Source organism: Neospora caninum, chromosome VIIa (assembly GCF_000208865.1).
Source record: "Neospora caninum Liverpool complete genome, chromosome VIIa".
Lineage (NCBI taxonomy): Eukaryota > Apicomplexa > Conoidasida > Eucoccidiorida > Sarcocystidae > Neospora > Neospora caninum.
Window position 1 is genome coordinate 1,703,383 of NC_018393.1, and position 69,391 is coordinate 1,772,773.

The 69,391-nt window shown below is 53.8% G+C and overlaps 7 protein-coding genes across 7 annotated transcripts in view; 4 read left to right on the forward strand and 3 right to left on the reverse strand.

The window, feature by feature from the left end:
- Positions 1 to 1,699: 1,699 nt before the first annotated feature.
- NCLIV_021250 (conserved hypothetical protein) lies at positions 1,700 to 4,502 on the reverse strand (the record flags this gene model as incomplete). Its single annotated transcript, XM_003882320.1, has 2 exons — positions 1,700 to 3,759; positions 4,154 to 4,502. 2 exons carry the CDS (start codon positions 4,500 to 4,502, stop codon positions 1,700 to 1,702), a joined length of 2,409 nt encoding a protein of 802 aa, XP_003882369.1.
- An 11,793-nt stretch (positions 4,503 to 16,295) lies between these two features.
- On the reverse strand, positions 16,296 to 20,516 carry NCLIV_021260 (hypothetical protein; the record flags this gene model as incomplete). The annotated part of the gene is made up of 8 exons (XM_003882321.1): positions 16,296 to 16,478; positions 16,786 to 17,015; positions 17,277 to 17,362; positions 17,797 to 17,899; positions 18,181 to 18,375; positions 18,684 to 18,857; positions 19,249 to 19,315; positions 19,851 to 20,516. The coding sequence occupies 8 exons, from the start codon at positions 20,514 to 20,516 to the stop codon at positions 16,296 to 16,298; spliced, it is 1,704 nt and encodes a 567-aa protein (XP_003882370.1).
- Positions 20,517 to 25,210: 4,694 nt separating this feature from the next.
- On the forward strand, positions 25,211 to 30,733 carry NCLIV_021270 (conserved hypothetical protein; the record flags this gene model as incomplete). The annotated part of the gene is made up of 8 exons (XM_003882322.1): positions 25,211 to 25,364; positions 25,849 to 25,982; positions 26,324 to 26,490; positions 26,803 to 28,458; positions 28,589 to 29,005; positions 29,464 to 29,556; positions 30,068 to 30,138; positions 30,645 to 30,733. The coding sequence occupies 8 exons, from the start codon at positions 25,211 to 25,213 to the stop codon at positions 30,731 to 30,733; spliced, it is 2,781 nt and encodes a 926-aa protein (XP_003882371.1).
- Positions 30,734 to 34,690: 3,957 nt separating this feature from the next.
- NCLIV_021280 (conserved hypothetical protein) lies at positions 34,691 to 39,493 on the forward strand (the record flags this gene model as incomplete). The annotated part of the gene is made up of 10 exons (XM_003882323.1): positions 34,691 to 34,906; positions 35,194 to 35,277; positions 35,666 to 35,726; positions 35,994 to 36,047; positions 36,408 to 36,497; positions 36,934 to 36,975; positions 37,605 to 37,637; positions 38,071 to 38,109; positions 38,456 to 38,541; positions 39,266 to 39,493. The coding sequence occupies 10 exons, from the start codon at positions 34,691 to 34,693 to the stop codon at positions 39,491 to 39,493; spliced, it is 933 nt and encodes a 310-aa protein (XP_003882372.1).
- A 2,250-nt stretch (positions 39,494 to 41,743) lies between these two features.
- NCLIV_021290 (Proteophosphoglycan 5, related) lies at positions 41,744 to 46,108 on the forward strand (the record flags this gene model as incomplete). Its single annotated transcript, XM_003882324.1, has 1 exon — positions 41,744 to 46,108. The coding sequence occupies one exon, from the start codon at positions 41,744 to 41,746 to the stop codon at positions 46,106 to 46,108; it is 4,365 nt and encodes a 1,454-aa protein (XP_003882373.1).
- Positions 46,109 to 52,554: 6,446 nt separating this feature from the next.
- NCLIV_021300 (conserved hypothetical protein) lies at positions 52,555 to 62,096 on the reverse strand (the record flags this gene model as incomplete). The annotated part of the gene is made up of 11 exons (XM_003882325.1): positions 52,555 to 52,607; positions 53,063 to 53,902; positions 54,223 to 54,335; positions 54,617 to 54,698; positions 55,286 to 55,384; positions 55,900 to 56,408; positions 57,229 to 57,982; positions 58,326 to 58,827; positions 59,575 to 59,718; positions 60,318 to 60,578; positions 61,296 to 62,096. The coding sequence occupies 11 exons, from the start codon at positions 62,094 to 62,096 to the stop codon at positions 52,555 to 52,557; spliced, it is 4,158 nt and encodes a 1,385-aa protein (XP_003882374.1).
- A 2,738-nt stretch (positions 62,097 to 64,834) lies between these two features.
- Positions 64,835 to 69,391, forward strand: part of NCLIV_021310 (conserved hypothetical protein) — a gene marked incomplete at both ends in the record, with an annotated part of 14,273 nt that continues 9,716 nt past the window's right edge. Inside the window, 9 exons of the mRNA XM_003882326.1 lie at positions 64,835 to 65,012; positions 65,353 to 65,463; positions 65,924 to 66,123; positions 66,546 to 66,702; positions 67,137 to 67,193; positions 67,531 to 67,607; positions 68,030 to 68,082; positions 68,422 to 68,550; positions 69,032 to 69,120. Coding sequence (XP_003882375.1) covers positions 64,835 to 65,012; positions 65,353 to 65,463; positions 65,924 to 66,123; positions 66,546 to 66,702; positions 67,137 to 67,193; positions 67,531 to 67,607; positions 68,030 to 68,082; positions 68,422 to 68,550; positions 69,032 to 69,120 — 1,051 coding nt within the window. The remainder of the gene's footprint in view (positions 65,013 to 65,352; positions 65,464 to 65,923; positions 66,124 to 66,545; positions 66,703 to 67,136; positions 67,194 to 67,530; positions 67,608 to 68,029; positions 68,083 to 68,421; positions 68,551 to 69,031; positions 69,121 to 69,391) is intronic.

Below are 69,391 nucleotides of genomic sequence, written 5' to 3' on the forward strand. Positions count from 1 at the left end.
AAACGCTACACCCACGCTAGTCCGCACAGAAGAATTCCGAGTTTGTGCCAAGAGATGCGTCTAATCGGTAGGGGGCCCATGTCGGCCGACTAACGGCAAACGCATCAATCCACCGGAGCCTGAAGGCCAGAGATTTCGACTTTACAAACGCCACATAAGACCGAAGCTAGAGGAAGCGGCGTTAGCTTCCAGAAGTGTCTCGTCCAGCGTCCTTACCATCCATTATGAGGAGCGGAGACGAGAAAAGAAAACGGTGAAACGGTTTTCGCCAACACGCAATGAGGCTAGCCGAAAACGAGCACAGTGTGAAGACAAAACATGAGACATGCCTTTCTCTTTCATTGCTGGTACTCATTACTAGTCATAGCATAACACCGATATGCAGTACTGGAGAACAATGGAGTTGAAACGTTTTGTTGTGCCCTAAAGCAAAGACGCACGGACTAGGAACAACGGACGATCGGGGTCTTTGTCGATCGGCTGCCACCAGATATTTTCCAAGGTCAACACCTTTACGCTCATATACATATATTCGAAATGTGTTCTTTTTGTCTCAGGCTCTGCCAATTTCTTGAAAACTCATCTGTTTCGTAGTACGCACAAAACCGAGCAGCTTTCACCCAGACGGAACACGAAGAAAACCGTGACGAAGAACTCCCAGGTACGAAATACACATCGGGAAACACAAGCGCCCATCATCGTGGAAACTAAATCTAGGCCTGCGAAGACCGCAGATCACGGAAAAAAGCCGATACAAATCAACAAAGACACCACAGCGTAACGTAAATGGAATACCAAATTCCAAGATGTAAGCTGTGTACACCCAGTGTCCCGACAAAGCCCATGTGTTTTTTGAGAAGCACCAGCACGGTTCTGCGGTGTGATTTTTTCCCGGCTTAAAACAAGCAAGAATGAGACGCCTAATGCGGCCAAATGACTCCGAGGCATGGAGTGAACCAGGCATTTCTCCACGGCGAATACCAAAATAGGAGACAGCAACTCCTGCAGTCATTGAGATCTGTCGCTGTCCTGTGTCCACTCATGTCCGAATTTCGGTGTTGTCTCCTCTCTTCCAGGACCAACCCACATCCAGTATGACGCACGCAAGCAGATTTAACCTGCGCTTCCTCGTATACTTGACATGACATCCCAAATAATTAGCCTTTTGTTGAGCGAGACACACGATTTCTTGTTTCTCTTTAGGCTGGACCGACAGAGTCACGTGTTTGCATGAAGCATGATCCGTGTAGTTTTCCGTTCTTACCTTCAATGCCTTTGACGCTCTCAGTCACAGCATAACCTTGGAGGACTCGCGCACCTAGTCCCCAATCAAGAAGCCACAGTAGTGAAGAACGTCATGCGTCTTACTAGCACCTCTCGCACCCGTCATTCCCTGTCGTTTATCTCTCATCTCTCAGCAACAGCCCAAGTCCATCATTTCGTGCAGCTTCGCCGTCTTTCGACATCTATCGTTTTCTTGCGTATGCCACTTCCAACGTGGGCACTAGAAATGTCAGGTCGCCCTGGTCCGCTTCATCTCCCGTGCCCGTCCTCATCCACGCTCAAAACGCCAAATAACATGATCCGAGGGAGGTTCACATGCGTTCGGCCTCCTTTAATTCATCTACTTCTCTCAGGCCTAAGACACCACGACGCCATCTATCCCCGGATGTCAGTGACCCCAGTCGTCTCCTCCTTGCTATTGGTTTTCTGCCCATCTCGTGGCGTCCCGCCCGGTACCCCCACCGCCTTGTGAAACACCGAAATCTCCTGTCTCTTCTTCAAGGTCTGTCTCCGCATCCAAGTCAGATAAAACGAACTGGTCGCACACACCAGAGACGGTTTGTTGACCATCTTCGGGTGAATCTTCTAAGGGTTCTCGTACGCTACAATTTTTCCGCGAACTTCTTCGAGTATTATCTGAGCCTTGCCGTCTCCGCGGTGATTCGTTTTGGCGTTTTGGCCTCTCCCCTGACAGTGGCACCATCCGAATCCGCAGGCCCCTCCGTCCGTGGAGGTGCTCATCATCATCTTCAGAAGATATTGCGCCTCTCTCCGTAGCAGAGGAAAACGCTTCCGGAGAGGAAGGAATAAACGAATCACTTGTTCCTTGTCCTTGTTCGCCAATAAAGGACTCGTTTGAAATGGAATCATGCCGATCGGTAGTTGCAGTGCAGGACAAACGATCACGCTGGTCGTCGTCTCCGCTGTAAGGTAAAGAACTCGCGCTACCTCTTTGTCGGCATTCGTCTTCATCGCTACTTACTGTTGTCGGTCTTGATCCATTCTCGAGACGATCTTTTTCATCTTCGTCTTCCTCTCCTTCAGTGTCTTCCATTCCCCATGAGCCTAAGCCATCCCATCGCGCGCGAGGCGACTCCACGGGGGGCAGAGACGCTATAATCTGCGCCACTGTCTGCTGAATCATAAGGTCTGACAGGGCAATAAGTTCGAATTCGGACGGCATGAAAACCTGCCTTCCTGAACCGTCGTGCCGCCAACCGTCCTCGGCCCTGTGCTGTTCTTTACCCGTGGCAGTTTTTTCATCACAAAGGAGCGGACGAGAATCGGAGTCTTTATCTTCCTCTGCTTCTCTCTTCATGGAGCTCCGACCGTCTGCCTTCTTCGACTTGATATCTGTCATTATTTTCTGAGCTGTCGCAGCAACTACGGTGCTAGTAGAGGGAACCATCCCTACGAGGCCATTCGTTGGGTGTGCGTACAGATATCGCCTAGCAATTTTGTGATACAGCGGAAAGCAGCCACGCTCACGGTCTGCTCTTTTCACGATGAATGCCTCGTGAGGGGTTAGCCTGTTGTTTAAACAAAGTTGGCATGCCCGATCGAACGCTCGCTCCAGCGACGCCTCGTGGAGCGCAGCCTCTGAACAAGGGGACGTGCACCTTGAGGAAGATCGGCATCCACCCTTCTCCCTTTCGCGGCTGCGTGTACACCGATTGGGCGAATGCCCTCCACGTCCATTGAATGAGGCTCCTTTCGAATTGTGGCCATCCGTATCTGCAGTCGCAGTCCCACGGCACCCCCGACAAAGGGGAAGAGCAGCTTTGCTGTTACTAATGTACCAACAGTCTTCGGCGTTCTTTGGAGACGCGCTTCCCGCGTCGTTCGTGTGTAAGCTCTGGAATTGAGCGACTGGAGTCTCTGCGTCAAGGCTGCCTATGTACATCAAGGCGACTACGTCCCATTCGCTGTAATCAGCCTTTCGTTTGCTGCCATCAACAGCTGACCCTGTATCGCTTCCGCTATTGCAGACGCTGGAACGGTCATCTGTGGAAGACGCATGGCTCGACGACGGAACGTCTCCCAGCGCCACTCGCGCTGCATCCGCATTTGATCGGCTTCCGGCAGGGCTCCATGAGTTCCCTTGCTGGGGGCTCTTGCTCTTACTGTTCTGAGATTCGCGACCAGGTGCGGGCGTCACACCCGCAGACGAAGAGGTTAACAGATCGACACCCGCCTCACACGCCGTGTGTGCTTCTTGCGCGTGCTTGGCCCTCACTGTTGTTTCAGCGGACGACTGGGCGTCGTTGCCCCTGCCTCTTCTCCTCCTGTTCTTTTTCTTGTTCCTCTTCCGTCTCTTCTCAAGCTCCTTCTCAGCATTCCGCCGGAGAAGCTCGTCAGAGGGAAGCAGTCCGTCAAAAACGACGACAGGCATCGGTTGCCACCAGAGAACCTTCAGTGAGTCGTAAAAGTCCCGGGCCGATTTCAAGAGGTGACGCACACAGACCTTGAATACACCTGAAGGGCGTGACAACCAGGAGATACCACTGTTCCTTGTAATGCAGTTAGACACAACGCGAGTGCATAAACCCAAACGGAGAAAGGCCACGGTTCGAAGAGAAGAACGATTCACACACAATGAAGTCAGCGGAAGTGCCAATGCTTCTGTCGCCCCTCAGTGTCGTAACAAACTATGACTATTAGCATTGTGAGCGCCGCCTCGACGGGAAACCCAAAGACGCTCAAATCCTGCATTCAGAATTGGAAAACTGGTAGTGTATCGCTCACTCTGTTTCGCGACGTTTCTGAGCTGAGCGACAAAACAAAGTGGAGACGCATGGCGACCTGTCCTCTCTTGATGTTTCCCTCGCTTGCGTAATATCTTCTGTCGCTCTTGTTCAGAAGCGCTCACCTGCTCGTTCCGCGCTAGCAATGAGTCTTCCGGACTTTGGCCCTTGGTCTCCACACCGTACGTCGAGAAAAAAGTCAGTTCCTCGGATTTTGATGACACAGGTATACATGATGTGCCAGTATCCATCTGTTGGTTTCTGAACGCAGCTCATCGTCCCTCCACTCATGCCAGTCGCGGCAACCGCTGCTGCAGCGGCGCTGCCCGACGCTCCAAAATGACTTCGCACGCCTCCGTCGGCAGTCTGAAGGGTCTCGAGGGCATGTCGAACGGACTTTGCGAGATGTTCCTCAAGGTTTGCAAAACCCGTGGCCTCAGACCCCAGAGCCCGTGAAGCATTCGAGCTGTGCATGCTTAGCAGAGGCTCAGCTGCAAAAGTACCGACCGGCGAACCAACGGAAGAAAATGATCTCTGAGACGGCCCGGCGCAAGTGTTAGTGGAAGGCTGCACAGCAGACGCGATACCATCATCAAGGAAACACCGACGAGGGGTACGCAGGGCTGTTTCGGCCAGAGACGGGCGAACGGTAAATGCGCCCCCTCTGCTTGAACAGCGAGCTGAAACGAGGCCTTGGCTCAGCTGCAAAGTGCGACGGCGATTGATCGGCAAGGGCGGAACCGCTGGGTAGCTGGAAGTAGTCGACCTTCCTGGGGGACTGCCTAACACCGGACGATTGTAGCAGCCGCGGGCCGAAGCGGCTGGCGCACCGGCGCTTTGAGACATGCTCCGTATCCGAGAGGAGCTATTTCCCCCTCTGCGGCTTCCTGATATCGTTCTGACACTTTGAAGCGGCAATGGAGGAAGATCCTTCTGCTTGCACGGGGCTTCCACGCTGCCTCTTCCGCGCCGAGATCCCATTCTACCGAGACGCTCGGTATTCCCTCCACCGCTGGGTTGATCCATGCAGTTAGGCCCGCTCACATCCGTCGACTTCTCACCGTCGCCACCATCGCCGAGTAGGGGCCTTGCGCTTACGACTGTGCCTTTACTCCCGCCTTTTCCGGATCTCCCCCCGCCGCTCGTTCGATCGGTTACTGCGCCGCCTCGCCTCTGCAGCAAAACTCCTCCAAGTTTCAGCGGGGGTACAACTGGCGACTGTGTCTTCCGACCCGCTCCATGCTCAGTGCATTCTGATGGTTTTTGACTGGGGCTGTACATAAAAGGTTGAGGGACAGACTGTTCAGTTGCACTTCCACGCCGGCGAGAGGTCACTGCGGAACGTTCACCAGTTGACGAAGTGCGCTCCATCTCAGATGAGCCCTCCTCTTGCGGCGTCTCTAGACTGGAGTGGGACACACGGTGAGTGGACGAACCACGGGCTGAACGAAGGGCTTCTGCCGCTGCGGCATTGAGATTTGCAGCTGCTGATGGTTCATGCTGTTGAAGCTGCATGAGCAGACGTGTGATACGTTCGTTGGCGCGGCGAAAAGCCTCTTTTTGACTCCAAAGGTCAGCAATTTGAGTCTGAAGGCGCACAGAGCAAGGCTGCTGAAAAAGCTGTTTCCCAAAGTAGCAACTAGTGTCCTTGCCGTTCCTCGAGTTTCCGTAGTTTGCGTCCAGCACTGCGAACGATCAGACACGCGCAAGTTACACTGCTACGCAGCCCTGCTGATATGTAAAAAATCTTTTTACTTTTATCCTGCCATGTGCACTCGAAGACGCTCAGATGCACCGCCAGTGAAGGTTGTGTCCGGCTCATTTCTCAACGGCGGACAGCGTGTGCCAGCTTGGTCCGGGCTTTACGAATGGGCACTACCTAACTTTTTTTGTCTTGATTACGTACAGTCACATTACATGATTTTTTCGCCGTAGTAATGACAGCAACTGTCACATCACACGCTCAAGTAACAGAAGGCAAGCAGCTGCTGGGGAACACGATATCACCCTAGGCAATCCTGCCTATGTTCTGCTACGCTGGGGAAGAAGCCGACGCTTACCTTCATCTCCTGCATTTTTGCCTCATAAACCTGAGCTGTAGCAGCAGCTGACGCCACTGCCTCTGCGGAAAGAAGAGTCTCCTTTGCCTCCCATGACGCATCAGGCTCAGTTGTGAGCCCTGCTGAGCAGAGACGATTCCGTACGCCATCTCCGCTCAGACGTTCTCCCGAAGCGTCGTCACTCTGCGGCGTTCCTGGAAAAGCATACGTCGCCTCAAATGCAGTGGAATCCGTTTGGAAGTTGTCGGGGAAAGTTTGTAGCGCGGCGTCAGAACGGTTATTGTCAGTCGAACGTAGTTCCAAATGACGATGTGACGGCTTAGTGCCCGTTTCGCTCGTCATTGTGGTGCTCTGTGCTGTTTTTGGTGCGCTGGTGACAACTTAGTCTTCCACTTGAGGACTCGGGCAAGCACGCATGCTTCTGAACAGGTACAGCTACTACAGCAAATTGCGTGCAACTAGGCAGCAGCCACAAGCAAGTACACACGTCGGTCCGGATCGCCGGAACGGTGTGTGCGAGACAGGATGACTGTGCAGCACAGCAAGCGCTGTACGATCCTGAACCCAGCAAAGGTATTCCTCGCACTGGAAGTCGGTCTCCCACGTCTAGAGAAGAAGGACACCGGTGGGACGAGCAAACCGCGGAATGCACCGTCTTGCGTCCTTTTCCAGGCCGTACGTGCCAGTCTCTAGCGCGAACATCCACTGGCCACTCCGCAGCAAGAAAGAAGGCTGCTGCTCAGCTAGTAAAGGGACGACAGCACGGCGAGGAAGAAATCCAGCACACTCGAATCCGCTCTTCCCACAAAACACCAGTGACTGTGCCAGCCTTGTGGTCTTCTGGAATCTTCGTGTAATCACGAAACAAACGAGCCAGCCAGCAATGCAATGGGAGTGCTGCGGGAGAGGCAGTTGTTGAGGCCGCAACCGCTCTGAAAGTGCTTGAGCTGCCAGACCACGAAACCTGCGTCCAGAAAATCGCTCACAGCGGCACAGAAAGACAGTAGCCGATGAAGGCCCCTACAAAGCAAGTACCACAACTCATGAAGCGGAGCACAAAAGAAGGCAAAATCTCTTTCTTTTCTCTCGGGACGGGGACCACAGTGATAGCAATAGCACTCGAGGACTCGGCCGCCGCCAGCCCTGGCACTTGCGCAAACCCTGCAAGTGGCCTAGCATCCTACAGCTCTTCCGGGTGAGTGCAGCGCACCAAGCTGAACCAGCAGGTCGCCAAGGGGCCTGCACAGCTACAAACTTTCGCGATCCTAAAAAACAAACAAGGAAGTATAAATTGTCAGCGCGTGAATTGTGAGAAATAAGCACGAGGCACAAAACGGATGGTTTGCTTGGGCAGGAAACGAAATGGTTTTTGTCGGGTGTTTTTCTTCACGTGAAGCGACAGAGCAATTTTCCGTGGCGTCACACTGGACGGGGACCCGGCCGAATAACAGCACCAGGGACGTCCTCGGACGATTCCCCCGCCACCTCCTCCCCCATCGTAGTTTTTTCCCAAAGAAACACTTCTGTTGCTGCTAGGATCCACGCAATGTGGTTTGACAGACGTGTAATCGCCTTTCGAGCAGCCGATCAATCAAAGACACTATTCTTAAATCCACCAGCTACGGTAACTCATTTAAAGGAGGGAAGACACCACGAACTTGGGCCTGCAGCAGAAAAGCAACCAGGTTGACCCCGCATTCAGATGTGAGAACGGACATACGAAAGCTTCGGCGACGGAAGTTTTCACTGTCGAGAGCGAGGACTTGGATTGATCCACTTCCTCCAAAAGGGACCTTAATTGTGGGGTGCCGAGCTGGCTGAGGTGGGCGGTTCCTGGTGAGCCTTCGCGGAGTCGCGCAACAGTACGGAGAGAACTGCACAAATAATGTCAAATTTGTGGTCGCATGCTCAACTCTTCGGTATGGGTTTTTCTCGACCATGTTTTCATCAGACTGGTCTTCTTATTGACAGCACTGGAGCACAGAAAAAGGAGACAAGCTGCTCGCAGTTGGAACCACGACAGACGTGAAACCACTCGATCAGATTATCAGCTGGAAGAAGCCTCACTTCATCACCTACTTGTACATTCGTTGAATCCCCTGTCACACTGCAGTGCTGGAAAGTGGTTTGACCACTGAGAAAACAGGGTGTGCCAAGCAAGCTTGGCCCATTCACCCCAAAACAGGTTTGACATGGCCATCCGGCCAGGCTCTGGAAGCGCTTTCCTTAAGAGAATATAGAATGCTACCACGCTACCACAACTGGCGCCTCCAGCATATGTTTTTCTCTTCTCAAGTTGTTTTTTTTTCTTATTCGTTTCATATCTACTTCGTTGCCTCAGTCGGTTGAGCGTTCATCCGCAGCCAGTATCCAAGTCGCATTTGTTCTGTTACCGCGACTGCTAACACTTATCATCTGCTTCACAGAGATAGAAACCCTCGTGTGCACCCTTTGTCCACATCGGGGTTGGCAACACCCTTATCAAGGGCTACCCGTAGGTTGCTTGGGGAAAAGTTATAGGCGCTTTCTGAAAGACATTGGCAAGCGTCAATCGGCGAGGGCTTCCTCTCTGCCGTCCTTCATGCCTACAGAGAGGTTGAAATTAGCATTTGGCTTCGCTGAAGACGATGTACAGTGAACTGAAAAGTATCCCAAGGCTTGTTCAGGCCATGAAGTAGTCTTAACTGACCTTGATATGGTAGCCATATGCCCTTCAAGTATGTTGTTGTGACTGTGGCACGAGCGAGATCCAAAAACAGACGGAGAGGGGCATACCTGCTAATGACTGAAAGGCAGCACGTAAGTTAGAGTCGTTGACAGGGCCGTATCAGGTCAAAGAGTGTGCGCAGTCCATTTGCTAAGGGAAACGCCTTGTGTTCTCCAGGATGTTCTCTGTCAATTGGGGCCCGTGCCTACCACATCCGCGGCAGGAGACCGCATGAATTAGGCAAGGAAATGCATTGTTAAATTATCACGGGTTGGAGCAGTAATGAAGGGTCCATTCCGCAGGAGGTGAGGTCTGCAAGGGATCCCAAGGTGACAATCTTGAGAAGTAACACGCAAAAACTCCCACCTTCGTCTGCTTTCGTTGCTACGCAGCCGTGGCATACATCACACAGTCTACTCCTTATTCGGGGAAATCTTTCCGGGGATCTCTGGAACTTTGTGGGCTGCAAAACGGGAAGAGAAAACGTGTGGCGGCACGGCCTCCCAGAGGGGGCAGGCCTTCCTTACAACGTATTACGTGTCGTGGAAGCGAGCCTGTGGAGATCTTTCTGTCAATTCCCGTTGCTTCGGTGCTGTGAAGGTCTTCGCCCTCCCGTCCTCAGGACTTAATACCTTCACTTGGAAACGAGTTTCTGTCGCAATGAATTCCCTATAGAGCTTGAGAGAAATCCCGCTGTACCGGTGAACATTCATCCTCGTATACATGGACACGGTGTTGGAAAAGGGACTCCGAAGGTTTGTTTCTTTACTTGAAAGTTCACGGGGGCAGTGCGTAGGAGAGTCACCGTCTTCATCTTCACGATGGCAGTCATTCTTACACACGACTAAAGGCCCGACGTGTGGGTATCATCAGTGTTTCACTCCTGTGTCACCTCACGCTGCGTATCTCCGCGTCTTACTTTGAGTAATAACAGCCAGCAGGTAGCTGCCTGAATAACCATGTATGTGTCACAGATAGACAACGCACAATTAGAGTTTTAAGGTAAGGCAGCTTAATCTTCCATGTTGTTATGTTAATCAAATAAGAGTCATATAATATCCAATGAGGAATGCCTGATGTATTGGTATGGATACGATGCAAACGAATCTTGAAAAGCTGTTGCCGCCACGTTATTCCAGTAACAATAGCAGCTGATAGCTACGGCGTTCGTGCTCCCGTATACACCAAAACAACGTTTGCATTTGAACCAGAACGGGAACAAACGCCCTTTGTTATGTCCACCAGGTGTTCCCGGGTGTAGGCCACAGGACTTGTACCGTTTCTAGACAACACCACCGGCTTGAAATGAGACATTTGCTATTTTTGATATGTCGGAGACAAGGCTCTCGAGTCGCTCATTATTTGAAAAAGAATAGAATATGCGCTAAAAGCACTGGCGATATGGCTCTACCACCCGTGCGCCCGTCGTGTCGCGAAGCTGTTGTTCCTAACAGGTAGGAATGTCGTCGTCAGCGGCTGGTGCATCAAACCGAAGATGCCATTTACCGAAGGCCTGCGACGAACGCTGGGTTCAATCGCACTGGTTTTGCCTGCCCATCACACGGTGATTACCCTGCAACTGGACCTGTATTGTGACTGGGTCTCTATCGTCAGCCTCTCTTAACATGCCGTGATGGAGGCGCTCGTTCTGCAATCTGGCTAACACCTTATTGGGCCGCATGGGGAACTACGGCCATCCCGTAGCACAACCGACAGCGGTTTTTTTGACCCTGTGAAAATCTCGTGGTTCTACAATCACATTGTAACCGGACCTGTCATACGTATGTCTTCTTGCTCTTTCCATGTCACATCACGCGACCAACTGTGACGGGCATGCCGCATATACAATCCTTGCGCGGGAGATTGTGTCCACTATGCTAAAACGTAGTCTCCTGTTCCTTCAAATTTATGTAAGACACGGCATGACCCGTACGGTCTGGCAGTACTTCAGCATCTCCCTTTCCATTCAGTATCTTAAACGAAGCCAAGGCTCCTTTGCGGTCAAATATCGTTATGTAGTTGTTCCCGTACACCTGCGTCACTGCCCCAGTGCGGATATCTACACCGCAATGCACGCTTCGAAGTGGAACACTTTAACTGGAAAACCAGGGGCCGTGGCGACATCGAGAGGCATCAACCAACTCCGAAGGGCATCAACAGATCTCTGGATGAAAAACTTCTGGTCACTTCCAGTGAGTACGAACACATGCCACATCTTTCGCCTACCAGCGCTTGTTTCACTTCCTGGTACCGTACAAGGTATTTGTTGTACCATAGGACGTTCGAGATTATATACTGTCTAACCGAGAGATATGCACTGCTCGAAGGCTCCCACACCAGAACCTTCAGAACTCCAGTTGGCGCCCATTCAGTTTCTAAAAAACATGAGACAGGAATGGATATGGGGCTCCGGTAATAGAACTTATTACAGATGTAGTACCACTACTGGTGATGTGACTATCAGCGCAAAACCCCCTTGGTACCACCAGCCCGGCAATCTATCGCCGCTTGGATATCTCTGTACGGTAGCAAACTTGCACGTGGCATTGACACTGTAGGAAACGTTTCTTTTGTTTAAACGTTCGTCCGGCGAAAAAAGAGAGCACCCGGTATCGATGCATTTCTACAGCTTCAGAGCGCAATAAATTTGCTTATAGAAAAGACTTCAGTGAACCAGGTGGGGCTGCCATCACAGCTTCGTCGCCTCATTCGGCACCACGTAACCACCATTCGTTTAGATTGCCTTTTTCTTTTTGGCACGCGTTTTCTTCCGATTAGCCTCCGCTCTGGCCTTCAGAGCTTCTTGCCGCCCCCTTCCTCCGTACAAGTCGTACAGAAATAATCCCCAATAAAAGCCAGCTTGAGACTGCACCCCCAAATGGACCCCGAACATGAAGTGTTGCGCCAGACTACCCGCGGCCAAACGCATGCCAATTTGTCTTACAGCAAAACCCATACAGAAAAGCAAAAGTGAGGCCTTTGCATAGATCTCGCCACGGTTGGACACTCCTACTTTCTTAGCAAACGAAGGCGCCGCCACTTTTTTCTGGCTTGCTGCAGGGGCAGCACCAGCATTGTTATCTTCCTCGACATCAGGCAGGGGCACCGGTCCACTTGTGAAAGTCTGTTTCGGTGCCGCTCCATCAGGCGTACCCACACACACCCACAACGCCTGTTCGATGGCAGCTATCATCACGATGCAGAAAATAATCTGTGGCGCTTGTCTTCGCATCATGCTACACAATCAGAAAAGTCTCGGAGAAGGATGCTGGGAGCGGTAGAAAATCAGGCGCGAACTTTAAACAGCTCCTAAGATCGAAGCACGCGTCTGGTGACAGGGTCACACATTACTGCCACCCAGCAAGGTGGATTAACCTGCAGACAGGATATCAATATCCGCCGAACTCAATAAGAAACGCGACGGGATTTTTGTACGAGCTCTCGCCGAAATACGTATCTTCCTAACCCATCATCTTGCGCGAAATCATGGCGAGTCGCCTGTTCGATCCGGTGACATCACCCTGCAATGGCCACTGGCAAAAAAAACGGAAACAGGGCACACGGTATTTGCAGGTTCGTTGTTCGTTTATTGAGAGATCCAAGCCGCACTCTACCCCAATGGGTTCACTGTCACGTGGCGCCGTCACCTCTAACAGTTGATGCCCTTCTCCTGCGTGGCAAACTGCCAGAATGTCGAATGCAGGACAACCGCTCGGCAAGACAAATGGGGACGAAGAGGAAAACAGCACTGCAATAGTTGCCACGACTGCAATACAAAAACCAGGTGCTAGGAGAACCGGTGCACGTGTAATGCCTCGAATAAATTTGCCCTCGCAAAAAACACAAATCGACAACGCACTTGAAGTACGAGAGCTGTCACTTTGCCCAAGACTGTAGACTGGACTTTATATAACGGATAGACGTTAGCGCTTTGGAATCGAGACAACATTACGATTCGGACGGTGGAGTCGATGGCATCTAGAAGAGTTCGAGGAAAGCAAGTTTCGTCTATGCTCCTCTACATAGCGTATTAGTAGAACACGCGTCTCTAAAGCGGATTGCTGGCGAGGAGGGCATATGCTCGAGGGCTAGTCTTACGTCCTCACCTCAGTTCTCCACGGCACGCGGAGACAGCGGAGGCTGCCCATCAGCTTCTCCTACCACTAATGGTGTGGTTCGTCTCTAGCGGGTGGTGCTTCGCAACAGACCATGTCAAGCAGGGAAAGTAACAGTCAACTGCCACCCCCCTTCAGTATCGACAACCGGTTATGAAAAGGCCACGAGCCTGCCGCTGGTAGTCTCTCTCAGTTTATTCAGGCGTTGATTCATTGGTATTTCTACAATGGGGCGTGGCCTGATGACCCGAAAAAAAGTGAATTCAACGCTGGCGGTCGTGCGCCACTGCAGGAGACGGGAACAGCCTGAGGGCGCCTTTACCAGGAGTTGCACACTCTGATTGCTGCATAGCTGGTTTTCTCCAGTCAAGGAAACTGTACTAGGTATCTATTGACTGACTGGATTTTAAATAAGAGATACTGGGGCTGTCGGATGCGACTCTTGACACTGTACATAATTTTTTTATCGCTAGCGCCGGGACTGTATACTGTGTACCTACGGTAGTACTATCATGGCTCTTCTTCAAAATAAACTTCATGGAAAACCTACATTTCGCATGTTTGGTTGACATTTCACCGCCCGCCTGTAACTGTTTTTAAACAGTGATTAACATTTCCTTTCCTTTACGCACTCAGGGCATGCAATACCAACCAGATAAAAAGTGAAGCTAGACTCCCTGGTACGCATTATAAACTGGGATTCCTCAGTTTGTACAAACTACCTTTTTCTGTGAAGGGGGGACTAGACTGTGAAGGCCTTTGTTTACCGGATCCAAGTTCTATTGTGTTCGCAGAGCACAGATAAGATGATAGCAATTTGGGGAAATAGAACTTATTGAACACCATGAATTAATGCAACAAAGACAAGGGTTTTCTGGGATCATTCTTGGCATAACGTTAAATCCAAGAATATGCATAGGTTAGAACATTAACAGAATACTAGGCAAGAGTACAACAAATCAGATACTTACGAAAGGTGAAAAACCTATGGATACATGGAAAACCACGGTTCATCCCCGATTTATTTAACTCAGAGGAGCATACCGTTATATTTGATGATCTTACGTGTTCACGTTTGTATAACTCAAATCGAATAAACACAGCGACATATTTACTGTTATATTTGGTATTCTGTACCAACCGATCTAAAATTGTGATGTCTACGTTACGTGACGAGCCGAGAAGTAGCAACAGGATGGGAATTTATGATGTCGTATGCTACAACTCCCTCGACGACGCCGCTGTGCGGGAGCACGGAACATGGACGACAACTAAGACTTATCCCCAGGACGTCTACCTCTTGTCGCACAGCCTGTTCCCACACGCGACGCCCGCCGACATAATCCGCCCACCCGAAGGCAAGCTCTCGACACAGTGTGAGGGAACCTTAAGTGACAGTAGGACAATTGGGCATGCCACCAGCCCTTGTCCTTTCGATATGGCCAGGTGCACGACCGCGATTCCGTTTTGACAACTAAAATGCGTGATACCCCTTTCTATTTTTTCTCAAGCTCTATCGGTGTCAATGGTGTGTCTACGTGCACAGACCAGACCGCCAGCACATTAGCAGGCGGCGTTTCACTGAGCGAGTGTTTAAATAGCATCCAGGTGCTGCTGTTTGTGGCGCATCGTATAAAGCAGTGCATTCCTTTCGTTCAGCTGATCACAGGCAGTCCTCAGGTCACATATCCGCGAACACCCACTGTCGTCGCAAAGCCGGGTGACCCCACAGTCCGCACACACTCACAGAACACCACACACCGGTGAATCACAATCCAAACGTTTCTTTGCCGAGGTGAGATCATTCCCTGCGCTGCTCAAATTGGAACATATGACTGGAAGCCTTGGCTGAAGCATTGCCCCGTCAGGGAGACATGCGGCCCTGCATGTCAACCAACAGACGGTACATACCTCTCATGCAGTTGCGTTGCTACGCCGCATCCGCTGAACTGCACACGAAGGCACGACACGAAAGTCTTTTGCTTGCTGCTCATCTAGGAAGTGAAGCGAGCTGCAATGTCGTACGCTTGGAACCAACATCTTATATGGCGGCGGCGCCGTCCCTGCTCGACATACGCTTGCAAATGGTTTGCGCATCAGTCCGCTGCTGCCAACTACTCGCCCACTTCCGTGAGCGAGGCGGCGGTATTGGAAACAAATGTTGCTCATTCCACCAATATTTTAAAAGGTACAGCCGTTCTTTTTACTGCGAGATATGCGGACACGTATCGCTCCCTATCAGAAGACTGACGGACCCATGCCAGTGTGACGGGATAGAGTCGTTCGTTGCCTTCATCGTTTACACAATTACCCTCTTAAAAGTCCTCTTTCTTTTGAGTCGCCGCGGTCGGTGCATCTAGTCACCCAACAAGAGGCTGACTCTTTAAAACACTGAACAATCAATTTGCGTGTACCCTTTCCCAGGCCCTATCACAGCGGTCTCATGCAGCCTTAAAAATGGCAACGCATAACGCATTTAGCAAGCTGTCGAGCCAATGACGATCTGATTCCACGCAACTCTATTTGACCGTGCACGGGTGATTAGGTCTCCATACAACCGCTTGCCTTGCTGACTACAAGGCTCGTACAATTGTGTCCCCCACCGACGATTAAGCTAGACCATACTCTCGCCAGCATCCGGGGCAACACGGATGCACATCACTATCATAGTATCATTCCATCGGTAAACCCACATATACGACTATAAGACCTTTTAACCGCGCAGTGGATGGACGCAATTGCCTACCTATGGCGACATGCAGTAAATGGGTTGCACCAGCGCACCAAACACCAAACATACACCCACTAGGGTGGCAGGATACCTGCGACCGAGGAGGACGCAATGACTAACACCAGTCTTCACACGCCGTTCACCATTTGGGCAACAGCAGCATCTTTAGCGTATCGTCACTGTGCCCACACATAACTAGCGCGTCCCCAGGCAAAAATGCACTGCAGTCAGACGAACTGAAACGTGAAACTGGTCTTCGAATTTCTTTAGACTTCCGCCCATACCGTCAGTAAGAAAACCTGCCGCTCTTCGCCACCGTATCATGTGCGTCAGGTCACAGATAACCTCGCATGATTTCTACACATCTACACCCAAATTGCTGTCAAAATAGCTCATCCACGTCTGCAAACCAGTCAAATTACAACGTCACCACTTGGTGTACATCTGGTATGGCAACATTGCAAAACGCGAGTCTGACATCTGATCTGCGTCTCGCTCACTATCGCTAGTCAGTAGCTTCCCTTGGACACTACGTGCATGTCCAGTTTCTCAAGCATTCATTTGCGCATCCTTCCACGCCAGCAGAAGACCCGACTTTCTGCCCTTTATTTGCGCCACCTGTTTCTCCGGTTGCACTCTCCGGCCCGACTGGCCTCAGCGAGGCACCAACCGCTCTACTTCTGACAAGCGCTTTTTCAGGCTTTCATTCTCTTCCCGTATGGCAGCCATCTCTTCCGCCAATTTGCTGATTGCCTGCTGCATCTGGGCAAGTTTCGCCCCCTTGTCAGCTGACTGAGTTTCACCGGTCAGTTTCACAATCTCGTCTAGTGCTTCCACCTGCAGCAGACATGTCATAACACACCAACACAATAGAATGCCCGATCAAAAAAAAAAATCTCCTGAGTACAAATGAAAATGCGGGAGTTGCATGTGCTGTCAATCACCCGGAGCTCGCACAGCAGCTTCGTCTCCTCCCGAACCCCAAACAAATGAGAAACATCGCCACTGGTACAGAGTTGTTTACGCTTCTCACCACCCACAGCGCAAGCATCACCTAGCCCGTCACAATCGGGGCCCCTAGACTCCTCAAATGGCTGAAAAAGACTGTTCTTCGCGACTCGCTATCCATGGATGTATTGATTACCTGGTGTCGGAGTGCACTGAAGCTAACAAACGTCACCAACGGCGACAACCGGAAAACATCGCAGGTTGCCACCGCGCTGTTTGTACCCTCTTCGCGAGCACCAAATGAATACACGGCCCTCGTGCTCTGGATTACGGTCAGGTTGGACAACTCCACGTTTGCCGAACTCAACACAGATTGGACAGTAATTGAAAACCAGCAGTTCGCCTGCATATCGTAGGCGTACATATCTGAGAAAAAAGACAACAATGCTACAGCGCAGAAATAAAGAGCAAAGTCGTCTGACCTCATTACTATTCATGAAATTCAGGGCTCGAGCCACCAAACGCTCAGGTAACAGGACAGTGTCTCCGAGCGAACAGCTTCCACATCTGCCTGCCCGCGCCGAAACCAGCACGAACGCCGGCAGATTCCCCTTTTGTGGGAACTCAGGTGCCTCCGGCGCAGTGCAAGGCAATCTAGCAGCACACGTTGTAGGACATCGGCCTTACCACCAAGCACAGAGTCCCTAAACCAGCCGTGATTCACGCCACCACAAATCAGCATCCAGTGGTTATCGAAGATGCATGAACCGTGCCTGAAAAGGTACGAAAGATCCACAACCACACAACCGGCAAGGAATCGCGCAACAAGTCGCTCTACAGCTATGGTGTACTTTACACGAGCCATCAGCAATAGCTTCACGAAGTTCACTATACGGATTGTGACGTGGAGGAAGAAGCAAATGCATAGTTCCCTCCTCGGGTTGGTCTCGTGTGCACTGAATAAAAACCGTCTTCTGTGGAAGACTTCCTCCAATACCATATTTGGCACCTTGGCTACTTGGAGGATGCTGCGAACTCAACAAACAATCTTTATCCACCGACTGCGTTACGTGCTCTGTCAACGAAAGATACTTGCGCTGACACGCAGCGACTGGCGCCTTCAATTGGACACGGATTATCTCCTAAGCATTAAGTCTCCAAAGTCCGGCTTTTTGAGGGGGGACACTTAAAAGTGCCATACACTTACTTGAATCGCGGTGGTGGAGCATTGCCAGCATAGTCAACAATCTGGTTCCACCGACAGGTAGATAGAGTGAATATCCAAAGATCATTTGTTGCCGATCCAGTGCCTGCGTGTTAGGCACACAACATGCATAAACACAGTGACGGCCACAACACGAGTAAACCCCGGGATACTCTGGGCCAAAGTGAAGTCCAAAAGGAAGGTGTGTGAATGGACAGAGGGTCATCACTCAAAGGCGCATTTCCGGCCTAGGCCATTTGTGCGTCAGCAGAGCCACCTGACGGCAGAAACTTCCTCACAACAGATATCAACGCCGCTACTCTCGGTCACTAGCACCTGTAGGTTGTAACTCTGGGAGCTGCCGTTCGCTTCTCATTTGTCTCTTACCAGATATATCACCGCCAAAGAAGTAGAAGCATGGAACCTTGTGTCGACTGTGTACCCACATGCATGCCGTATGACCTGTCCTAGCCGGCATTGCAATCGTCTCCGGGGATGGTGTCCCAGGAGCAGCTCCTTTCGGACACCGATACTGCACCTGGGTCCAATCTGTACCATCAAACTGCCACATGTCGTCCATCACTCTTTCACCATCAGAGCCTGCCAGTGCGGGACGTCGGTAAGGGACAGGCGCACAAGCATCGGAGACAACATATAGGCCCTCTGAAACGCATGTCTCTCTTTATATGCCTTCGACTCATCAAATCGATATACGACACATACACGCGTGGCATTCACCTTCTCTTAAAAGGATAAAGAATCGACGCAGCTGCGTTCTGCGAGTTCCAGTCGAGAATCTTCTACGCTGCGGAAATCTTGTTTACCGCGTTTCGATGAGAATGCTGTGGAGGGAAGTCCACGACTTGCCTTTTCCACTTCCCAGGACATACCTCCATGGATATAGACTCGTCCGTCGTTGACCAAGGCCACATGACCATGTCGTGCAGGCGGTTTGTGCTCGGTTCGGACTGCTGTCCACGCCCGCATCGGTGGGTCATACTTGTATGTCGTGGACAACTGCTCACACTCATCACAACCTCCGAAGAGAATTAGCTGTTCTCGGCCTGAAGAACAACACAAACGTGCACGACAGAATCACGCGGATTCTGCTCAAACAACAGCTTGAGTAACGCGAGATGTGAGGAGCGCCGCCGCTCCAGCGGGTCAATGCTGTTCCTCCAAAACTGTTCCAGCATATTGCACACATGCGTGGCATCAACGAAGAACAGCGGCCTATGTGAAGCCGCCTTTGTCGACCACAACCTTTGGATGGCCCGCCCGAGAAGTCCGACACCCGTTGCATCACCCATGCACCTCCAACTGCCACGCACAAAGAATCCCACATGGGTTTTAAACACTTTCGGATGCCACAGGTTGACACCTGATCTCCGTGAATTCGAGCAAGAGGCCAAAATACTTGAAGAACGGAGAAGCCGAGTACCAAAATTGACCTACTTGTTCCAGGCGCCACCCAGGGAACTATCGTGCAGTACGACCGAGCAGATGGGAAGTCGCCTTGGGCCTATTGAAAATAACATACCAGATGTACGCTTGATATTTAACCTCCCCAATACCTGGATCCAGCATGATCAACAAATATTAGGCAAGGCACAAAAACCCATGGCTACCTCACAGCAAAACGATAGCACTTGGGAATCACCACGCCTCGACGTCACCAGTAAGCCTTCGGCAACAGCTAGTATATGGCCAGGCCACCGACACGCCAATCCCTTTCGCGTAAGTTTCGAAAAAGGTGTCTAACAAAAAGGCTAGGGCTACACACTATGCCGCGAATGCACTACGGACCCGAGCTTATCTCAGCTGAAGCATTCGCTCGATCCGAACACCATCCCACGGATTCGCAACTGTCGGGAATACCCGTTTTGTTCTGCTATTGACCCTTTCCCGGAGATAAAGGGCTCTTTCGTTTGTCTTCGCCATTTACGAGGAAACCACGACGACGTTAATCTAAAGAAAAAAAGCTCCTGCGATGTTATCCCACCTCGCTTGCAAGCACGAGAACAGACTGGCGACGGCCAGAAACACAAATAACTCACCTTAATGGGTTCGAAAACATTCAGTCCCGGTACATATCGCAGGAAATCGTTGGTGACGGTGCTTTCGTGGTCCACTCCACCAAAAATGAGAATGTCCCCTCCACAAGGGACGCATACATGTCCCACTCGAGGAAGAAAGCATCTGGCGTCATGAATTATTTGCGTTAGTTGAAAGGAAGGCGGAGAGAAGAAACCTGTGCTCGTGGAATTGGCGGCAGATACTGCCAGACTGTCCGCTGAAGGGACAACCGCCCGCATTTGAAGACCACGAGAATATTCCCGCTTAAATTTGGTGTTGATCGTACTGATGACCTTACTCGTACGCCGCTGGAGCTCTTTCCCAACCCGGCTGAGTTTTCGTCCACCAGCTGCTGTGCCTCCACGAGGGCCGACCCCCTCAGTTGCCTCATCGCTGGATGCGTCACTTTCCGCGTTTCTGGCCACTCTCGCATTTTCATCCGGGTTCTGCGGGCTTTCTGCGCTCGATGGCTTAACAGTTCCGTCGTCCGACGGAGATATGGTCTTTGTTACCATGGTTCGAGTCGGATTAGGATCTCCTGATGTCGCTGGCGACGTTCGGGCTCCAGCTACACGCCCCTTCTTTCCACGGGTGGTTTGCCCCGTTACACTGTCGACCTCGACCGCTGCGCTGAGTGCAGTGTTCATACTTCCACTGCAGCTATAAATGTATCCCCTGTCAGCACAGGGGGAACGGCGAGGAAACGGGCGTCACGGATGGAGGCACGAATCGGAGTACGTGCCACTCGTAATCAAAAACTCAGGGTAGTTTGAGCAGCAGCCGCGACTACCAAAGCAGCCCAGGAAAGGATGTGTATCTTAAGGAAGAAAACGCTCACCTCCGATCAGACTCTCTTCCAACGGAAGAGGTTTTTCTAGTGCTGATTCAGCGCCGCCCCCGCTTTTGTTAAACCGGAAGTTCAAAAAAGAGCAGCTTTCCACTATCAGAGAAAACAATGTTGCAAGCGTTTCTATGTACGCTGGGCCAGTACACAAACCACATCGCGAGAGGATGGTGGATAGCAGAGGAACAAAGCACGCAGTCACATGGACTTGCAACAGAACTACGACCGTGTGCTTCCGACGGTTTGGTGGACAGAAGTGTCGTCGGAATTGTTCTAATTAGCCGCGAGTCGTTCCTTCGCCAGCGGGAACCGTCAACGACTAAGACGCATTCAGACACGCAATGGAGAGAAGGCGAGGGCCAAAGCAGCCTCGAGGAAATAGAAGAGCATGCCGGAAATCTACGTAAGTCATGTCTCTGGTACGGTGCGAACGCGCAAATGACTCGAGGCGAACGTATCCAAAGGGTGCATTTCAAACGCCAGAAGGCGGCATCACAGACGGTGTGAGGCCAGATGAGAGTTCCCGTTACCTCACGATAAACTTTCCATTTGGCAAACCAACCGGCAGGTCAACTATCAGTATGTTGCTGCTGCGAATTTCTTCAGGAACTCCAGAAACGGTCGCTCCATGCAGAGAACCGGCTCCCTATGCGATGAACAAACTATTTGATAAAACTGCACTGAATCCAAGAAACAAGCCACGGTGACAAGGACGCGGACTGAACAGATCTTGGACGGTACCACGGCGGCGCCGTGAGTCCGTTGAGTGTCCAGCACACATGCACCCCAACAGTGTAAGCGATACGCCGGAAAAAACGAAGATTGAGCCTCTGCTCTTCTGGGAACAGCGGTGGCACTCGCGATGGCGTACGGCGGGAGAAGACACTGGTTTGCAAAACGCTGGGGACGCGTAGGATGGGCAGATTTACGACGAGCAGCGGAGGCTCGTTGCCTCGTCCACCCCATAAATCACAAATCGAACGCGGCAGAGGAGGAAAAACCTCCACAGGCACAAACAAAAATGGACTGCAAGCAGCAAGGGTGATAAGCAAACCAAACTGAAGTATACGCGCCTGGGAAAGTCGCCGGAAGAAACAAGCTAGATACGAATAGAGACAGGAACTGGGACGGCCCTGCTGCGCCGCGATTCGGGAGCTGCTGGACAAACAGCTATACAAAAAGCGTTAAGAAGAGAGCACACCGCAAGCGTATGAATTTGATAAAAGAACATCATCCCAGATGCAGCATAACTCACACGAAAACGCGTTGTTTCTGCGACAGAAAGCATCTGAACTCATGGAACGGTTGGGATCCGTTTCGGAAGAATTTTTCCTACTGTCCATTTTAAACTATCGGAACAACCGAATGCGTCGTTTTACTTTCATGGAAATAAAGGGGCGTCACGTAGTGCATGTTCGCCTCCATATCGGTTGGCAGAGGCTAGAATACGAAAGAAAATATGGCCGCAACGTCAAACACACACGATAGCGCCTAATACATCGCCCGCCCAGCCAGGCCACTCGTAAAGGCGCAACGGGCTGCAGCTGGCCACAAGCACTGATTAAAATCCGCTCACGAACTGTCAATCAAGGGGTTGTTGCACGTGGTTATGCTGTGCGCGCTGTGTTCAAGTCCTCGTTTACATGCCGAATATCAGTGTTGTACCGCGAGTGAGCGAACAAAGAAAGGAGTATTTTCTGGGAGTGTTTTGTATGAAAGGCCCCTCGGGCTCACTAACCCTGCCTGCCAAAGCACAAAGTTGTCAGTCTTCTTTTGTTTTTATTTGGTGACGGGCTGCCCGCCGCGCATGTACAAACTCGCGGTATCGGCGCTACATCGTCTAGAGGCACATCTGACTAGAACAGAGGCTGCGGTCCCCTGAGCCTGTGCGCGCCCGCTTGTTCGTTCGTGGCAGATGGTTTGACTCATGAGCAGCCACTTAAAAAGTTGAGAGACTCGCGAATCAGAGGAAGCCAGAGATAACAGTTAGCCGAAGGGTAGTGCAGACGCTAAGTGTATGATAAGGAATGAAAATTCCTGGAGAAGTTGCCAGTAAGGCCTGGGCTGGCCGGAGAGACTGGTGACACAGCTCCGTTGTCTTTCCACATTGCACAGGGTGTATACCCGCGGAGCGCGCCCGTACGTGCCTACCCGCCGCCTACACGAGTAGCCCCAGGAGGGTGAGAATTTGAGCGTGCTATATACACCACGCCAAGAGCGACATCGATACGCAGGGATCCTGGCATGTGAGGCCCTCTAGCATCCAACTTCGGTTACACCAAGAATGTACCACTAACGAAGCCCAGAGAACGCGTTTCACGTTTAGTGCCGAGGCATGTGCTTGGGATCACCGACAACTCGAATCTGACGTTTTCTTCAAGCCTGTCCCGCCACGTTACTCTCCCGATCCGGCCTGGGATCCGTTGCACGACCGGTTGCCCGGGGTCAATACCGATGGAAGCCGAAAATCGCCGGCGCGGAGCCATCGTTTGTACTCAACACGAGTGACTTGAACGGTTCCTGTGAAGGTGGCGTACAAATAACGGAATCGACTCCTCTTTCAAGCAGCTGTGTTCTTTTTTGGTTCGCGCTCGATACTGGTTCTTTGCAGCGCCGAAGCAGGCGCCTGACCGCGTATCGCTTGTGCCTGGCGACTGGTGAACGGGCTCTAGAAAATTCTTCTTGCCTGTCCGGGCTATTTTGGGAGGCACCAGTCATTCGTATCTTCAAATGACACGAAGGCGTTCAGCTCCCTCTATTGTTCCTTTGCGCTTTGCTATCGTAGTGGCCTTTTGAGCAGCTCACTCCTTTGCAGGCACAACAACTTGCCTGAACAAAAAGCCGCTGGCATTGACGACCTTGAACGCCCCCCAATTGGCATTCGACATCACTTTGCTTTCATCCCGTTCACCGACTCTCTGTGTGTCGCTGACATGGCCCTCTTTAGCCTTCCTTGTTCCACAGGCATTGCACTGCCGGCAATCCGCCATTGTTGTTGCCCCAAAGCGAGGTAGCTCGGCGGACTGAGCGTCTCTGGCGTACAGGCAAGGAATGCCTTCAGAAAAGCATATTGTTCTACGAGGCAAAAATCGTATCGCGCTTTCATCCTCAAGAAAAAACGCTCTCCTTCGTACCTCTACAGGAGTGCTGAAGCGTGATTGGGCGCCCTGTGCGTCCGGTCGTTTCCTGGAGCTAAGGGGGTCTGTGTACCGTTTCAGACTAGCGCGAACTGCTGAAACCAAGGCAGCTTCGGATCGCGCCGTTTCCAAGTGAGGACTGCATCGGCACAACAACTCACGACGGGTGATGCATGATCTTGCAGAGGGTCAGACACTGCTGAGTTGTAGCAGGAACGCAACTCGTGTCAGGGGCCTCGGGTACGTTCACGAACAACGTAACTGCTAGTAACTGGATGTGGACTTGATGGACGACGCTGACAGTCAAGGTTGCAGCATTGCCGCGGCATAATCTCTTCTTGCGTCGAGATTGTTTCCCAGCAAAGATGGGCAGCGGTACACAACAGCGCACTACCGAGACGTGGGATTCGTACCTCATTACTGAGTTTCTCATGCCTCTGCGAAGACGTTTCTGTGTTCGGAGCATGCGAGCCAACAGTTGCAAAGGATCCACGAACAGTTTGACTCCCAAAAGCCAGCGAAGGCCACGTTGTCTGTTCGGATTCCATGCGGTCCATACAAGACGTTGCTTTTCTGAACTGCTTCGTCTGGGGTCGTCGTGCATGGCAGGGTCGTGGCTGTGTATCGTGGTCCGGTGAGCCGTTGAGGCCAGAATACTATATTTACATAAGTGAGGCAGTGACTGACTGTTTCCCTCCACCGTGAATCCCAAGGACACCAACAGCTGGCCCTGGCAACCATATGCTGGAGTGGCCAGAAAAGAGTATTGCTTCAGTTTACATGCCTTGTTTCCGTTGCGGCACCCGCTCCGGCAACAGCTGGGGAGCCAACCCGGAGATTGTGCACCGTCTGCTTTTGTCGGTATCGAGCTCTCGAATGCTGTTCCATTGGTGGTATCTGGTCAGGATCGCTCAGGCTCTAGGTCATGACAACGCCAGGTGGAGGTTAACCATATCATGCTGCAACTGCCTTTGACTGGGGTTGAATTCCTAGAGGTGTCGGGAGCGAGACGTCTACAGTTTCGCATAAAACGTTGGCAAAAACCTATCTCAATGCAGGAACCGTTTACTGGATCCTGTTTTTGTTCCTTTCACAGGTATGTTACTACGTTAACAAGGACACCGTTCAGAAGAACCCTCATCTACAAAGCTGCCCAGTTCACTCGCTGCTTCGCTTTCCATGATACAACGCGAAAATGCAGGACGACAAGGCAAAAATGAGAACGGCGAGCCTCACAAGGTCCTTTGGTATGCTTCCGGATGGGGAACTAGTAAACACCCCTCATGGCAGAGATCGGTTCGCGTGGGGGAACCGAAATAATCTTGATGCCAAACATCCGAGAAACTATTCTAGCCAGACGATGGAGGCGTCGAACTCAGAACGCGCGCACTCAACAGATGGCGGTCGGGATGAGCACGAATCGAAGACTGGTACTCCCGCGAACAAACGCGTCAACTGGGAACACCCCTATCTCGGACCAGACGGTGTCACGTACATGCCCTCGATCAATGACCGTAAGAGAAAGATGCAGCAGCGTTGCCGGTAAACCCTGACATGTGTTTCGATGCACAGCTTAGGTCCACCAAGAAAGAACCAGTAGAGTTGTGTGTTCTCGAAGACGTGTTGAAGCTCTCTTCCGGATGTCCCTCACACACTTTCCTCGCCTGACCCTTGGAGTGGCTGTTGAGCGCCGCTCACTACGTTATTGATTAATAGGTCAATAGCATGGTCCGTTCGCAGTGAGGTCGATTCTACCACCAGGGACACGGCCGGATGCCACTGTAACATGCACTAGCTCAGTGGAACCAAGAATTCCTCATCGCGCAAGTTGAATGGCAGGCCGTAGCATTTATTTGTTCCCGGCAACTCGAAAACTGAAGCTCCCGCAAAAACTACCAAACTGCTCTGCATCTTCAACAGAGTTGTTGCTCAGTGGCCGATAAAAGCTCACACGCAGCCACGTGCGTACTCACTTGTTTTTTAACGGTGCGTCTGTAGCGTCCAACCCTAGAGCCACGATGATCGTCAGCCACAGCGCGGCCCATCCTTCGTACGGTCCAGATCCACTGCTGCTTAAGCCAGAAGACATCGGATTCCTTAAGCAAGCCGTCACGTCTTTGTACGCCGACCAAGTAGGTCACCCGCTTTCATATGCTAAACTGTTTTTTGCCCACGACCTTTGTTGTTGCAATTCGACAGTCGCTACCTTTTACTGCGATCCCTGGACCATTTCCGCCTCTGGCTGTGTCGTTCCGATCCTTGGCATCGTCACAGAGTCCCCGTCACAATCGTATAAACTGCGCAGAGCAGTAGTGTGGCACGATCAACTTAACCTTCCTCATTGTCGATAGTCGTTGTCCGCTACCTAATGTGTACATGTGTGATGTGGAGTTTGTGGAGTCATTCGCAGGGACAGCGAGTCACCCTTTCGAATATTCCGTGGTCTGTTTCACTGCGTGCAATGAATTTGCAGATTAGGCCTTATCAGAGTGAGGTGGTGAGACGCCTAAAGCTGCTGGAACCGAGTACCTTGGTCACGAAGAATGCCTTACACTTCTTCCGCATTCTGACAGACATCTTCATTGTCGAAAAGACGAATCATTCGCGCATGGTTGTGTACCTCAAGGAAAAACCAGCATGGTAGGTTTATCCATTTTCCGCGGCGCTGTTCTATACGATTTCGCGATTATGTCAAGGGTTTCCTCATGGCCTGTTGTTACATGCGTTGAGGTTTCTTCAGTTGGCTCAACAGCACTTGTGCTAAACCGAGAGTTTCCCACAGGTACCTCCAAAGTGATGGATGATATGTAGGCGTCTTCCGACTACTGCAGCCCCTGGGATGCGACATTCCCCTGTACTTAGAGACAGTGCCGCAGCTGCTGTGTCTCTCCTTCCATAGCGTTTTGCGCTGCTAAAATTACGCTTATCTGCCTATTCCGTGTGGATTCGCAGGTTCGAGGGATGGATAGATCCGAAGAGTGAAGAGAACCCCTACCCGCAGCCTGTCTGGAGAGAGCTTGAGCAGTATCTGACCGTTCTCTCCCTCATTGCAACAATTCTGCGTGAGCTAAACGACCCTAAAATTGTGTTTCCTCCGTATTCAAGCCAGGAAAACGCCAACGTGGATGGCAATCACTACGAGAATCTTCCGCCTTCGCCTTTGGCCGCGGTGCCCTTCACGGCCAATCTGTTCCGGAAGCTCCGGAAACTGTTGAGACAGGCGTGGCAACAGGATCAAGCGCAGTGTTCAGTGCTCACATCTGACGGTGGTGCGAAACTGTCCGAAAATCCCCTCGAACAGAAGACGCGACCCCTCCCGTTGGCCATAGGCAGCCGCAGCGCTTATCTTGAGAAAGCCTGCCAGCAAGCTCGCCTCGCCAGGCCTCCACTCTCTGCCGAGTCTGATATTCAAGCTATTTCGCCAACGCGTACGCCCGACGGCACCCCCACCCATTCCCCTGCGGAGGGCTTCTCCAATTCGCCACCGTCTTCCCCCTCGTCCCAGAAGCAGCAGGATGTAGAGTTGGCGCCCCCAGTCACCGCGATATTCTCTTCATCGCCGAACTTCTTCCTCACCTTAGCAGTCGCTGCCGAGGAAACTGTCCGCTTTGTCACTGCAGAGGAGTCCGTATCGTGCTTGCCAGATTCCGGAACTGTTCTCCCGACTGGCAGTAAAAGTGACTCTACACTTCGTGCGGTGGGGAGTAATGAGGCCGGCCCAGCCGCGATCCTACCAGCAGGCGAATCTAAGCCGAGCTCCACCGTCGACGGGGACCCATCTCAGTCCTTGGAAGCTCCTGTCAAGCCCAAGCTAAATATTGTAACCGATCGCCAGGTCAAACAGGAGCAAGCCATTAGTGTCCTCATCCATAGTGTCTTGCTGGAGGCGTACAGTTCCTGGACTCAGCAACGAGAAGACGCGAACCAAAGCAGTAGAAGCTGTTGTCCTCGTCCTGCGGGGGACGAATGCGAAGCAGCCGATGCAGACAGACAGGAACCAGCCGCAACTCACGTTGCAGGGCCGCCGAAAAAGGGAGACGTCGAGCCTGAAACGGGTGCGGCCCCAAAAAGCGTGTGGCATAAGCCAAAACCAGATGGCGCAGCATTGTCAATGGCAGAAAAAGTTGCCCCAGTGGTTTCGACTGTTCCTGCTGGCACGGGGAAACCTGAAACCTGGAGAATCGAAGTTACGCACACGGTAGATGCTACTCAGCAAGACAAGTCACACGAGCACTTTGATGGCCGTCTCCCAAGGCCATTTGAATCTCTCAGAGTCCACCAAGTTGAACGTTGCGGTCAAAGCAACAACCTCGGCGAGCGTGCGTGCTGCGAACAGCTTGAACGGACTCCAACTTCTCAGAGTTCCTCCTGTTCTTTGTCAGTTTCCCCAAGGAGTACCACCTCCATCGCGGGGTTGCGAAGCGTTGCTACACCAGCGCCCAGCTGCCCAGACCTTGTCACCGCAACGGCTGCTGCTCTCCCACTGGCGCGCGCTGTCGCCCTTCGAGTTCGTGCAGCTCTTGCTAAAGGCATCGCACCAGACCACTTTGGGGGGGGTCGCTACGGATGTGCCCTCTCCCTCAAACGGCATGGACCCGTCAGCGTCAGGTGAGGGCCTTATTGATGCATGGAAAACAAACGGATTCCAGCGGCGCCGCTCCTCAGTCTCTGGATGAGGAAGGGGAAACCCTGCACATGAGTTGTGTGCGCGTATGGGCGTGCGTGTCCGTTTCTGCAGATCATTCACTCTTGGCTGCCTCTGCCACCTTGTTCAGCTTTCCGTTAGCCGCTGCTTCCTTCACTACGTTGGCGGGCTGCTTCAGCCCTGCAGTTCGGGTTTCTCACCGGCTTTCGTGCATCCCGATGCACAAGGCGATTCACTGGCGCACCACGCCACAGTGGCGGCCATTGCTGCTGCAGCCCTTGCCTACCTCGAGCTGCTGCTACAAGGAGAAGTCCCACAGGGTATCGAGGGACTAGAGGGCGGAGAGGAGAGCGACCTGGCAGGTTCGAGCCTGCCGGCGTATCTGCGTCTCGTAGAGGATGTGCACGGGAATCAGTCGCCGCTCAATCAAGGACCGGCGTGGGCCAATCCCGATCCGGCTGAATCCCAGAGCCGCTCGGGGAGACCCAAAGGCCTTACCAAAATAAAGACGTAAGTCGCAACGCCATCCAGATTTACCAGCACCGCCATGTAGTGAATATTCAAAACTGCTACCGTAATTTGCGGTTAGAGAGGCAGGACGAGTCTTCGACGGTACAAGTAGGGAAAAACCCGGCAGAATGACGGGTCATGAACCGTTCGCTTACCAACAAGCGAGGGAGTTCCGGCATACCGACCAGGGTACGATTGCGCGACAACTGAACAATCAAAAGCTGCTGCTGGCCTCCTTTTAGAGGTGGGTCGTACCGTGACGAGGACGTATTCGTAGATAGACGTAGCGCATGAACCGCACAGCGATGCCGACCGTTCAAATCCTTTCCAGCACTCCCGCCTCATCAGACTAGAAAGGGACGAAGCTGTCCATCCGGTGTCAGCTTGAGTCAGGTATAGGCTGTCGTCCATGCTTTATATTTGCAATGTTTCCTGTCTGCTGTGTTTTGACGTTGCAGAATGGCTGAGCTCAGGAATCTGATCACCAACGTCCTTGCTTGCAACCAGCAAGCTGTTTTACTTTCTCAACTACGTGGCAAACTGGTTGACATGTACGTGTGAATGATTTTGAGATATGGGTCACATATAACTCTAGAACCCGTCACTGGGTTGCCTTGCAGAATGCTGCCCAGTCCGCGTGACTAATTAGCTGGAGTGACACAAGAATGTTAGTGCTACAATGACCAGTGCCGTACTGTCGTTGGTAGCCCGGCAATGTGAGGGTATCGCCAGCTCTCAGTTATGGTCAAAGTGCAGTTGTGCTCCAGTTCCTGGGAATTCAAACGTTCAGTGATCTCGACAACTAGCGGTTCGAAAAGATGATCTTGAGGACCGATACATGGTTCCCGATCCCTTAGAAAGCCATCCTAGCGAACTTCAGCAGGGAACTGGAACGTTATCGACTTTCCATCGTGATACGCGTTGGCCATCTACGTGAATTCGAAATAGTGCAGTTGACATACGGCTCCAGGGACGGAGAGTGTGCCCAGGATATGATAACCACGTATCTGAGGTAACACTTTGTTACGTGGTGTCGACCGCCTTGCAAGCTCCTTTCTAAAGTCCGGTGCAGAAGGCAGGCTATGTCATTACAGCACGCCGTCTGGACTTCTGTGTTGCCCCGAACCTCGCAGGTATGGGGCCACCCTAACGCCATCAACCTTCCACTACTACAAGCTGTCAGATCTGTTGCTCTGCGAACTTGGTGACATTTGTTCCATCTGGTGGTGAGTCTATACCATCGCTCTGTCGTGCGCAGCCCTATTGGGGCTGACTCGTTCTTTATGGCATCCCACGGCCTGCCTGACCTGCTGGAAGTCTTAGTGGTGGTGTAAAGTTTTTTTCTACCGCAGTGGGGACCGAGAGTGGCTTTTCTGCATACTCGAGCTGGGCTTCAGGTGCTGGTCTGCGCAGGAGCGCAAACAAACCTATAGGCACGCGTCGCGGAGGGTAGACCGTTAGAGGGTTATGTCAAAATAGGGACCAGCTCCTTCTTTTTGGTGGCCATGTGGCGAACCCACATTGCGCGAACATGTGTCATTGGGCAGCGCGACTTATCTGATTCAAGCGGCACTTCTGTCAACATGCGTTCGTCGTTGCACTTGGATGAGCATGTGTTGTCCTGTGTTTTGCTTTGCAGTCATGGCGATCGACAACTCGTTGTTCATGATGCAGTGTATCAACCAGATCCTTCGACGTGTGCCCCCGGGCAGCGCCCGACGAAAATAAGCGCTTTTGCGTTGAGCCGTCCACCCAGTATGCCATCAGGGTTACATCAGAACGCAAATTCATCTCATCGACAGCAGCTCTACCCGGGTAGGGAACGCGGGCACGGAGGCCTGGGGGACCATCGCTTTAAATTGGGTGGTTCCCACCCTGCTTTGCCTTCAGTGATGACACAATCCAGCACGCTGCACGAAGGCAGTGGGATTTCTGAAGTCACTGAAGCACTGCGAAGATTGAGAGAGACGCGTCAGCAAAGCCGCGGCGGAATGGGGAGCCGCGGCGGAATGGGGAGCCGGGCGAGCCCGGGAGCGCGTCGACATCCGTTTCCTGATTGTTTTTCTGCAGCAGGGCGGCAAGTGTTTAATGGCGGCAACGCCCCTCAACAGGGTGTTCCCGAGTTACCACGGCTTTCCCTCCCACGCGCAAGGCTCCACTATGACAACCGGCTGCGAGAGGACATGCCAACTGTTAGTCTTTCTTCGGATGCTCAAAGATACGAAGAGGCACTAGCAGGGGATATTCTGCATATGCAGCTGCTTCAGCTCCAAAAGCAGCACTTGGGGCCTAACCCAACCGAACACGAGCCAAGCCAGCAGATGTCGCCGTACGACAGGCCTTCCCGGTTCCTTAGTCCCTCTTCTCCCTGTTTATTTCCTCCTTACCTTCAGAAGCGAGGGTCAGAGAGGGGGGGGTCGGCTTCAGCAGATTTTCTTTCGTCATATACATCCACGCGAAATCATGATGGGGCAGGTTCAGAGCGCATCTCGATGCTCGACGAAGATTTTGCGACAGCGCGAGATCTCGGTGGCCACTCCATCACTTCCGAAAAAGATACACCAGCATCGCAGTCCCTGCTATCTGCTTCCTTACTTTTGCTCGATGGGCTCGCTGGCCTGATGCGTGAAGCCTCGAGCGACTTTGAAGAAAGTGGGGGAAAGTTTGACTTCCCTGACATCAGAGCGCAGGCCGAAATGCCCATAGGTTTGCCGCAGTCGCATGCGAAGCGTCCCGAACTTGACTCTTCCATGGGGCCTGGTCAGTCAAGGAGCTACACGGCACTTCCACTTTCCCCAAGCTTGAGACCCATAGTTGCTCCACCGGAAAACATTCAGTGTCGTTGGAATTCCAATCCGACTGACGATTTTGGCTGCAGTGTCGGACGTTCTACCAGCCAACCGGCATTGTGGAGCCGGTACGACTTCGATAGGGATGAGGTCCTTTTGCCTGCAATGGGAGCTGAAGAGGAAGCAAAATATGTGTTCGGAAGCGAGCGACCCTCGGTCACGCTGCCAAGTGCAGTTGGCGCTACGCCAAGTATGCCGTGGTCCGCGCCCCATCCCACTGACGACACCGAAGTGGGTCAGTTCGATTTCAGCGCAACAAAAACCTCTTACTGTCTGCACTTGCCTTCCCGGCGGTCCGGCGGTCAGCAGTCTACGAGTAACGTGCAGCAGCACTTTCCTTAGAACTGTCACTGCGACTCCGGTTCAGTGAAATCCGGACGCAATGGCAGAGCTTCTGGATGGCCAGGCTTGCTTACTAGGGTAGCCTTGAGATCAGTCGCCTACTCACGACTTGCGCGTTGCTGCGGCAGGTCTGACGCATAGAGGTGGCACGCAAGTTTGTGCAAAAGGTACGTACGGACATACTCATCACAGGAGAGTATGTTCGACGTTAGTGGGGTTGGCGGCCCGTGCGTGGGCGAAGACCGTCAAGTTTTGGGCTGTGGGAGCTCTGCCTACTCCATAACGTACGGACGGAGGTGCCCCACAAGCAAATGACTGAAACTGAAAAACGATGAGTTCTGCACTGTATGAAGACGACAAGGAGCGTCCCGCAGGGCAAGTATTTGTGTGTGGGGTCGATGCCTTCCACGGGATCTCAGATGGTGTTTGCTGGAGGGCAGCTCATCGCATGTGTCAATTCTTCTTAATGTTGTGCTGAAAGCTCAGCAATGGCAAGTCTTCTGTGTTCCTAAGGGTGTGGCACATCAATATAAAACGTCATCCAAGTGCAACGTAGAAAAAGTGCCGTCCAGCTCGCTACCTTGATAGACTGGGGTAAACGTTGTTGCTTATTCAAATCGTATTGTCAAGTGGCTGATCGGATGTTTGACGCCACCCAATTGGATACCGCGTGCGAGGATGTCTATTCATCGAGAAACGAACCTTCTTCCTCATTGTTAAGTCAAGCGTGCTCTCGAGTCTCGTTAACGGAGATTGAAATGGTCAGAGGTTGTGCGACGGTTTTGGCACCTTCGCTCATTTGTCTACCTACACTCTCAGGTCAGCTAGCAAGGCTGCAGATACATACAGGAAACTGTTTTTTAGTTTGAGGGGCGCGGGTCCGCTCTGTGGCCGCGTACACCGTTGTGGGCACACAGCGGATTGCCTCGCCTAGTCCACTGTTTCCTCTCCTCATCGACGCAAAAAAATTGGGGACGAACAGAGTCCCAGACCCGCGTCCACTGTTTCCTCTCCTCATCGACGCAAAAAAATTGGGGACGAACAGAGTCCCAGACCCGCAAACTAGCAGTAGCGAACCTGTTGATGGCCGCTGATTGCGTTTTCCAGTAGAACACGCCCGCTTCAATCATTGTGTAAAAGCCATCCATCAATGATGTGTTTCGAATCACCTTTCAACCGAGAAATTCATGCAGCAAAACGTGTACAGATGGCCTGCAACAGCGCACCAACAGAATGGCTGCGGCCTCGCTGTATCGCCAGCATCTGTACTTTACTCCGGTTTATATTGCTCACAACCTAGACGAGTATAGGAATGCTATCTGTTTTAAGGTGTGTCTGTTCACCATTCCAGTTCCAACTACGGACTGTCAAGCCACCAATGTTTTTATTTGTGCCCAGAAGATGCGTCGGTTGGATGTGTTCGGGCGTCCCCTAGTCCGAGGACGGCAGTTTCTGTTCCACCGAAGTGGCCGCTAATCAACCCGAGGGTTCGGCGCAGAGATAGTGGGGTTCCTGCGCATCAAGAATCCTGCTGCACGCACCGTTCTACATTCGGCCGGCAGAAAAGCCGTTCGGCTATCAAGACAGTGCAACTGAACGGCCCTCATCTAAAATGTATTGTGCTGCCGTGCATCGGAGCGCGTGCCCTACCCCGAGAACCGTTCAGTCTCTCTAAATGTCAGTCCAACCACGGGGCGGATGCCTGACGGTTGTTTTACCCCTTTCTGATTGTAGGGCAGCCAACGTCATCAGAATTGGTCTGCTAGGAAATGTGGGTCATGCGCAACAAACTCCGGAGAACAAACACTATGGTCTTTCACCCCTGGGCATTTTCCCACTTCACGTCCCTCATCAGCTAAGTGGAAACGAAAAAAAAACCAGGACCCGCAAAAGCTCTTACACGTAAACTCGCCAAAGGCATGTGACACGTTGCACATTTCCTAGGATTCAGGTGCCCCCGAGTTTTGTCGCAACGCCATTTGACCACCAGACCTGGCTGGGATCTCCTGCCCAATATCATTCGATGTGCCCGGCGCGTCCAGCTGTCAAACAAAATGTTTTTCACTTTCAGTACAGCTACTGAATTTACAACAATTAAGAAGTTCGAGGCGGCCACCAGGGGGCGGCCACATACTCGTGAACAGTCAATGGCTGAACCGCTAGATTGAAGCGGTGGCCAGCAGTGCTGCGCCGCCGATCGGTCTAGAACAATGCTTGACCCCGATCTTGCTGGCGAACTTCCCGGCCGGTCAGCTGACGGAGTCTTTCTTGCCTTTGCATAGTGGGGGGTGGTATCGCAGACACATGCTTCACTAGAGAGTTAAATCTAAACAGGCTGGCATACCCTAGAGTCCTAAAGGCACTTTTTAAATAAATACAGGCGTGTTCCGTTTAACCACGACACGTCTCTGTCCTCGATGCGGAGCGCAGTGTCTTCAAGCGTCAGACACGGTCGGGCAAATGATGTTGGAGAACGGCTAGATCCCCTTTTCAGATGAGGAATCTCATGCTACTCACCGCTTGGTTGGCACTTCACGCCACCATCTCGTTTTTCTTGTTGCATCCTTCGATGCTTACTGCTATTATTGGTTTCGTGTGTCTCCATTATGGTGATATGGTTGTGAGCGCGGCCTCCGAAAGAACCGCATTACACCGTCCTCAGCTCAGCTCTAGGCAGGAACACGATCATACTGGATTGACAGGTATGACCGCGTGAGTGAACGAGTCGAGTCGTTCCTTAAGGCTAGGATCAGGACGGATCCAGCAAAAAGGAGGCCGGGACAATGTTTCAATGGTGGAGCAAAGGACACTTGTGCGGACAATCTTGCCCAGACAGACACTACAGTTATGGTGACCGTGTGGAGCCGTCTCTCTGCCGGATGTGCTGGTCTTGGGTTAGATTCACCTGGTATGTTAGGCAGAAATTTCACATAGCAACTGGCATCTTACACGAGACACTGTTGATTGATGCCAGTCTCACCTTCCTTCTGTTCTCAGGACCAGGAGCGGGCATGCTTGACGCGAGCGCGAATAATTGCCAAGATCCAGATTCCGTTCCTGCATGTATCGCATCCTGGGCAGGTAAGGTGTTTCCAGAACTAGTGTCGGACCTGGACTTACTTTGCACATGCCTGACACAACTCGTTCATAAACTGGCGGTTCTCTTGTAGGTCTTTGCCTTCAGAGCTGACGGAGACATGTGTCACCCCACAGCTGTGCAGTCATAAAAACCACCCGTAGTTCGCCTACGGTTTGGCATACATGAGGCGATGCAGCAAGTGCTGCGGTTTTTCAAATTTAAAATACAGTCGATTTCCGAACGCGTCGGGGGAATCATCATTCTAACTCTGGGAAAACCCATCTCTCGAGGAGATGGTAAATTTGTGAGCCTTCGTCCTTGACCGTATTGCAAAGTGACCGGCATGTAATGTAGTGTGGGAGCGGTTTCTGGTTGTCCTTGTATACAGAGGAGACGCATGTTTCACCGGAGATCACAGCGCAACTGCTAGAACTTTGGGACTTGGAGAAAGGTGACATACAGAAATAGTAGTGCTTTATCCAGAGTTACTGCGCCTTCAGAAAATCCCAAAGAAACATCACAACTGCCCTCAGGTTCACGTGCTCTCCCTTGCTATGCCGAGAGCTTCTGGACTTGCATCGCTACTGCAGATACACTGGATGCCTGTGAACCTACATCAGGTTACAGCAATCACGCGCGTATGTTGGGCATACGAAGCAAGCCGTCAGATCTTATCTCCCGCGCAGTGTGGTAGTGTATGCTCCCTTACTGAAACCAGACAACGGCACTTCCTTCAAGGACTTTTTGAAACGTGCCAGAAACTTTCTACAGGGTAAGTATCGTACACGGAGACTCCGGATCAAGTACGGGATTTAGCCTGAAAAATCATTGTTACTGTTTTCCGAACATGGTGCATGTAGTTTGTTGTATTTGCCGCCACGGCAAAGGCCACGCATGTACGTGAGAAGCACGGCGTGATGTCTCTTCATGAGCCTTTCTTTTCATTCATTTGGGTTCGTCAATTCGGTGAGTGGTCCCGCGTGTGCCAAATTGGGGACCTCGGAACAAAGTAAGAGGCGTTCCAAGGAGACTCGTTTGATCCGGGGTGTTGGCAAGGGTGTAGCACCCAGTGGTCTAACTTGTGTGGGGAAAATAACGCAGCTGCAAATTGGGCCTATTTCTGATCCTGCAGCAAGCAGCTCGCAAGCCCTACCCTCCCACGCGTCGCTCCCAAGGCAGTCACACTCACGCGAAACGGAAAAGATGGCACGCGTCACCCCGGGTAAATCGTTGCCACACATCCGGTGTAAATAACTAATGACGGTGGAATAGTAAACACCTGAGTCACGCCACTTTGCTGCTAAGCACACGCTACTGCTCTCGTATCACTGCGCAGACCCTGCAGTGCTTCTCGCAAGGAGAGCTGAGATCATCATATGGGCAAGAGTACACTCGCAGTCCGCAACGGTTAACTTCGCCGATCTCCTTGTGCGTGCCGAATAGCCACTTCGTGTGACTGAAGAGCCTCTACTTGTCAAGCGATAACTGCTGCAGCCGTATTTTCTAATGTCTGCATAGTCAGTCTTGATGAGCAACTAAGCGAGAGTGTAGTGGAGTGCTCCAGAGCTGCGGCCGGAAGGCGGCGCCGCTAGGCTGGGCCCTGGGCCTTAGCATGTTTTTATTGCACCTCTACGATCCCTGCCTTTTGTCGCTACCAGATGCTGAATGGATGGATTGGTCAACGAAAGAACCGAGTAAAGGTAAGCAGTTCAAGCAGCTTGCTTTGGATGGTAATTTTCATCGCCGCTGGTTGGGAATGCTCCTATTGGCGGGTAGTGAACCAAAGCTGCCGCTGCTGGAGAGATATGAGAGCTGTCCAAAAAATATCACAGATGCTTGCCCCTTACCTTGTCTATGGATGCACATCCCACCCTATCGGCAAACCAGGAACATAGCTTATTGTTTGTTTTACTTGCAAGCGTGTTCCTGCAAGCAAACGACCCGTGCTGCCATGTTCCTTCACGACGTATATAAAGACCTGTGGGTCCGTCAACTGTGTCCATGCCTACACCAAATAACCCATCTATCTGAATTCCTCCTAGAAACTTCACTATCTTTTTCTGTCCAATACCTATCCACAAATACCACAAATATATGTATATATATATATATATATATATATATATATATGTCTGTCCGTCTCTTGTCGATCGAGTCATCTCAAGTCTTCAAGTGTTCGATTCGATATCGAACGAAAACAATCCAATTCATCAGTCTGCTGATGTGTGTCTCTGAAACCGACACTATTTACATATGGAGGCGGCTTTTTTTATAATGGCGTAGCCTTTCTTTTACAGTGCGCGGGTCCCGGATTCTTCTGTATCTGCAGCCTGGTCGCGTCAACCGCCCCCTTTTATTTCTGGTACGGCCTCCTGAGACAACCTGAAATGCTTAAGGCGGTTGGAGGGATCTTCGCTGGTTTAAGAGCTGCATTTGTCAGTGCTCTTGCACGGGCTTAGGGCTGGAGGACTGGAGTAGAGCAGTGCCCTGCGACGTACGATTGCCCCACGTGAAGGTGGGATACTTTATGTGGTGTGGCAGCGAAGGACTGCATTGCAAGCCGTGTGCGTGTTGGGCTACGCCGCTTTCCTCAGGCTAGGTACGCCTGATTCAGGCGATGAGAGAGGTGCGACACACTTCAAACCATCGGGCTGTAGTCGCCCGAACAGCTCCGGTTCCCGTGGGAGCATGTTCCATGTTTCATTCCTGACGTGTGTGAAACTTAGAAGAGACATACGGCGCCGGGTCTTTGACGGTAAAAGTCTGTTTTGCTGGTGTCTGGCTTGTCACAACAGAACGGCTTTATCATGAAAAAGTAACTCCCTGCTCGGCAGGTAGGATAGCACGGGGGGTGCAGAGTCGATTAGCACAATTATTCTTGATTCACAGCTCTTTCTGTTCTGCAACAGTTGCCGGTGGGATGCTGCATACTAGATTGGAGGGTAAGTGGGTCCAATCGAACGGATTCTGTGCTGTCTCGGCGCTTTCCTTAGAACAATGCACATGCCAGATTTTCTGCAACCGTCCTTGATACTAGGCTGCATGGCGCTGAGACAAGGCTCGACGCCACGCAGCTTGCTGTAGTTCTGCGGCTTTTAGCTAGTACTCGCGCGTATGACTAGTGAAACTTGATAATCTGCAACCATCAGATTCCGGGGCGCGAATTATTTCGTGTGACAGGACATCGGCTCACAATCGAAACCAGTGCAGGTATGACTACTCATGTAACGCCCTGGAGTGGAGGAAGCAGTGAGCACTTCCATTTTGTGAACTCTTGAAGAAACGTTTCCCATATTGTTTGGCTTTGTTTCGCTGTATTCTTCGAGGCAGTGCTATTAAATTTGTGGAAGATGGGGATGGGGAGACGAGCGTGAATTGCAGCAACGCGCCCTGTGTTAGAGCGGCCGCTATAAACAGCACGATGCGAACGATCAGGTGATGTAGAAGTGTAATTTGTTAAACACAACTGTTGACTGTGATCGATTTGTTTCGGCTTCGTGCCTGAGGGATTTTCACCACATTACTCGGAAATGAAATTATTTTGAGCGCTCAAGGCAGGTATAACGTGTTTTTGAGTGCCAGTCCTAAGACTGCTGAGGTGACAAAAAAGATAGCGACATCGCAGTTCTGTACTTTAACACCAAAACTGATAGCGACATCGCCGTTATGTTCTTTAACTACATACCGATGGTGGTGGTTTCCATTGCAGACCATAGAGGTGAGGCTGGCAGCTGCACCTTTAAGGAATTTGTGAGGTGCATTTGGAACGTTTAACTTTGTATCTTCGGGTCCATCACTGGAACATGGGATTCGTAAGATGGACTTCGGCCTGTAAGCATGAAGACATTTCTGCACTCTTCAAGAGCATGATACGGGGGAACACGCGGTGTTCTCTCCAGAAAGGAAAGCTGGTCGTGGGTTTCCTTCTGTAATTTGTCCAAATTGCTACTAACTGTATCAAACTGTTTCTCTTCTTATATGTGCTTCCAGGTCCGAAAAAAAAGAAGCAGCCGAAAGAGCCTTACTTCCTTCGCCGACCCTCCAGTGCTGCGGAGGGCATTACCCACATCTATGACTATGTCAAAAGCAACTTGGGCCACAAGGTGGGGTCTAACGACATCCATAACCTTTACAACCAGCACAACGAGGATGAGGCGCTGTATGCAGCCAACACCGAAGCATAAACGGCCAGTCGCTGAAACAGAGAGGTTCGAGTGACTGGTCGGATCCGAATGTTCGCGCTGTCCGATAGTCAATGTTTTCCGCAATGTGACAGAATGGCGTTGCGCTTGCAGACAAATATGCTTCCACAGCCACTGCTACCTGCCTGGAGGTTCGTGATCGCGAATAATACTGTCTGCACACTCGATGGCCTCAAACAGTCGTGGTTTTTCATGCACCACTGACCGGATATGCAAATAATTTTTGCTGCGCTAGGTTGTCTTACACTGACGGAACGGGCATATTCAACAATACGGCTCTTATTAGTTGCTTTGGTCGCAGGGCTTGCGTGCCCTTTCAAAGCAACTCCTCGACGACTGAAGGCGACCGCTGTCTTCGACTGACATCGACACACGGATAGTATGCAGCTCTCTTGAAGAACATGATGTTGTAAGTAAAACGCCGCGTCAGTATACTCAACAGAACACTTGGATCGCGTGCGTTCGACTGGTACTAGAATGCCAAAAATACTAGTACCCACCCGATGCAAACCATCCTACCAGGCCGCGAATGTAGTGTATGAGACCGAAGAAGCGGACTGCTCCAATATATATGCACTGAAGAAAACATTTGGCCTACTACATTTAAATATTCCAACAACGCAGCGATGTACTTGCTAGATTCGCTTCTGGCCGAGAGCACTTGTACACCAGCTTAATCCAGACTACTGGAGCTCCTCCGGCGGTATCACGCTGATACCATCATCTTAGATGTGTGTTTTGCCCTACCGCGTCGCCTACCGGATTTTTCCTCCCTACGAATAGCCGAAAATACGTGTATCTCCCCCGGGAGTTCCCTCCAACTAACTTTCAGGGATTTTTCTGTACCGCGTTGGATTTAAGCGTTTTACAACCTTCTGTGGAAGGCTACAAATTATGAACGAGGTAACCGCAGAATAGCGTGTCGCTCAGTGTGAAGGTCATTTTTGCTTTCCCCACGTCTCGAACCTGAAACGCTGGTCAGCAGCCCTAGTGCTAGCGGAAACGTCACGGACACTCAACCCAGAGGGGGGGGAGGGGGGAGGTGTCGGTTTTCGGTAATAGGGCGGAGTCGTGGAATTCGTCGGCCAGGGCGGTAAGGGGCTGCCAAAAACTACGTTCTGGTGTGTGCTTTAAAGAGGGTGTAGAGGCCCTCGCCATCGTGTCTCTTGCACTTTGTTTCCTTCTTCGTCTTCACTTCCCTCTTTTTTTATAAACACGGGTGGATTCCTGGCCTGTGTTTTCCGTGCGAAGTGGCTCATCGACGTCAGGCAAGCGGTTGAGATTCAGTACACATGGCGTTCCTTCTCTTAACGAAAAGTATTCTCTCTGCCTCTTCCCCCCGAAACGAAAGTGCTCCCAATTAATAGTCAATGGGAGATTTCCCACTTCTTGTTTGACGAGAAAGAGTCACAACCAAATCTGTTTATTGCGCCCCCTCAATCTGTTCAACACCTTCACGCCCCGCCACCTTTCCGCCGTGAAACCTACAGTCTTTTTACTATTGGGAAATTGAGCGATTTGTCGCTTTGCTATCCCGTTCCTGAAACACCACCTTTTATTGTAGGGTGTTTCCTGAGCGTCGGCCTTCTGTCCTCCACACGGTCGTTTTGTCGGTTACTTGTTTCTCTGCTCTGTGCCACTCAGGGCACGGGTATGCACACGACAATGTCCCTCCGTCGACGGGGGGCTCGTGCGTACACAACGTTTCTTCGGCTGCAGTTTTTGCGTGTGTTGCTAACGCTAGGCAGCAGCCTTATCTATCCGGTTTTGCGGAGGAACCGTTGCGCTTGTGCCTGTGTTACAGGGCCGACAGCCAGGAGTGCTGTGTGGCCGGACCTGGCCATTCTCCGTCTTTTTGGTTGTGTGTGAAATCCTGCTCCAGGAGCCATCTCGAATTGGGAAGAATCCACCAGGTGTAGGCTCCCGCTGAGTTTTGAGCGGAGTCCAGCTGTTTCCTTCCTTCTTTGTTCCTCTTTTTTCTGCCCCTTTTCATCGTGGGGCTGTTGGCCATTTCCCCCTCGTCCTTGCACAAAGTCTCCCACTGAGCTAGAACCAACTCTACCCCACCTTTTCTGGCGCACCCAGTTCCATGACTTTTGCGTGTGACTCTGTACACACCGAACGTATTGTAAGCGGAGGAATTGCCTTCTTCACAGTACCGAGGAGCTGTCCGAGCAGCCGTCTGTCCTTGTGCCCACATCGGCACTGATTCTCTTTGTTTTTTATTGGCGGTCTTCGGCTCTCCATAACCCATCAGGTCTCCACAATGGCATCTCCGTCTCCTTCCGGCTGGGGAGCAGTCCCTGCTGCGTCAGGTGGCCCAGAACGGCGGCCTAACACTCAGCGGCCGATTCACCGCGCGGACCCGTATGCTGCTTCTCTTCTAGGACGTCTCGCAAGCAAGCTCGCCTCTTCAGTCTCCTCATTCTTTTCGTCTGCTCCTGCTCGGAAAGCATCGCCTCAGGGCACCTCGATTTCTTCGTCTCCCAGTGTTCGCATTCGTCCCGTCCTTTGTGCCTCTCCGTCGCCGACTCTTTGGGGCTCATCTGCTGCACTTTCCGCAGACAGAGAAGTTTCGGGCAGTGAAAGGACTGGCGCGCGTCCGTCGGCCTCTGGTCGAGGGCCTCTTGTGGAGGCATTAGATCCATCTCTATGGCCTCGAGACAACATCTCGTTCCCATCTACCTTGGCAGCGCCAACGAGGGAGTTGTCGCGGCAAGGGCCAGCTTGTCTGCCAGGTTATGACCCTGTCGCGGAGAGTCACGATGCTCTCTCGATACCCAGGGGTTCCTCCCAGTACGTGGGCTCGTCGCCACAAGAGCTTGCGGATCGGCCAGAGGCTCAGTGGCAGCGAATGGACGCTCTTCCGCCTTCCACGAACGCCTCTCCAGGCGGGGACCTGCAAATGGGGTGGCAGCCCCAGGGGACCGGTCAAACGGATCGTGTGCCGCCTGAACCTCTGTTTGATGGCGTGTCCGGCCGACAACACTTCCCTGCGGGTGCAGGAGACTCTCTGAGGAGCCTTGAAGCTTCGAGCCGTTTCAGCCAACAACAGTGGCTGTTGCAGCAGGGCGCCTGGGGACCCCAGCCCGCTGTGGATGGGACGTTGTTGCCAGCGCCTACACATGGTGGCTATCCCCTTCGTTCTGTGGATCGCCCAGCGCCGGCGTCTGCCCGTGCGTTGGCCGGCTACTCGATTCCGGGCGAGCCTCTGACCCATCCTGCCTATTTGCGGCCGTCTCTAAATGGCCACCGTGCACGCTTTACAGCTGCTGCGCACTCTCTCAACACGGAGGCGAGAGTCGCGGGTTCTCTGGACTCGTCTGGGCCTATCCGGCGGCGGGGATCCGAGGCACGACCGACGCAACCGACCGGTCCCCCCGTACCTGTCCTGCGGCTCCATCCCACGCGAAACAGTCGTAGCCACCCGACAAGCTGGCTTCGGCAAGAAGAACACTTAACAGTAGACCAACTCCAGAGACTCTATCTGCGGTGTCAGCCCCTGCGGTGGCGGGTGAGGTTGCGCGAGCTCTTCCGGCAGGAAGTCGAGAGCGCTGGCGCCGTCGGCATCGTCGCTGAGGAGGTACCCAGTGGCCGGGGCCCTCCGGTAGGACACAAGGTTGCTCACGAACGACAAGTCGACTCGGAAGGCGTCGGATCTCTCCAGGATGACGTGCGGCGAGTTGACGGCTCTGTTGGCAGCGGAACGTCGCCTGGACGAGACCGGGCTTCCGGATCGAGTTTTGAGATGCGTGAGGAGACAGTGACTGCTGGAGCCCAAGTGTCTAGGCGGAGTGCGGCTGGTGCGCCGGACCGCAAGAAAATCGGCGAGGATGCCGGGGCGAATGAACACGGGGAGACAGATGGAATCCCGCTTTCCAAGGGCGGATTGTTTGCGTCTTTGAGTCAGCTAGATGCAAAACAGTCTGTCGTGTCGGAACGACGTGGAGCGTTTCTTGAAACAAATCGAGACATGCCTTCCACTGGCCTTGGCAGGTCGGTGGGCGCCGCTAGCACCACACTGCAACGCTCCCTTCTCTCTGACCACAGATGCGGAGACTCCGGAGCTCAGTCGCTTTTCGGAAGCACGGCCGTACGGGAGGGAGATGGACTCAGTACGGGAGGTGTGACCACGAACACCAAAGGCTCCAGTCAAGAGCCTGCGGCAGCGTTTTCCCTTGCCTCCGCAGGTGGCGGTGCGGGGGGTGCCTCGACACTGTTCGCGGGTAGAGAAGCAACCGACAAGGAGGCTGCGCAAGGACGGCTAGACCCTGAGCATCGAACTTCGGCAACGGGTGGGGGTGGAGCCTTAGCCCGCGACCAGACGTCTGCAGCGCTGCAGGCCTCCCCGGGCACGAGCGGTCCGGCAGCTGGACTGCTCTTTCAGGCGAGCTCTTCACTTCTGCCTACTTCGCAAGCAGCGGCAGGAGACGTGTCTGGTGAAAAACCGAGCGGCGCAAGTGGTAGTAGTCTGTTCAGCGCACCCAAAGGCGGCAATGGTGGCGAGGGAGAGACGGCTCCGCCCACTACCCAAAGCAGTGCCAAAAGTGCAGCTTTCGCCCAGCCTGCCACAACGTCGCTGTTCGGAGGAGGCAGTTCTTTCTCGGGGGGATCGAGTCTCTTCGGGAAAACACCAGACCGAGAAGTCACGGGCAATAAAGACTCGCAAATACTGCCTACATTCGGAAGGCTTGCCTCATCGTTGGCCTCCGATAGCACGAGTGAGACTGCAACGAAAGGGGCGAGCCTATTCGGAGGTGTTTCTGCGTTATCCGCTGTGTCAAATCTCTCTGGCGCCGACTCGAAATCCGCCACGGCACCATCTCGCCGCGAGCCTGCTGAGAAACCCCATGAACCTTCTAGCGGGAAAGAAGGAACACCTACGGATATTGAGGGAGTCGGAAAGACCGCGTCGTCTACTGCGAACACAGCTAGCGAGGGAGACGCGAAACCGCAAGACAAGGGCGCCGCGGAAGGACAGGCATCTCAAAGTGAGGCTTCTGCCGTGCCTTGGTGGCAACAGAATGTGGGCAAGGCTTGTCTGGTGCAGGTTGAAGACGACGGTTTTGCTCCGGACGCAGACGATGACGCTGACGAAAAGGAGACAGGATCTGCCGCTGGTGGGGGCGCTGGAGCCACACGGCACACGTTCGCGACGCCGGTCTCAGGTGGAAGCCTCTTTGGAAGTAGCGCGACAGAGTCAAAGCCGCCCACGACGACGTCGAGTCTCTTTGGCACTTACAGTTCCGTGGCATCAACAACAGCTTCCAGTTCGACGAGCGGCGCCGGCGGAGGCCTCTTCGGGGCGACGACTTCAGGTTTGTTCGGAAAAACTAGCTCTTCTCTAGGGGCGTTCGGGACTGGTACCCAATCGCAGGCGGCGTCGTCAGCGGCTCCACCGTCCCTTTTCGTTTTCGGAGGAGGACAAAAGACGGGAGAAGCAGGGAAGCAAAGCTCAGGGAGTGCGTCGGGTGCGACTGCTAGTGGGGGTGGCCCGTCTGGAAGTTTATTCGGTAGTTCAGTATCGGCACCAGCAGCGGGGGCAGCCTCCGGCAGCTCTGCCGAAAGGGAGAAATCAACGACAGGGAACCTCTTTGTTTTTGGAGGCAGTGCCGCAACGACCGGTTCAGGGACTGCCGGCGAGGCAACGGCTGCAAAGGCGCCAGGGACAGGCCTCTTTGTGTTTGGTTCCTCTGGAGGTGTCTCTCAATCAGCTAGCAGCAATTCGAGTGGTTCAACGAAGAGAGGACGAGAAGGAGGCGATGCTGGAGCCCCGGCAGCGAAGAGTGTTTTCGGGGGAGCGACGGTGCCGGGTGCATCCACCACAGGAAGTCTCTTTGGCATGAGTTCAGTGCCGTCTCTGTTCGGAGGTACCGCATCGGCGGGAACTGGTGGGGGCTCGACTTCGTCAAGCCTTTTTGCTTTGGGGGCGAGTGCCAGCGGGGCGAAGGAGACAGCTGGAAAGGAAGCAGGGTCGGCCGCGCTCGGCGCCGCGGGTGCGAGTCCCTTCGGTGATCGATCGTCAACACCTGTGTTTGGAGGTACAGGGACTGCCGCCGGTTCTACTTCCTCTCTTTCAACGGTCTTTGGAGAATCCAAGGCAGAGGGAAACACGGGTAATCCGTTTCAGCTCGGCAAAGCGCCCGCTGGCAAAACCCTTGGGGCTGGCACCGGCTCTCTCTTCGGGAACACTGGAGGAACAAGCTCAACTGGAACGAGTCTCTTTGGAGCCTCGTTGGGGGCGCCGGGCGGCGGAGTCTCGGGGAGTCTGTTTGGCTCTGGAACTGGAGGAGCAGAGTCTCAGAGATCGAGCGCTGCCCCAGTAGCCTCATCTTCGTTTGGTAGCCAAAGTGTCTCAAATGGAGGATCGTCTGGGAGCACAAGTCTATTCGGGAGCGCGGTTGCATCACGGCCTTTCACCTTCGGCGCGAGTGCCGCTGGAGGAGACGCTCAGGGCTCCACAGGTGCCGCAGGAGCGTCAGTTGCAGGAAGCACGGGGTTGTTCGGTGTAGGGACCGGGGCCGCAGCACAGGGACACAGTGCGGAAGATGGCAGTTCACTTTTTGGACCTCAAGCAGGCGGTCCCGTTGTTCGACGCCCGCGGCTGACTATAAAAAGAACAAAGAAATGAAGCGGTTGAGCGGAAGACTCAGTTCTTTCTACGGGCAGAAAGCGTGCTGCGCAACAACGCATGCGCCGTCTAGTACCCCGTCTTTTATTGCGTTTATCTAGCCTCGGCTTATTTCCATCTCTATACGTCGTACACATGGTTTCAATCTTTCTACAAGTACATTTCTAGGGTTCTCGCGCCTAGTGTCACTTTGTCGTGCTTTTCTTGAACACTGTGTGTACCGGGTGTCACGTATCTGTTTTTTCTTGACATTTTGCTCACTTTTGTCGTTTCCCCCCTCCATGGAGAGGGACCTGTATGTGGCCTAGATGAAGATGACACAGGATGGGCAGAACGCAAGTTCCTGCGTTAGCCCCGAACGCAGACAGTGCCGACATGCGCCCGAGCTAAATCTCGCCTACAGATATACAAGCAACACATTGGAACAAACAGCTCCCCAGAACTGCACGGGGACGCCGAAGGGCCCTGTTCACTTGTTTACCTTCTTCCGCTCCACTACATGTGATAAAGTGTTTTTATGGGATTTATATCGCAGTACCCTGCGCTCTGAGGGATCGCGAACTGCGAAACAGAAATAGAGATGCCACGGGGACGCACGTGCGTCAGGCCTCGAAATAGTGAACAACCACGTCGTTTTGAAGGAAGAGGGAGACGTATACTGCGGAGGAAGCAGTATGTAAAAAAGCGAGTTGAATTCCTTTGTCGAATGATGGGACAGGCTTGTCTTGTTCCAGAAAGACTACACTTAGTTGGCAGAGGAGACGTCTGGCGGGGGTAGATCGGGGTTCATGTTCTTGTCCCTGGTGCCTTTGAGGCTAGCAACGGGCCAGGAACTCACGTTCAAGTTTAGTCAAATATCTCTCAGCCACGAGCATTAATTACGAGGTTGCGGTTTCTTTCTCATTAAAAACAATGATATTCCGACATCATTCGAGCAGCTTTTGACAACTCAGCTGACCTCCGGTTTTTAGTTTTTTCACTGCTTCCCTGGCACGCCGCACAGCGGGACTGAACGAGGATGCGAAACGAAGCGCATTGTAGTGGCAGGGACACATGCAGTACGGGGCAATCTTGCCCTTGCCGTTCACCGTACTGTTTTCTCTTGCATATACAAACAGCAGGAGCGTTTTTTTCTCTAGTGAAGGGTCCTTCCAAACACGAGGCCGGAAACGCAGGTAGGGCCCGCTGGAACTTGGTTGCTTTACTGACATCCGTGGTCCCGCTCTACTCATTATGTACCACTACTAACCGTAAGGAGGCAAACAATTGTATTCCCTCGCGAAAAATAATTGCTATGGATAAGGCAGATGGGTTGTTTTCGATCGACTTGCAACCCGGAGCCAGCTGAATTTAACCACGTACCGCTTAATTCGGAGAACCAACATATACCATTGCAGGCCATTGAGAATGTGATTCACAACAATCGTTCACACACAGCCCTACTCTCTCCTACGGCAAATTCTGGTGATAGACGGAAGAAGGTTTTTCCAGGACACAACGGAAAACGCCTGGATTGAGGGCGGACTAAAGTCGTGAGGCAGTTTGTTTGTCCATTAAAGACCCTCCAGAAGGATACAGATTCAATGTCACATTGGACGAGGTTTGAGTATATTTCTTCAACAAGGTCAATCGTTTCCGATGAACAACTTTGAGTGCTACTCAAAATTTTATACGTATGACGAGGGGTACTACGCCGAATCGAGTTTCCAGTCCCCCCCCTCCCCCCCCCCATGGTAGCGGGCCAAACTGCATTTGTTGTGTTGCTCGATAGCACGACAGGCGGTGTTTCCGCATCATCACAGATTTGGATAATTTCAGTAAAGCTGACACGCTGGAACCCTGTTTACACAGGCTGCAGGTCTGAAACCAATGCGAGTATCGCAGAATGGGACTGGAGATGGATTCGCCTTTCAGGTTCACCACCTTTGTAGATGGCATGCTTAGCAAATCACCTCAAGTATACGCTTGGTTGTAATTATGTATTAGACCGAGGGTCGCCGTTATAAAGGATTGCAACTAGTATATACGAACGAAGACTTGCTTGCGTTTTTGTAGCCTCCCTTGTAATCATCCTCGCAGGCAAGACCGCGATTCTGGCTACATTTCTCTGGATTTGACACCACTATAAATCGGACCAAGGTACACTTTTTATTTGGTCTCCTCGATCATACCCTCAAGGTGCCTTAACAGTTGTTGTTTTATTGTCTCGAGAGAGGCAGTGGACGGAACGAACAGAGGACTAAAATGGCTGTGTCCGCCGCGCGCGATGGCCACCGCGCATCGACACAAGATCATCGGGGCGCACACGCCCGCTCGGTCGGCTGCTGATGGGTGAGAGACGAGCGGCTCCCAAAGAACGCGGGAAGGCGACAGTTCTGCCGAGTCCAGGTGACTTGTTCTGCTATTTCGGAGGCAATTTTCCGTGTAGTGTTTTTTGACGACGTTACCCTATAATTAGGTGCTTGCGGAGCGTGTTTCGGGTTTTCCGATTGAACAAGCAGACAACCGTCGCCGCGGCTTCGCGGCTGTACCGAGCAATCTGCAGTGAGGTTCCCTCGTGCGGTATCGCCTGCTACGCACCTGAACCCATCGTATACACGAAATTTTTTTTGGACAAGGCAGCCAAGCTTCTTTCAGTAACCCAGCACGAGGTTAGGAGCATGTCTTGTCCTTTGGAATGAACTTGATCATAAATGTATAGCTATATGCACCCTGCCCACTGCGCAGGCCTCGCTGACGGGCCGGAGACCAGCAGTCCCGGGGTTGTGTTGCACGGGTTTCTGTTCTCTGACCTGCATTCAACATCTGTTCATTCCCTTCTTTCCTGATATCTCCTCAGACGCAATACTCTGAGTGAATCCATGCAGACAGTCTTCCGCTCGACAGGCACTTGCCTGCAGCATAGTTAGGGAGATACTCTGCATCGATTTACGAACACCCTCGTTGCGCTCCCTCGGCGTTTCCGGTCGGCGGTTGCACTACTCGCGCATCCGCAATTTTCCAGCCCCATAGCGGCTTCCGTTTCCATTGAGAATGCCCCTCTGGCAGAATCATCTTTGACTCCAGTCCCCATCAGCTTGACTGGTAAGGCGATTCTCTTCCGTAGGGAGGAAAGTAATCCCCACAAGCCAGCTACTCAAGTTGCCACACAGCACTGCGACCCCGCCGAGCCATCAAGATGAGAAGTTCTAGCCCGACAGCAGCTTCACACTAGTGTCCAAAGGACATCCGAGCTGTTCGAGTGACATCTTCTTTCCGTTTGTTGCTGTTCTTCCTCAGGGTCTACCAAGGATGGGTTTCCCACGAAGGGGTTGGTCTTTTTCACAGGCCTCCCGGGGCACCCGTCTGTCACTGCCGCCCGTTTTACCTTTCCTTTTTTTTGTCACTGGACGCCTTCTGTGGAACGGCGCTTTCCTGCGGACAACCGTCAGCGAGTGGGAAGGTATGAGACCCGCCAGCGGAACAGCTGTCGTGGCATCGAATCTGAAGACAACACAGGACCTACACACTCCGTAAACGAGTATGGCGTCTTTGGGCAATTTCTGCGTAGTATACGATTACGCGATCATGTGGAGGCTGTTGGGATTTGCACGCGTATCCTCGCTATTTCGCGAGACGCGCCACTCGTAGCGACCGGTCTCCCGGCCCCTCAGTGTCAGCTGGTGAAGGACGACGGCGCCCTAATCTCTGGATAAAACCTAAGCGGGGCTGGACACCTATGATGGTGTGAGACAATCCGTGTACTGCATTTTGCCGTGTGGTTATCCTTTATCCAGTTAAGCATAAGTGCTGTTGCGTAGGGCCACGCCGTTTCGACAGGTGTGTGCAATTACGTAGTGAGCAAAACACTAATTCCCTCGTCACAGTTGGACACATAAAAACAGGAGTGCTGCGATATTGCTGTTGCCCTGTAGTGGCTGCGGACATGCGAGTTCGACGGCTAGAAGCAGATGGTCCTGAAAGTAGTGACGGTTTGCAGAAGACTGCGAAAGCCTACCGCCAACCGCAGGATTACAGCGGCTCAGATACCGCCGTAAAAGGAGGTCATATTGCGGTTTTCATTGCCGGCGGAATCTGCGTCATCTGTGCACTCTGCATGTGTGCAACGTACATCTACCAGAAATGTACCGGCAGGTACGTGGACAGAACCAAGGCTTTCCAGCAAATATGTGGCATAGAAAACGGAACTGTCTGGAGCCTGACGTGACTCCCCAGCCGCGTGTAGCTGCTTGTGGCCGATGGATCGTTGTGACCCCCGATTCAACTGTGTTGATAGGTGCCGAGAGCGTTGAGCGCGGACGCGTTCGTTTACATTTCTTTTCACTCCATATACCTGTCGCCTCCTCACTTCTTGATGTGCTGGCCTGCGTACCAACCTGCGTACCACTAAGGAAACGCGTGCGTTGTGCAATGGCATCTATCTGTCCAGGTCCCCGGAGGACGCGCACACCGGACCGAGACAACCTGCTAGGCAAGCAGACGAGAATAGCTCTCCCAGCCTCGAGTTCGCGGAAGAACGGAGAGCCGCGCGATCTGCACTAGTCAAACACGCAAGCAACGGCCAGCGAGCTCCAAGTGGAGGGGCTGTTTCCAGTTTCATAGCGGACACACATCTCGGCGACCCGCTTACCAAAGCCCCGACTCTCGTTACTATGGACACCGCCTGCTGGACTACGAAATCCTCGCGAACTCTTAGCAAAAAAAGTTTTGTGTCTGTGTTTTCGAAAAACGTGGACGAAGAGCCACCGCTACCACCCCCTGCGGACGAACACCGAAGCTGTGGAGAGGCTCCAGATGGCGCCCGGTCGCCATAGTCAACATCTCTTCGTGCTGGGGAGCGAAAAAGCGCCATCCGCGGCGCAACAGCAGCTGCAACGCCTCAAGCGATGCGACAGAAGAATAAGCGTGCACCAAAGATGGTGAAAATGCTGTTCCGACTACAGGGTGAAGCGGCGGGACACGCGAGATTGGGAGATCTTGCGAACGTGAGGGATTAAGGAAACAGGAGATCGCAGGGTGCTGCATCGAGCACACATAACGCTGTGAGCCCCACAACCCCCGGGAGCCCTCCACCTGTACATAAACAGGCAGCGGCGTGAGCGCTGGACCTCAGCTGGAGGGAATGAAGGTGGGCATTCCAGCATCCACCTCTTTAACGTGTGACACCGTCACAAGGTTGTTCTCCAATGCGTGGAAGCCCCGCGGTGACTGTGCACCGGGGGCGCTTCTCATCGCCGTTTTCTTCGCAGCCATGCTGTACTGCAAACTAGCGTACATCCCTACCGGCAAGTCCACTCATGCTGAACACACAGCTTCGGGAAGGTCAGATGAGTGGACGGAAGTCGAGCTTTAAGGCAACAGGTCTGATGGGTCTGGTAGGTTCTGGCCAGAGCACGTTGCCCCTGTGCAGGGCGCAGAAGGTAGATATTGCAGGGAGAGTGGGATTTGCACAGGGGAGGCTCCCGTCCGTGCAGCGCAATACGTAAATGGCATGTCGCCTAGCGCGTGCCGGCACGAGCTTTCTGCTTGCTGTGCCCCCGGGGGCGACGGAACAGGCGCCACTTTGCTGCGTGTTTGGCCTCCGAACAGCAGCTTTGTTGTGGGGAGGACCCAGGTCTCCGAGCTTCTGAAACGTGTGAAAGCGTGAGTATGCCCAGGGGCCCAGTCGAGTTGAACATACAAACACGAGGTAATTGTGATCCCCTATGTAGGGAAGCTTTGATTATGCGTCTATGCAGATGGGTCCCAGTACGAGCATTCTATTTTTGACCCTCGTTTCATGCGGATCGAAGCTGCGTCTTGAGGACCTCCCCTCGTTTTGTGTTCGGGCGGGGAGCAGATAAAGCGCGCTGGAGCGGCTCCACGTCTCTGTAAATACCCTCCCAGAGAGGCTATGCGAAACAGTGAGGGAACAGACACGCCAAGGCCCATGAATGGTGCGAACCACATGCGGAACTGAAAGCTTTCGTATTCGGCGTCTAGCTGCAGACGCAGGCAAGACAAATGGACACCAGACCACACGCGGATTTTTGTTCCCTGTCCGCGATCGATACCCTGCGTCAACTACAGCAGAAACTGGCTGCCACGACTTATCATCTTAGGCGACGTGGGATATATACACGGGGGCAGATATCCCGTGAAGCGTCCGCCTCCAGAAACCCAACGCTGGCAAAAAGAGTCACGCCTCACTAGCAACAGTCACCACCCTGAACAATATCGGCTACCTTGTCCGCGGCAAGCCTTCGAAACGGCTCAGAAAGCAAGTCGTCCAACAAAGCTTGGCATACGCGTCACGACAGGTCGCAAATCGCAAGAAGCCGCCACGGGTTTGGGGCTTAACTGCGTGGTCTGCCAGGCGTCCGGCGGGCGCACGAGCACGCAAGCTAGCTACAGGTGGGCAGGAAAAATCAAGATCTCGCGTTGGGACTCAGGAACGGACAGAAAGCTCAGAAATCCATGTCGCCATCGTCACCAGACTGGAGACCGTCGAAGTCGTCTTCTGTGGCACACATGCAACAAAAGAATAAACCGGAAAAATGACAAACACCAGAAAGAGAACTGCTGCGTCGTGAGAGGCGTCGCGTCCACTTCGCCTATCCTTTCTAAACTGGCATAGAGCTGACGCCATAGAATTCAGATCCCTGAAAGCTTTAGGTGCCTCTCTGGCACGTCTGAGCACTCAGGCACACCCAGACGTAGATGCTGGAACGACTCAGAGTACAAGTACATCCAGAGGTCTCTCTCTCTCTCTCTCTATATATATATATATATATATGTATATACGTATATATATGCCGCTGTATTGACTAGCCAAAGCTATGTCTTATTCCTCTCGACACAAACACTGCACAACTCGCCTGGTATCTAACGAATCACGGCCACTGCTACAGTGCCTGTTCCTCGATGCACCAGCTGATTTTGTATTTGCATTCCATATGGCCTTATGTGCGTTACCTTCGTTTTGTCGAATGCGCTCAATGAGAGACACCAGCTCCTCGCTGTCGCTGTCTTCATCTTCCTCTGCATCAGATACGCCTGGGCTATCACTGGCCTTCTCGTCTACGTTAGAACTGTGTTCCTCTTCCCCGGGTCCAGATTCTTCGTCTTCATCTGCCAGAGCATTGCGTCCTTTTCCTTCCTCGCCGTCGCGTTCTTTCTCTTTTGGAGAGTCCTCCGGCGTGTGTCCCATTTGTTCCCCTCGAGCACGTGGCGTCTCTCCGTCCTCTTTGACCGAACGAGACCGTTCAACATTTTCGTTCGCAGCTTCAGGCTCTCCGTCTGACTCTTTGCTGTCATCGCTTTCCCTGGTCTCTGGTTCGTCCCGCGGACCACTCGCTTTCTCCTTGGCCTTTCTTCGCGCGAGCGACTGTCTGTACGTCTCCTCAGTCGCCTGTATAGCTCCCAGGATCAGTCGCTGCCGAACAGTTTCTTGGTACACTCCTACGAAGCTCGAACTTTCACGCCCACCGTCTAGAGCCGGCCGTGACTGCCCAGCGTGCCAAACAGGGCTAGGCGGCTGCGAGGCACCGATCCCTGTGTTGTCCGAGAGAAGCGACGGGAAGCAAGAAGCCGTGCCGACACTCCTCAGGGATAAACAGTTCCTGATTCCGTCGATGGCCGCCATGAGACCGGAGAGGCGTTCTTCGTCAGCCTCCGCGCCGGAACCGAGAGAGGCAGCGAACGACCCGCCCATCCACAGACTTCGCCTCTTACTGTCGATAAGGCGGTTCAGTCTCCCTACGAGGGTGGAGGCCGCCTCGACCGTCTGTTGGCTCGGAGGCACGCTTCCCCGCGCTGAACGGAAGACAATGGAAAGAAGATTTAAAAGGCACAGGACCATCTCCAGCACGATGCTACATAGGAATCACGCGAGCGGACAGGCCTCTACCTTCAGCAATCACGACCTTCCGTGTATTCCATCTACTCAAAAGTGGATACCTACGCCATCCCTTACACGAAGTATACGTTCGTTTGTCACACTATTTACGCACACGACAAGGGTTCAGACGCCGCGCGGCCTTGAAGACTGTCTTTTCAAACATGCAGACTCTCGGCGTTTCCTCATTCCTTTCATCCGAGGTGGTTTGCCTCTTTCACGTCAAAATGAAACCTACCAAGAGAGGTGTGAAGGAGCTCCAGGGTGGCCGTTAGGCTGCGGGTGTCGGAAACGATCATGTCCGCTAGAGGCGACGCGAGTGAGAGAGAATCGGTCGGGCCCATGAGGCCGCTGGGAGCAAGGGTGAAAGGGAGAGAATAAGAGAAAACATAGGCCGGCACCGCGTCAAACGCGCCAACATGCCACGGCCAGACAGGAAAAGGACGAGAAAAACGCGAGGATGCCGCCCCGCTGAAGACGGGGCAAAAAGGGAGAACACACACAGGGAACGGAACGACCTACAGGATGAAACCACAGGGGGAACAAGGGAAGAGAGCAGAGAAATGCTAGTCGGCACATGAGGCACTGCAAAGACGAAGCGCCTGCATGCAGAACACATGCTCGAGACGAACCTGAGAAGAATGTCGAGGCACATGCCGTCAGCCGCTCCACGAAGACGAGTGAGAAACAGTTCATTTCGCAAGGAACGTGACGCTGCATACAGGTGACAGAGAAGACAGGAACACAGCGTCCTTGACAAGCCGTCTCGGTTGTAGGGCGAAAGATACGACGGACGCAACGGCTGAAAAAAGAAGCACACGGTTGCTCGTGTATCGGCAAAGAAATCGTCGATACATGCGGAATGCGCACAACGCGAGCGTCACGGAAATACCATGAAGAATCCTTCGTGCGTAGGCCACTGCACCAGTTAAGCAGACCCCGGGCGTGTGCGCTGAATGAGAGCGAGAAACGGCATTGCACAAAGGAAGAAGACACGCTTTCGGTTTGCAGAGGCCCGGAGTGCCTTGCTGTGAATAGACACCTAGCACCCTAAGAAGGGAGACCCAAACGCGTTTTTCTGTGCCCACGATGCACTTGATTCCGACAGCGGCCACGAAGGGGTTCACGTCTGTTTCACTTTCCTCGTTTTCCTTCGTGACAGACAGCCGGGGAGCTCCCTGTGTTCGCCTTCGCGCTTGCTGCTCCGGTGTAACGTTCGACGTAAAGAGCCGTCAAACCACAGAGCTGCAGTAGGCGGCAAAACGTCCCTCGCTTTTTCCCGTGTGCTGTTTGCAACGTACCTTCCAGCTTGAGAAGCATGCCAAGGAATCTACAGCTGTCCTGCCAGACGCGCAGCACGAGGAGGAGACCCTGGTCATCTTGGAGGGAAGCGGCTGAGGCTGGACGCATACCGCAGAAATGAGTCAGTGGATGCTCGATAAAAACACCCAGTTGCAAGGAGAGAGACACCCGCCGGAAGGGACAGAGAACCACGGCGCAAGAGCAGAGACACTGGCGAGCAAAGGGAAAGGAGAGAGGGAAGCATAATTGGCTGAGGCGTTTGGAAGAGAACCAAACCATCTGCGGAGATGAGGCGACGGCGGCCAGACGGTACCAAGAGACAACCAACCGGGTGAGCAGCGCCGGGAGCGCCAAACGAAGCAGAAACGGCAGATGTGGCGCTGCCCAAAAAGGGACTGATAACGTAGACACGTCGGATCAGACAGTAACGGCTTCGAGAAAAGGGAGACCAAGTTAGACGTCGACAGGATCACCACCGCGCCCCGCGGAGTTCGGGAAGAGCGCGGGTGCCGTTTCGAGCTGGCGAGGGGCCGCACGGAGACACACGTTTGAGAGAACGCATTGCCGGTACAGCGGGGCACAGTCGCATTTCGTGCAGAAACGGGACGCTTACCTTGGTCGATGAAAGCACCCCGCGCCCGTCCGTCCTCTTTGTTTCCTCCTCTCCGTCTCTTTCGACGCTTTTCTGGATCTAGGCCGGAGAAGCCTAAAACGCCCGCGTCGGCGTCGGCCAGAGCGCGTCGACTCCGCTGTCTTGTCTGAGTGCCTCCCGCTGTCTCGCCAAACGGAGCGCAGCTACCGCGTCGCGACCCAGCAAGCTGACCCAGTTGGAAGAACGGAACCGCGTAGACCGCTCGACAGAGCGCGACGAGGCGCAGCTTTCTGAATGCCGCCACAGAATGGCTAGACTCCTCAGCTGAAGGCGGACGAGCAGACGCGGAGGACGAGAGCGGAAGAGGCGCGCCCAGCGCCTCGAAGACCGACGCAGTCCAAGCCACAAAGATGTCGGCGAGGGGCGGGAAGAGAAACGGCGCCGTAGTGAAGAGGGAGTGGAGAAAAGAAAAGATGATTCCAGAGAAACGGGCTGCCACCAGGAAAGGGAACACGTCGATGGTTGACGCTCTGCAGCAGAGAGAAAACAAGGCAGGAAGGCAGGAGAAGGAACTCAGACTCGAGAGCAGACCACGTGGTGACCTAGTACCAAAACAGAGAAACCGAAACGGAAGCGAATAGCGGCTGCCTATATACACATTCCGCCACAATACACTGCAGGTATTTACATATATACACACATGTCTACATATATATATATATATATACATACATATATATATATATATATACATACATATATATATATATATATATATATATATATTTGTTTATGTGCTTGTGGACGGATGGGAGAACGGATCTGCACATGTGAGTACTACGTGCGTATTTTTTTCTGAGACGTTTTGTGTTCAATTTCTAGCTTCAGAGACCGCTGTTTAGCTTCCTCTTACCCCCTCCAGAATCTACCGAAAAGAACATGCAAACGACGGGCAAGCGGTGTACGTGAAGGAGAATCAAACACCTTCAACACACCTGGGGGGCATGCATGCATGGTAGGCGGTCTCTCCCTGCGTCTGGTCACTCTCACGCGCCTCATAAATATATACATATGCAAATCAGGGCTCACGCGCGCATATGAATACACGTTTATACACGTATGTATATAATCAGGGCTCACGCGCGCATATGAATACACGTTTATACACGTATGTATATGGTACGTACGCGTGTGCCTGCTGAGCCACAGTCATACATACATATATGAATATATATATATATATATATATATACAATTAAACATATATCGGCATAAGGTGATCGCCGCAAGTGTACAAACGTGGACGCGCCCTCTCGTGAAAAAAGGGAAACCCCGAGTGAGACGCCTTACTGAAGCACCGTTTTGGCGAAAGAGGCGAAGCCGGCGACATCGGCCATAACTCCTGCATCTCCGGCAACGTCGAGCAAAGCTTGCATGCACTCGATTGTCGCTGTGAAGATATTTTCCAGCAGGGGACTCCCGACGACGTCAGCTTCTGCGAGATGCTGAAGGAGGGCGAAGGACTGCTCCTGTCCGTGGCCAGCGTTCGTCAGCGAGACCTCGCCCGCGTTTTTACTTCTCGCCGCATCTGGTTCTGCTCGAGTGCCGTCTTCGTCGTCCGTGGCGTCTCCCTCCTCGCGTCCCTGAAGGCCCGGACCTGAGGCCGACGCCCCGAGATGCCGCTGTCTCCGCTTCGCTTTGGCATTCATCCACTTGGACCCTTTCTTCCCATTCTCCCTCTGGTCTCCGTGGCCATCCTGGCGGCCACCCAGCTGCTTGTAGTTTCCGTGCGACGCGACTGGGCCGTCTCTGCCGCGCTTGCGTCCCCGGTTCTCTTCTTCTTCCGCGTCTTGGTCCGACACAGACAAAGCTGCACTTTCCGCCTCGCTGTCCGCCTCCTCCGAGTCTTCGCGAGCTGTGCTGCCGGCTTTGTCCAGACGCTCTGCAGCTTTTTGGTGGAACGCAAACAAGACGCCTTCGAGAAACGCGCGAAGGAGATCTAAACACGGGGAAAAGTTGACGACGAGGAAGCGGCCGCCTTCGCGCTCAAAGGGAGCGAGAGAGACTCCAAGGGCGCCTTCCTTCGGGACGGGTTGACCGCCGCCTGCAAAGCGAAAAAGACAAAAAACGGCATCCACACGATGAAGGGTGAACCCACGTCGAAGAGCAACACCAGGCCAGTGCGAAGGGGTCGGTAGACACCCTGTCCCTTTCCCCCGCGTGCTGTCCCTTCTCGGCCTTGCTGAACTCCGCTCTGCCTCCCTCTCACTTTGCCGATCCAACAGCGAATTCAAAAGCGCCTGGTCTCTGAAATCCTTTTCGCCCTTCGCTGAGTCACGCACTGCATCGCCCGTCCTCCCCGATGTAGTCCTCTCCGCCCTCGTTTTCTTTTCGTGCCGTCGCCTCCCTGCGCCCCTCACGAGCCGCCATCTGCCCCCCGAGCCTACCAAAGAGAAGGAGATCTCGAAGCAGCTGAATCGCGCGCGTCGCCCGCTGGAAATCGTTCTTCGCGCGTAGGCGCTTTGCTGCATCTGGAGAAAGCGCGGCTGCTTCTAGCTCATCGTTCTCTTCTGCCGCGCTCTTGCCCTCGGCAACCTTCTGGGGAGCCTGCGGAAGTGCACGTCCGGCCCCCGCGGCGGGTGGCTGCCGCCCTTGGTGCGCCTGCATGCGGGGCGGATTGCCCGAGGACTGTCTCCGTTCTACCGCCCCTCTCGTCAGGCTTCCGTCGAAAGCCGATTCAAGGAACGCGTTGCACAGACCGCAGAGACCGTCGCAAATGATGAGCGTCTGCTCGAAGACGCCCTCAAAGGACAGCAGGCGGTCCTGCTTCTCGTCCTGCGCCACGGGCGAGGTCGAAGCGGAAGACGGGCTGGAAGAGGCGAGAGAGGCCGGTGCGGAGGACGCGCGGCGGAAGATCCAAGTTAAGCGACAGAGCGTGGAGCGGCCGTACTGCAAGAGGCGAAAAACAAATCAAGAGGGACACGCCTACAGTCAGCGCGAAGGCTGGCCTCTTGGTCGACACACAGCGAAGACCAACAGGACACGGATCAAAATGCAGCCCTGTCTCTAGGAAGCGATACACCAGAGCCTCTAGGAGCCGTCTCGGTATGCGGCTTTCATTACCTGTCGGTCGGGCAATGACTACACAAGGAAGGAGATAAGCGAGCAAAGGGAGACAGAGAAAGGGAACACGAAGGAAGACAGAGGAGAACAACACGGCAAATAAGCGAAAGGAGTTGATATTCAGAGGCATGGAGGACGAAGCACGGCCCAGCCACAGCGCGCACAGAGCGCGATCGGGTAGCCGCAAAAAGCCCGCATCCCTGAGTGCACCTACAACTGATGGCTCAACCCCAGGGCGAACCGAGACAAAAGAAAAACACTGTCACGTCCTTGCCTAACAAACGGGACAAATGAAAAAACCCGTGGCGCACCATCCATCTGAAATACGACTTATGTGCATTTGGAGAATACTTTCTTTCCTATATATATATATATATATATACATGCTGTGGGACGCACATGGAGGCATCGCGGCAATCTCCCCCCGTAGGTCTGCATGAGAGAAATGTGCGCTTTTTTCGAGGTGACAGTTGATGCTTCTAGCCATACAAGGCGTCATGAAGGACACTAAGGACACATGCATCCCGAAGTCGCGTGTTCGGACCTGAACGGCGGTTTTGGTTTGCCACTTACAAACGCCAAGTCCTCGTTCTCGTCGAAGGCGAGATCGAAACAGCTGGACCGGAGACAAGAAGTGAGAGACGCCAGAGAGGAGGAGAAGAGAGACAGGCTGGCAGGTTGGTGTAGGACGTGATGAAGCATTTCCGCACACGCTGTCTAAAAGAGACAAAAACATCAGCAGAGAAGAACGCGAGGCATCGCCCTAAGAAAGGCGGATCGTCCAAACCAGACGAAGGGATGCCCTCATGCAAGACGGCGATGAGCCGTTGGTGAGACACGAAGACGCGCGACTGTGCAAGGCAGGCGTAAGAGTGAAAACCACATAGGAGAACGTGGATAGACCAACAAGGCGTGGCGAGCGCGAGAACGGCATCTGCGATCAAATCAGCAACGTACTCCACGCATGTGGAGACCGTGAGAGACAGACAGTCCGTGGGGGCTGTTGGGTTTGTCATAAGCGTATTCCCGATTCGGTACCGTTTGTACAAGAAAAGAGTGCATCTACCAGGTAAGACGTGCGTCGCGCGTGCGGAGAAGGACGAACTATACCAATCACGAAGAGCATACGCTCTCCCCAAAGAGTGCCGCGTCTCTACGGACTCCAGTTCTAGGGATAAATTCTCGACGTATATCAGCAATCGGGCATTCGCAATGCGAATCGCCATCAGCCTAGATGAATCACGGAAGTCATAGCCACCAGCCCCAGACCCCCCCCCCCCGTTGTCGATGGCGTTCCCTTCAGCGTATCGCCCCACCTTTAACGTTAAGCGATCTTCTTCTTCGGACACCGAGAAGCCCGCGCCGTGTTTCATTCCCAGGACGTCAAGCACAGCGGCAACGCTGTCGCGGAGAACGCGGCGAAGGGGAGGAAAAAGATCCACAAGAAGGGGGGACGACGCGACGGATCCCCCGGGAGAAAGTGTCTCCGGCGGCAGACCCGAGGACGGCTGGAGCAGAGGCACGAGCGCGAGGCGGTGAAGAAGACGAACGAGCGACGTCAGCGTCGGGAGACAGAACTGCAGGAAAGGGACAAACGCGAGGCACCGCACAGGAAAGCGACGTCGGGACCACTTGTGGGGCTTTCCCGAGCGAGCGCCTCGGCCGGAGGGTCTGTCGGTTTCCTCAGGGGGGCTGTGGAAGTCTCCCTCCGAGGCAGGCACGCCTGCGGCTGCTCGCACGCGAGGCGTATATCGCGTCTCCCGCCCACGGGCGTTTTTGCTGCATTCACGCGGACTCCGTTTACGCTCCGCGTTCGTGGCGTGTGGAGCGTCCATCGCGACGGCCGTGTCGTCACGTGCACCGTGAAGCGGAAATGTCGGCAGCCATGAAAGAGGCGACAGGCGCGCGGAGAAGACCCGAGAGAGACCACGTGTGTGCAAGGCGCCACCGACGTACGTTGGACGAGGGAGCGGACAAGCAGGCGGCAGGAGACGACACACGCGAGGAATAGCTCAAGACGGTAGAGTCAGTCGAGATAGGAAACACGCGGAAGACAGAATCGGACCGCACGAAAAGAGCCAGAGAGAAGAACACTGAAGCGCGTGCGTATCTCGGCTACCTTTTGCCGGTTTCGGCGAACGCATGCTTCACGCCTCGTCTCTCAGAGGCGTGTGCATTTCCTGCAGCCCCGCGTTTTCCGCGCAACACACACTCTTCTCCGCGCGATCTCTGTCGCTTCGATGGTGTGTTTCTGGTTGCGTTTTTCCCTTCGCTCCGTTCTCTCTTTTGCGCACCTGTTCGCGGTTCGCTTCGTCGCGGATTCTCGCGGCGATGGCCTGGGTGAGTGCGGTGGCATCCTTCACAAGCGCAGCGCCCTCTTGGAGACCGCTGTCTCCGTCCAGGCGTCTCTCCGCCCCGCCGCCTGTCTCTTCTCTCTCCTCTCCGTCCTCGGCGTCGCGAGCACAGGCTGCGAGCGAGAAGGCCTCCCTTTGTTCTCGATCTTTCTTCCTGCGCCGTCTCTGCGCTGCGCGGCTGCCTGCCGCTCCGCCGGAGGCCGCTCCAGCTGACGTGGCGGCGAGAAGCAGCCCCATGTCTCCCCGCTGCGTGTTCGCCTCTGTCCACAGCAGCCGAAGGAAAGCCTGGGCCCTGTCTATCCAGAGATCGGAGACGGCACACGCCACACAGACGCGCGCTGCGTCGTTCTCGCCCTCGGGGTGACCGTCCCCGCCAGCGGCAGACGCCGCAGCCGGGGCGTCTCTCTGGGGTTTTCCATCTTTGTGCTCGCGCCGCTGGTCCCTCGTCCCGCAGGCGTCTCCGGGCCGCCGAAAGCTCCGGACAAGTCGCTCCGCGACAGCGGCGAGGCTTCTGCCCCCGGCGACGACGGGGCTGTCCGACGCCAAGAGGGTAAGCGAGCGGAGCGCAGCAGGAGTGGAAAGCTCACCTGCCGCATGGGTGTCGAGGACGCACGCCAAACGGTCGCCGGTGCCTGGGGTCGCGCCGGAAGAAGACTTGAGCGGCGAAGGCCCTGCACGAGAAGAAAGAAGGGAAGGGCGCGACGACGCCGAGGCGGACGCTAGCCTCGACGGTGGCGACATCTTGCACGAGAGAGAAGGAAGAAAGCAGAGAAACAAAAGACGGGGACGCGGGGACGTGTAACCGCGGAGGAAAGAGGCTTTCGTTCCCGTCTCTATTCCCGTCCGCTTGCCTGCCCGGCGCAGATGTGTCCTTCGCCCCACCCAGGTGAGGGCGTCCGTGGAGCGTGATTCTCCCTTGGTCTGGGAGACTGCTTCTCTTTTCTCGCGACTTCCTAGCACCGCGCAGTGTGCGCGCACAGGCTCTACGAGGCAGCTGAGAAGGCGGGGGAGAAGAACTGGGAAAGCACGCGGAGAGGCGAGAGGGACGACGCAGAAAAGACGACAGGAGCGAAAGAGAGAAGAAGGCAGCTAGACGGAGAAAACCCGAGACGCGGCGTTGGGCGCATGGGGCTTTCCCACTGCGCGCAGAGGCGTGAACGGGATGAGCACACTTGGAAGGGGCAACGATGGCCCGCAAAAACGGAAGCGCCAAAGTGGCCAGGAGAACGGACGCTCGAACCCTAAAGAAAGAAGCGCTCCAGAAGCGAGAAACGAAGGACGAGAGGCGAGAGTCCATGGAGAGTCAATCTGAATCTGCCCAGGGCGTTTCTTGCTTCGACGACGCTGAAGGGGAACGACGGCACTCCAGAGAAAAAGGCATCACACTCAACCGAATCGGGCTCAAGAGGCTAGCTAAGGCGTGTCGGAGAAACCAAGCAGATGAAGTGGAGAAAACGGGTCAGCCCACAAAAACAGAGATCGTTCTTGTCTCTTGCTGCTCGCCCCTCAGTATCTCGCTCTGCGCATGATGAGCGTCAAGAATAAACGCGGAAGGACGTCGATGCTCGACACTCAGCTCTCGCGCCAAACGCGAGTTTGGCCCATCGTTCGGTCTGTATCTTTGAGTGATTCCCTCTGCCTCCCTGGTGTTTCTCAACTCATGCGAATGGTGAGAGAACTGAGCCTGGATTCGATTCACAGACTCGCAACGACCTCGCGAGTGTCGGGATTTTCCCGCTGCATGCTCTCTCCAGCAAAAATCGACCGCCGCGCATGCGCCGGCGTCACGGTCGAAGACAAGCCTTTTCTGTCTCGCTAAAACAGAGGCGGCGGACAGAGTCCAAAACCGATTTGCGAACGCGTTTCCTCCGTGCTCTCTCCGTGCATTTTCGCTTCCTTGCCGCCGCAGTCTCCTTTTTGTCCTACACACACACACGCCGCGCGACCCGTCGTCCCGGCCGTTCTTCGCCGCTTGTCTCTTCGTCTGCGCAAGTTGAAAGCAAGAACGCCTGTGGAAGCGAACGCTCTTTTAACCTGCGGCTCTTGGCTCGCGCAGAACCTGTCCCGTAAGCTCTGTGCGGCCCAGTGCGGCCCAGTGCCAGAGTGTTCGTCAACCATGTGCACGTGTTGCCGATAGCTGGGAATATGCCCCGCCTTCGAAGCGTGACGGGAGGACAAACGAACGCCGTGGCCTGGATCCAAGCGGGGCCGTCTCGTCAGAAACGCTGATGCGCATTTCGACTGCAAGCTGGCCTCTTTCTGGAGGGATCGCCGACTCGGGCTCTCGCGCGCGCGCTGCGAAGACGAGTTGTCCCTGATTTGTAGAGTCTTTGCGCGGCTGTCTTGTCCAGAGCGGAACGGCCTACGGGGACGCCTAGAGGCCGTTCTGACGCCACGGAAGACACTTGTCTCGGCGACCGGCTATCCTTCGAGGGCGTGCGCGTGGGAAGCCCCAGAGAGACTCATGACACACTCGGCGAGAACGCAATCCCGGAAGCGGAGATACACTTTGTCGCGAGTTGCTGTCTCGGCAAGAGCTTGGAGAGAGAGAGACGCCCTTCAATGTGTGCGAGATTCGTTTTTCGATATGCGTTTCGAGGTTCTCAGCTACAAAGATCTGCGCTGTCTCGTTTACAAGCCGATTCCGTTTGGGCGCCTTCTCTCGATTCTCCTGTTCAAAGGTAGTTCTACATAAAACGTTGTAGCTCTGGGGGCCACCACCCACATGGAGTTCCTCTCGACTTCGCTTCTCGCCACCCTGCGCGTTTCGTGACGACGCGCAGAAGCCCGATGTGGAGGTGAAGCTTTGCCGGCGATTTGTGTGAAGCGCAACATCAGGTTTCCCGGACTTTCCCGTTCGTGCATGCACCCGAATTTTTGGACTCCAGAACGGTTGGCGTGTATTTGCTCCGGAGGCTCACGTCTTGGTGCGGCGCGGCGTCTCACTTGTCTCGCCCCCCCATCTGTTGCCGCCTAGCGTGCCTCCCCCAACTTTCTTCTTCCGCTTCGTCGCTTCTCCCAGCGCGGCTCTTTGCTCGGCCTCTCCACCGTTGCGCGTTTTCCTGCGGACCCGCGTCTTGTCTCAAAGCGTCGCCTGCGCGCTGCAACTTCTCCGGCCAGTCCCCGTTTTCGCATCAACCGCTTTCGCAATCTCCTCTTCACGCCGCGCGCTGCTGCATCTTGCCGTCGTCCTTCGTCTTCTTTCCCTGCCCCGTTCGGTCTTCCCTTTCTTTCCCCTCTTCCCTCCCCTTCTTCCCTCTTTTCTTCCCTTCCTCTCTTTCCTCTCCATCCTCTCCTCTCTTCCCGCGCTCTTTCCTCGCTTTCCTCCCTCCCCTTCTTATCTCTGTTTCTTCTCTATCTCTCTTTCTCTTTCCTTCCTCTCATTCCTTCCTCGCTCCGCTCTCTTTCCTCTCTTTCCCCCCTTACCTTCTTCCCTCTAGTTCGTCTCTTTCTTTCCTTTCTTCCTTTTTTTCGCTGCCATGGCGGCTGCGGCCCGCAAGGCTCGCGACCAGATTCGCGCGGCTCTCGACGAGGGCGAGAACAAGCAGGCAGCGCGTATGGCTGCCCAGCATCTCCTCAAAAAGTCGAAAGGCGTTCCTGACGACGTCTCTGCATTCGCCCTCAAGGCCCTCAGAGCGATCGCGCTCGCTCGAGACGGTGCGTAGCTCTGCCGCTCTGCGCGGTCGCACCCGGCGTCGCATCCCGCCCTTCCTCAGCCGCCCCAGTCCGGATCCTGGAGTCTTTTTCGGGTCTCCTTTTGCCAAGCTCCGAACTGGTCTCGTCGCGGGTGTGCGCCGTCCGCATGTGCGCTCGGCCAGCACCCGCGTCGAGACGCGCGACTGCTGGGAAAGGAGCGTTGTCTGTGCTTCCTCGTTCCGCCTCCAGGCCAGGCAGTCGCTGCGGATGTGCGTGTGTTTTTGCCGGTCTTGAAGCGCCTTCCCGCGGCTTCTGGGCCGCTGTGCATGCCGCTGCTCATCTGCCCTCTGTGCGCGCACAGGCCAAGAGAGAGACGCCGTGGGGCTTGCGCGGGAGGTCGAACGCGCTGTGGAGAAGGACGACGAGACGGCTCGTCTCTGTTCAGTGGCGTTCAAGGAACTCCGTGAAATATGTAAGTGAACAGCTGCAGGCGAGAGACTCCACGCGCAGACGCGCGCAGAGGCACAGACACGGGACAAGACCGGACAAGGCGCGCGTAGGCAGCACACCTGCAGACTCAGTTCCGAGGCGCAGTGGATCTGCATGCGTTCGCGCCTGTAAACCCTCGAGTCGACGGGAGCACGGGGCCTCGTTGAGGAGGCAGACACAGAGCGCATCAACTGGGGGGTTCGATTGCTCGCCGACTGTCGTCTGCTCGTGTGCGCCTTCGCGTTCGCCTGGGTTGTCGCTGTTCGCCGCTTGCTCGATCTCGCTTTGGCTTTCCCTCCTCGTGGGAAGCTCTTCTTTCGCACAAAATCCGAGCCCGTGCGGTTCAGTTTGTACGCCGCCCCGCGCCGTATCCCGTGGGAGCGTTGCCGCGACTTGGAGGCTATCTCCAGCGCGCTCCGTGTTCTGCAATGCGAATTCCTCAGACTATCTGCCGCCGTCGCGAATCGATGCGCGGCGCTATCCCCCGCTGGAAGAGACAGAGGAAGTGACGGCCTTTCTGGATTCGCTCGCAGCCTCCACGACGGGGCACCTCGAGCGGCTCCTGCCGTCGGCGCTCCGCCTCTTTAGCCGCTTCAAGAAGCCTCGATATCTCCAATGGGCGCTAGTCTGCATGCTGCTGCATGTGAGGCTCCACAAGGCGACCGCGCACGGGCGCAGCCAAAAAACGTCGAAACTGCCCCATCGTGAACTTCACCTGTCTCCATATCAAAACCAAAGCGCATACCTTTCGCGACTTGACTTCTCTCTCTCTTCATATGTTTATGGCTTCGTGCATTTGGTTTCCGTTCAGAGCCGGGGCTTTCCTTTCTCAGCTGTAGATGGCTGCGAATCCACCAGTCGATAGTTCTATCTCTTCTCTTTATAGATCTACATATATATACACATATTTGTGTTGCTCTATCTATGTATTTGGCGCGAGGAAAGGCTTGCCGCCAACAGCTATGCACAGTGCGCATGCATTTGGACATTTAAGGGCGCGCATGCGTGTGGAAACGTGTTCAGCGTGCATGGCGTCCGTCTTCGTTCGCGCCTGTGTGTTGCCAGGACGCGTCGCCCGGCTCGAAGGCTACATGGGCACTGGCGGCCAAGCTGCTGGCCAAGCTCCCCGCGCTGGACGCCTCGCCCTCGACGGACAGTCACTTCTCTCCGCAGTTGATGAGCAACCCCGAAGGCTGTTGTGAACGCCGCGACAGCTATGCAAGTAGGAAGCAAACACGTCTCACTCGCCGGCGCCGGAGCAGCGATAAAGGCAAACGAAAAGCGGAGGGCCGTAGTGGAAAACCACGCGGACAAACATGAAAAAGTGGAGAGAAGTCGAGTGTGGGACGCGAAGAGCCGCCGTTCACTCGAACTGGTAAAAGCGGCTGTACATGCTGTTAACTTCCTAGCTCAGCGTGTGGCATGGGGCTACAAAGCTCTGGGGTCTTTGCCCAGCGCCGGCAAGCTGCGGGGGGGAGCTTCCTCGAGCCTCTGGGGTTTTTAGCCGTGTCTTTCTCGCCCTCGTGCGTTCGAGGAGCTGTCCAGTTACAGTCCGCGCGGGCGGGTGGCTCGGCTGCCCTTGGGTCGTTCGGGCGTCCTGCAGCCTCGCGTTCAACACGTTCACCTCCCCGGTGGGTGATGTGTCTGCGCTTTCAGGGTTTATTTTGACGCTGTCCGTGCTCCGGCAGAACGGTCAATGCGGCGAGGGCCTTGGTGAGCAGCGCCCTCGGGAGGGACACCGGCGGGGGTGCATAGCGGGGACGAGAAAGTCGCATTCAGTGAAAAGGGCGAAGAGCGCGACGCGCAGGAGTTTGAGTGGAGAGAAGGAGAGGCGACAGGCGGAGATGGCGGCGGCGCGACACCCGCCAAAAAGTGCTTGGGAGACTCCGGCACGGGAGGGAAAGGATGGGAGGAACGGGATTTGGTGGCCGGAAACAGGATGCGGAGGATAGCAGGCGAGTCGGCGAAGGGGCGGAGACGCGTCCTCGAGAGGTGTGGAGCGATGAGCGCCCTGACAGTTTGCTGGCGCTTTTTTATCGCTATTTCTCAGGCCTGCTCGCTGCCCACACGGACCTTTGCCTGGTTCCCTTGGAAGGACTCGCTCTGAGGCTTCAGTTGCTCCTCGAGGTATGAGCTCATCTTTTCCTCGTCTGTCGACTTCGTTATCTGTCGCGCCTCTGACTTGCCTGGACTCTCTTTTGGGGCCCTCGTTGCCGGGGGTCGGCGCTTTCCGAGTATTCGGTGATGTCCAGACTCCTGCAAATGTGCAGCGGCGGACCCGTGTGGAGGCGGCTCTCGGCACAAATATCTATACCTATTTATCTTTACTTTCTCTACCTATTTAGCTCTATCTATCTAGGTATTTATCTGCCTATGCGTATGTATTCGGAGTACCGGTTCTCGCCTAAGTAGGTGGCTAGCTGGGAAGGTAAATCGCTCCAGCTTCTCGAGGAGGCATGTAGTTGTTCCTCGCCTCCGCCCTCCCGCTTCAGGTCGTGTCTAATTTGCTTTATCCTCTTCACGCGTGGTTTCGGTGTCCCTGCTTGCAGGATGGGCGTCTGCTGGAGGCTTTTCAAGTCTCGGAGCAAATGCTCGACGAACAGTAAGTCCAAAAGGGCGAGGTGTCTTCATGGTTGCACAAGTGTGGATCGCCGCTCGTGAACAGAGACCACTGAGTTGGAACAGCAAGAGCTTACACCGTCTTCGCCTGCTTTTCCTCTCTCTCTCCAGCTGTATGTACACGTGTGTGCACACGATTGGCATTCTTAGCTGTTTCCGTGCATCTCCCCTTCCCTGCCTGGCCGTTGCTTCGTGGCTAGGGACAGGCAGTACTCGCGCGTCCTTCCCGTCTCGTGCACGGGATGCGTCTTTGAACAGAATGCCTGTATCTATAACTGTGCGGACCTGTGTGCTGTGCGCGCGTTCGCCGTCTTTTTTTAAGGCCCTTTAACACCTCGTTCGCCGAAAACTGCATTCGGCTAGGTCTCAGTCTACAGACCGAGAATGCGGAGAAGGGAACCGACTCCCTGGCTCCGTGGAAGGAGAAGTGGGAGGCGGAGAAGCGAACCTCGTAAGCGACCAGGCTCACGCCACCAATCGTGAACCGGCAAACGTGGAAGAAGCGAGATATGACAGAGAAGAAAGAAGCTGACGGTGAAAACAGAGACGGAAACCCTTGTACACGTACACGTAGAACCGAGGAAACACCAGACACCTGTCGGGCAGGCGCGAAGCCGAAAGAAGCGGCCAACGGGAAGCATCGAGACGACCGGAAGCGATAACAGAAGGACAGGAATATTGAGGAAGCAGCTTCAGAGAAGAAGTCAGAATGCAGGAAAACGTTAGCGGAAGACATGCGCCGGGCCCCAGGGGTTGCCTTCAATGGCCACGCGTTTTTTTCACATTCGCCTCTCTCTATACAGCCCCTGAGACTGTGGTGTCCGTTTCTGGTTCCTGTGGATCCGATTTCGCTTTCTCCCTCCGATGCCTCGTTTCGGCTTCGCCGCCCAGTGCTTCGTCGCTGCGTCTCCTGGCGCCGCTCTCTCTCGCAGGTTCGAGGCCACCCAGGCGCTTCTGTCGCTTCACCGCCTGCGGGCCCTTCGTCCCCTCTGCGCCTCGCTCTCTGACAAAGCTTGGACGGGTGCGTTGCTCGAGCGTTTCCGAATCGGGGTTCTGGGCGCCCACTCGCGTGCCGCTCTGAGGCCTGCCTGCGGCTTCCCACTGTCTCCAGGAAGCGCCCGTGTGCGCCAGGCTCACTGGGGGTCGTGTGTCTCGGTTTCTGCGCGGCGGCACGTGCGGCCTGCTCTGCGTGATTCTGTGTTAACCCTCTCTGATGAGAGGAGAACGGAGTGTGTTGTGACAGGTCGCATGTGGTGTCCTAGGACTGATCCGTGAGCAAAGCCCATTCAGAG